We start from the raw sequence: 62,555 nt of genomic DNA, 5'->3' as shown, positions 1-62,555 counted from the left end.
CTAATGTTGAGAAGTAAGGATTGCTGGGATATAAATTGGGAGAGAGGATCGAAGGGAGGGGGAGGAGAGAGAGATGTAGAGATAAGAGAGGGAGGAGAGAGAGAGAGAGAGAGAGAGAGAGAGAGATAACAGCACACTAAAGTTTGTTTAGAATAAACAAATAAAAAAAGAAAACCAAATTTTATGCTATTTATATGTTATGTTTTAAACCGTTTGGTACGGCGGACTGTTATGGACTAGACTAAGTTTTAGGACTGTCTTAGCTTAAGCTGGATTAAGTACTGACCTACGTTTGGTGTTGTGTCGGACTAAGAAGCTGGATTGTAAAAATAATGAAGACCTATGTTTGGTGCTGTCTCGGACTAGAAAATAATTCTTGTAATATTTAAATTTAATTGAGGATTTTGACTTAAAAAATAATTAAATTATGATACTTTTTAAAGGCTAAAATTTTTATAAACAATTTATTTTTTTTTTAAAAAAAGAGAGTATAATTTAATGAATAAAAAATTCAGATTTTTTTTTTAAATCTCCTTTCTTTTTTCTTTTTGTCCGGTTCTTTCTTTCTTCCTCTTTTCTTCTTCCCTTCCTTCCCGATCCCAGGCCCGTTTCTTTCTTCCTCTTCTCTCCTGTCTCTTTTCTTCTTACTTCCCTCTTTTTCACTCTCTTCATGCTGCAGCACCCACTCCTCCTTCCTCCGAACCTCGATTCTCTCTGCAAAATATCCTTATCTCCCCCACCTCTCTCGTTCTCTCTCTATCCAAAACCCATCTCATCTCTCTGCAATTTGATATGTATATTGTTGGGTTTGATAGGCAGATTGGTTGGGTTTGATGGTGGTGGTTCAATTTGGTATGTATATTGTTGATGGTGGCATTTGATTTTCGATTTGGTACAGGTGGTGGAGCTTTGGGTTTGACTGGATGGCGGTGCTCTGTTTGTTGAATCCATTCTCTTAAAATGAAAACATCAAAAAAATGTTTTCAGAATTATAACTAAAAGGTTGAATACAGATTCAACATGGACTCCGACAGCAGCCTCACCTAGCTCGAGCTCGCCGCCCTGCTCCGGTCGCTGGGCTTCAAGCCCACCGGCGACTAGCTCCACGTCCTCGTCGCTAACGGAAATGACACCGTCGAGTTCGAAGAGCTAGTCACTGCCATATTGCCCGACATGAATGAGGAGATACTCATCAACCAACAGTAGCTCGTGGAGGTTGCTGTGTGGGTCGGACTCGCGCTTTCAAAATAGCACACTCGCTATTTTGCGAACTGCATTTCATCCTCACTGAATTGGACGAGCGAGTCCGGTGTTTTTTTGACTTATGTACTATATAATCTCATTAATCTTAGTCCCTCTTTTACTAAACGTGGGTTTTAAAGTGTTATTTAACACTGTCCAGGCTAATCCAGCCTACCAAACATGTCCTTAGATTATTATAATTGTCCAGACAAAGCGAAATGCACATAAATATAAAGACTATAAATGTAGAGGCTCGGAATCCTCTATTTACACCTTAAAAGTGTCTTCGGACACCCAACCCCAATTTTTTGGTCTCGATGCTTCCCATCCAACCCGCTATTATTTAAAAAAATAAAAAACCAACCCCTGCCCCATGCATGCCACCATTGCTAATTACAAATTTATTTAAAAAATAAAAAGTTTACAAAGAAGAATGAGCATTTTTGCTCACCACTTTAACTCAATGTGTAGCCTCACCACTCTCCTAAAAACTTGACACATGTCTATAAGTCTAACTATAATTAACCTTTTGTTTTTTATTTTCTTATGACATTATTACGAGAGAGAAAAACATAACTATGCTTTTAATAAAATTTTAAATAAAACATCATTATTAAAATTAAAATAATAATAAAAACCCAAATAGTCACTAGTACACACCACCACCCACCAAACCAACCTGTTCAGCCACCTCACCCCAACTGGTATCAACCCCCTTTCCTTCTTGCTGCCGGAAACCTCTTCTCCTCTCATTGATGTCATATAAGACCTTCACGATGGTCTCGGCAAAAGGTTGGTCATTGATGACTGCTTCTTGGGATCTTCAAATCCTGGCAGACTCAACGAGCTTCATGGATTCATTGATTTTCTGGGTACTCTTTATAGAATAAATTCGGACTCGGAGTTCACCCAGACCTCAATGGATAGTTGAGGTTGGTAAAGATTGAGAATGGAGACTTGGGCGTGAGATTTGGGGCAAAAGGGTTTTAGGATTTTGGAGATAGAAAATGGAGGTTTTGCAGAGACCCACATGATTGTATTGGACAAAGCCATTGGTTTTTGTTGTGTTTTGCAGAGATTGAGCAAATTCAAATCTCTATAAAATACCTAATTGGTTATTGAGCAAATTCAAATCTCTACAAGATATCTAATTAGTTAGTGGTTGGTTGAACCTTTATTAAAGCATCAAAATTGAAAATTTCTTTTGGTAATTGGGTCTTTGTGAACCCATTCTGTTGGTGGATGTCTGCTCTATAATCATGAGGTAATTTTATTGAGGTTACCTGGAGATAGAGGGTAGAGCTGAGCATAAGTTTTAGATTCACCAGAGTTCACGCAGAGAGAAAATCATTGAATACATATAAAATAAGATGTTTCTCGCGGCGAGGAGAGGGTGTTGTCACTGGTGGAGGGGTGGTTGGGTGTTGTTGGGTTTTTGTTTTTTTTTGTTTTTAAAAATAATTAGTTTTTAAATTTTAAATTTATTAAAAGAACTATTAAGTTTTTCTCTTTCATAATAATGTTATTAAAAAATAAAAAACAAAAGGTTAACTATAGTTAGACTTATAGACATGTGTCAAGTTTTTAAGAGGGTGGTGAGGCTACACCTTTGGTTAAAGTGGTGAGCAAAAATGCTCCCCAAAGAAGATGCGCAACAGATCTTACTACTATACATATCAAAAGTTTTGGCCCAAAAAAAAAAAAAATTATTGTTGAGGCACAAAAAATCCAAAAAAGGGCCCAAATGTATTTCAAGTCCGATGCAATACTTTGTTGTAAAAGAAACTCGAACATTATATGCAAAAATCTGTCACATGGTTACAAAGTGCCTACACGAGCTTTGGTATGCATGCCACTCCAAGCAAATACGTAACCCAGCACGTGGGGAGGTCACAACAAGCTCGTAAAGATGTACCGATTTTGTGAACTCGCTCTCATTATCTCATCAAATATAACTTAGCCCAGCCATAGCCCATTGCAATACAATGAAGCCCAAGCACAAACACACAGATAACGAGTATCGCCATGTAAACACCCCCCCCCCCAAAATTTTGCCTCTACAAGCTTATGTAAAAAACGAGGAAAGAAATGGAGATGAAGCGTTGCCAAGGATGGAAAGTGTTGCAGAGGCTAGCTGCAGGAAGACTTTGGAGCTCCAAAACACTTTGTCCTATTGTGCTTGGATTAAGCAAGTTTTGCTTAAAATGGTTGAATTGGAGAAAGTGAATGGAAAAGGAAGAAAAAGACTTGGCAAATTTGGGGAGAACCAGCTAGGGCTTTCTGGAAATAAGGGGCTTCTAACACCTATAAAAGGAGGCATATGATATCCATCAACTCAACCTAAGCTTCCCCTCCCATATGGTTTTTCTACTTGAAATCCCCATTCCAAACACCACCAATCATTTCTCATTCCCTCTTAAATAGTCCAATTTCTCTCTCTCTCTTGCTAAATTCGTGGAGGCTCAGCTTACACCCCACAAGCTACTCAGACCAAGCCCAAGATTGTGATTCTCCATAGTTATCAAATCCTCTTGGTGAGAGAGACTAAAGCACTCCCTAAGAATCCATAAACTTTCGGAGTGCTTTGGGGTCTGATTCTTGAACTCAGGCAAATGGGTGACACCACCCACTTTCTCTTCACAACAGCCCATGCCCATCTGGAGCTATCGGGACAAAAAAAACCCCTACAAATACATATCAAAAGTAATTTAATTAAAAAAATAATCAAAAAAAATTACTGAACATATACAAGTATTTGAGGAGCAATGTCCTTTTTTGGCCAAAACCTTAGCTACAATATTAGCTTCACGAAACATATGTTGAATAGGAAGTGAAATCGTGTAGAACATTGGCGATTACAATGGTGCAAGGATTAAAGAATGTAGTAGATTAGAAAAATTTGAAAATACTCAAACTTATGTCTTGGGTAAAATTAAAAAAAAATATATTATGCATTTTTTCACCTTTCACAAGAGAGAGAGAGAGAGAGAGAGAGAGAGAGAGAGAGAGAAGAGATGGACATCAAATCCCACACTAACTAAACATTTTAAAGCTTAAATAAGTAATCAAACACATATGATTCATGGTTTGACAATGGATATTATAACCCTTTTTTATTCCTTTATTTCTAAGGAACTTTAGCTTGGGAAAAGGGTGTACCGCCCTGCCCTCTTCTCTTTCTTTTCTCCCCCTCAACATTAAAATTAGCATAAAAAGGTCACATGAAAGCCAGGAACACCCACATTTCAATTACTCTCTCCAACATACACACACATATATATACATATATACATATCTCTCTCTCTCTCTCTTAATCCATTAAATTTGAGATCAAGCTGTCAAATAAACTTGGGAAATTTCTCTTTAGGGTTCCTCTCCTCCTCATACATTTAGGTGCTCCATGCTTCCCCTTCTCCTCTATCTTCTCCTCCTCTTATTCCACCATGGCCTTGAGAATTCCTCATCACCTTCTACTTTTCACCATTCTCTTCCTCTCCCTCCTCTTCTTATTCTTGTTTCATGAATACTACAACTCCACCATCAATCTTCACAAACAAATCATCATCAGCAGCAGCAGCCACACCATAAACTCCTATTCTCATCATCATCATCATCATCATCACCGTCCCTCTAATTTCATCACAAGAAAAGTGTTAGCAAGCAAATTTGACTTCACCCCATTTGTACATCATCGCCAACAACACCAAAGATCAAAATCTTCACGGGGTGATCACCACCACATGCAACCACAATCGAAGCCCTCAGCCGATGGAAACGAGATTGATCCACGTTATGGTGTTGAAAAACGACGTGTCCCCACCGGTCCAAACCCACTGCACCATTGATCATATATATCATCACCGTTAATTTCTCAGGTGAAGTGAAGAAATAGAAGAAAAGAGTGAGAGAGAAGATATTAATGTTAGTGGAGCGTTTATTATGACGTATGATGTTTTATTTTAATTTTAAATTTCCTTCTCCAACTCTTTTATTTTCTTTTCAGAAAACTATAATGTGAGAATATGAGGTTGTACATGTATGAAGGGCTGGTCGACAACACTATAATTGTTTTCATAATGAAAAGGAAGAATTAATTAACACTCCAATTTTTGTTAGGTTTTCCAGTGCATGATTACCATGATATCTGTATAAACGCTTTTACGATTTTGGTGGATTTTTAAAGTGATTGCAAAGGAAGAAACAAGAGTAGCTGTGACGGCACGGCACATTTGAGAGGAGCACAATTTACCTGTATTATGTATAGCTACACCATCCATTACCATAACGATATAGAAATTTATGAATATGAAAATAAAATAAAATTTCTTGTATCGGAAAGGAAGATGTTACCGTAAATTGTCAAATTTCTCGACTAACTTTATGATGAGTGATTACCACTCCATACAAATTTTGGAAACTAGTTTAAAATTCTAAACATGCTCAACCATTTGAATGATTAAAATTGACTCAAAATTGAAAACTCATACCGTAAGCTTGGAAAACTATTATATGCTAGTACTACTTAGATGTTGTTATCTTTTATGAAATAACTTGCCTATGTCTATTTGGTCATTAAATTGTATTTAGTTCAACATAAAATTAGTAATTGTGTGTAACTTGATATTCCAATATATTTTGGAATTCAGAATTTTTCAGAATCCCTAGATACATTCCAATTCTAATTCAATTTTTAACGGAATTTTGATATATCGAAATTGATTTGGACTTGCCAAAATCAAAAATTATCAAAATAAAATTGGTCGGAATCGAATTTTCCAATCCAACTTGTACCCCTACATGGGAGACGCCACTTCATTGTCAATTTCTTTTGTTTGATAAGACACTCAATTGTCACTTGTAAAGGTAGGGCATGGTCACTCTCAAATTAATAGACAAATAAATAAAAAGAATAATGGGTAGGGTTTTACCGTGGTAGCAGAATTTGTCTGGCATCATGTGTTCATACACCAAAATGGCAATTTGAAGGTTTTTCGTAAATATGTTAATTAGTGCACTGAGATGGTGAGACCATATAAGAAGGCTGCAGTGATGAATACTAAAGTCAGCTAGGCAATCAATTATAATCATCACTAATTAAAGAAACCAAATTTTCATCATCAATCTGTTTGAAGGAATCCACTTATGTGTTTTGGGGTAAAAGAATAATTAATCGCATGCCAGGTGATATCAGAAAACCTTCATCGATCTTTCTATTAGCTATTATCATTTTTTGGACAAATTAAGTTTTACACTTTATAGCAATCTTCCATGGGTTTTCTTATAACTCAAAAGGAAAATACTTTCCTCCTTATCAAGTAATAAGTATAGAAGTTTCTACATTCCTGCCAATAGCAGTATGAGATGTGTGCATACATTTTTGTTTTTGTGTTTTTGATGAATTATTTTTGCATATGTGTAATTCGCAGGAAATAGGAATATCTCCTTGGCAAGCAATATCCAACACAAAAATATTATTATTATTTTTCTTTCTTTTGTACATTTAAAATCCAACTTCAAACAATAATTGAAACATACGTGCTTGGATGACATCTTCTACTTGTATGTGTTGCTAGGTTTGCATGATCTGTGGGATCTATAGAAATTATATAAATAATTTTACTTATTTATTTAATTCATTTTATTTTGGTAGGCTAGGTACAATATATCTTGGATCCTCGCACCTGCAACTAAAAATGCGATGTGCCAACTTATGAATGTTTGTCTTCCATCAAACACCATGCATGCACTGTGCACCAAGCCTTCAACTCATCGCCCAACCCACGGTTTGGGCGACAACCAATATATTTCAAAGGGTTTGCCGACTTTCCCTATTTGCTTCACCAATAATGCATTTTCTTTCCTTTATTTATTTATTTTCCACCCATTTTGTCAACTTGATTTTGTCAACTTTGCTCTGATTATATTACAAGACACATTTCAAGAATCTTTCGTGGCCAATAATGCGAACCAAGGTCTTGTCAAAACAATTATATTAATAATGTACATTAAATTCCCTGTAAAAACATGACTGATTAATTAAAAAAAAGAATTCATTTAAATTAATCAATCCCTTCCACCGGCCACAACTAATTCAAACAAAATAATTAAAATCGCTAAACTCCTCCTCCTACATATAAGTATAAAAACCAAGGTGGTTCAGTTTTAATTTCAATCCAAATTAATTGCATGCCATACACTTTACAAAATGGTTCGTCTAATTCCAGAAGTTGCAGCCAATGACCACTTTGGCTCAATGCGGTTAGCAATGGCCTTGTTCATCTCTGTCACAGCCCTTGTGGCCGCTCTATGTGCCAAAGCCAAACATGGACGCCGAGCCCCACAACAAATCAATGAAACCAATTGCAAGGAAATTACTGATGGCTCCAAGAAACTCGTGGCCAGCATCAGCAACAAGGCAATTCCATTTGTGCACAAAAATAAAGGTGGCAGAGAAAATTGCAGCCAAGGGGATGAAGTTGAAGATGGGTTTGGAGAAGGAGGGGTTTGGCAGAGGTCAATTTTGATGGGCGACAAGTGTCAGCCACCTGAATTTTCAGGTGCGATTTATTATGATAGTTCTGGGAATCAGCTTTCTGAGCTGCCTCCAAGGTCACCTAGGGTTGCCAGTCCCTTGGCAATGCCTAGCTTTTTATCTCCCGTCGCTAGAGATGCAAATTAACTAGGCTAATTTAATTTCATATGAAGTTTTTTTTATGACGAGCAAAAGCAATCCATTTACTGTTTCAGATCAATTTTTTCATCTCTTGCTTTACACTTCAACGTCAATTTTAACGTCAATTTCGTTCATTTTTCACTTAAAATAAGATAGTATCATCAAATAAGGTAAGGATGACACTCACCATGCGGACATGCTAGAACCTTCCAATCATATGTGGCCACATGTCCATCTTTAAAAAAAAAAAAAAAAAAAATTTAGGATGGGACTCACCATATGTTTCCGTTTGGTTATTGAGAAAATTGATCTCGTTATCAATTGTAAAAGTGGATGTTCTAGAATGTATCTTTTTTCCTTAATAATGAGTTGGGAGGTGTAATTAGTGGTGGTCTTTGTGTAATATGGTAGTTAATTACCTCACAACTTGCAAGCCACACAAGGCTTAAAAAGACAATTTCTTTTTTTGGCAAAAAAAAAAAGAAGACAATTCCCTTTTCACCAACAAATGCTACAAAAAAGATGGATGCACATTTGATGTGATCTGTAATTCAATTGGTAATTCCCTTTATATGATAATAAAATTGTGTCATCAAAAGAACAGGCAGGGTGGCAGTTGTTTTTCACCCGAAAAAAAAGGTGTGAAAAAGTAGGTAGAATGGGGTAAATAAAAAAGGGTTGATGAACTTTTAACTGAAGGCACGTAAAAGATAAATCTTAGCTTTCCATCCCCTTCAAAGAAAAATAAATAGTAACAAGAATCTCATAAACCCCCAACTGCTTTCACCTACTTCTGAGTTTTGACCCATCCAATGGCTTTGCCTCTCCTTCCAAATACCGTCTCTTTTTCCCTTCTTACAACACCGCCGAAGGTACCCAGAAGTGGAACAAGAACAAGATTTGCAAGACACCGCCGATTTCTGGCCTTGGCGGCTTCTCCGGAGTCAAAGGATGACAAGACTGCTTCTTCTCAGAAATCAACAAAGTTGGTCACTTTTTTGGGGAAAGGTGGCTCCGGCAAGACCACCTCCGCCGTTTTCGCTGCCCAGGTATCTCTGTCTGTCTCTACATTGTATGCTAGCTCAGTCTATATATAATTTACTGTCTACTATGAATGAATTTGGTTTCTAACTTGTGTCTGAGTTAAAACTAAGAAAATAGTAGATACCCAAGTTAGAAAGCTAGTGCCTTTGGTTCAAATTATGGTTGTGGGCAAGTGTTAATTATACTAATATTTCCTTTTTATGATGATTGACGGGGTTTTCTATTTAACATATTATATTCGTTAAGGGATAAGCCTAGAAGAAGAGACTTGGCTCAAGCATTTCATTTTAGCTGATTATATATGCTTGTGGAGATTGTATCTCAGAATTCTGACTTTCAAGTTTAAGCATAGAATTACAACTTCAATTTGCACCTCTTCTTGTACTGTTACTTTTTGTTTAATGTTTTTCTCATGTTGGATTTTCAGCATTTTGCAATGGCAGGGTTTAGCACATGCTTGGTGATACACACCCAAGATCCCACTGCTGAGTTCTTTCTGAACTGCAAAATCGGAAGTTCTCCTACACTATGCAACAGCAACCTTTCGGCTCTTAGATTTGAAACCACCCAAGTGTGTTTTCCAAATTCCCTTTTCTGTTTCCCTTTTTCATTCCATTCCAATAATGAATCTATGTGAAGAAGTTTGCTGCAAGTCACCTTAGACTCAAATTGAACCATTCTTGATCGTCTAGATGCTTCTAGGACCTCTGAAAGAGCTAAAGCAAGCGGATGCTCGTCTTAATACGACACAAGGAGTTCTTGAAGGGGTAGGTACGTAACATCATTTGAGGGGTTTAGTTGCATTTGAATGTTTTATCTGCAGGGGTCTTTTATGATGCGTCTTTCTTTTCAATTGATCAGATAGTGGGAGAAGAGCTTGGGGTGCTTCCTGGGATGGATCCTATTTTTTCTGCGTTAGCACTTGAGAGGCTTGTTGGATTCTTTAGGAATGTGGCCCAAAGAAACCACAACAAAGATAAATTTGATGTAATAGTATATGATGGTCTGAGCTCTGATGAAACGCTACGAATGATTAGTGCAGGCAGTAAAGCAAGGTCCAGGGAGTTTCATCTCTCTCTCTCTCTCTCTCTCAAACATTCTTTCACATTCATATGTTCATATTGATGTATTGACATGGGCCACGTGTCTATGCACCAGGTTATACTTGAAATATCTGCGTAATGCAGCTGAAAAAACTGATATTGGGAGGTTGGCGGGTCCTTCAGTTTTGAGGCTTGTGGATGAAGCCATGAGTATAAGCAGCAGTACACCCCATCACAATGGGAAAATGAGCGCAGAAATATGGGACATTCTGGAACAAATGTTGGAGGTATGAATAATCCATATTTCCTATGACCAGAGTTTTTATGTACATCCATTGACATCCTGCATTGTTTCTGTGGTGCAGAGAGGGTCGTCTGCTTTCTCAGAACCTCAGAAATTTGGCTGCTACCTAGTGATTGACCCAGACAACCCAGCATCTGTTGCTACTGCTTTACGTTATTGGGGTTGCTCAATCCAAGCTGGTGCACAGGTCTCCGGAGCCTTTGCGATTGCATCACGACATGTGAATACAGAATCAGAGGAAAGACTCAAGAAAACCTTTTCACCCTTGCCTTTTGCTTTCATTCCACATCTCCCCTTTGGTTCCCCTCTAGATTGGAATGCGATCATACTGAACACTGTCAATGAAAATGCACGGAATCTTCTTTCTTTGCCAGCAAGTGGCAGCAGTAGTGTAACACCCTCAGTGAAGTTCGATGCAGCCAGAAAATCAGTAACCCTTTTCATGCCAGGTTTTGACAAGTCAGAGGTCAAGCTGTACCAAGTATGCTAAGATATATTTAATTATTTAGTTCTTACCTATCTTTTTCATTTTTTTGTTTGACTTGCCTCTTTCTCTAAGCTTCCTATGGAGTAAATCTACAGTTAATCTTAGATATGTTAGAGATAATTTCTTAACCATATGCACCTGCAGCCAACTAGTTTTATAACCCCGTGAACCTTGATGCATTGAGCATTAAGTAGCTTCAATTTGATAGAGAATACAAGTGTCGATTTGAATATTTTAGCAGTGGATCTGATGACAACTTGCTGATAAAGTTCTCCATTATGCTTTTTTCCTTTTCGTCCTGGTGGCAGATCATATTATTATTGTGATACTTTTCTCTGCCATTTGACGTGCACATTTTTAGTTAGCTTTTAGTGTGTGATGTTGAGCATTTATTTATCTGCAAATGCAGTATAGGGGAGGATCTGAGTTGTTGGTGGAAGCAGGAGATCAAAGACGTGTAATTCAGCTGCCTTCTAAAATTCAAGGGAAAGTTGGAGGTGCCAAGTTCAATATCATAGACAGAAGTCTTTTAATCACAATGCGATAGTGTAATCAAATTCTGATAATTTCATATATTTATAATCAATTGAGATGTATCATGTACCTCTTAGAGAAAAAGAGAGAGGGATTAGGAAAGCCGACATTTGTTTCTCTATAATCTCAATAAAGGTGGTTGGTTCTCACAATCAAGCCGACATTTATTTCACTATAATCTCAATACTATGATTATATTCTGTTGCGAAGCATATAAAATAAAGTTTGCACAACAACTCTTAGAAATTACTCTTCATGTGAATAATCTTTCTAACTTAATTTTCGTTTGGTTTGAATTGGAGTTGTCCTTGTAATAAATGCTCAATACCCATGAAATTTACAACAGAAACAGGAGATTAAAAAGGGAAAAAAATTTCAATTAATTTATGGTTCCTGCTTATTGTCTTCTGTTTGTCCGCTGACGCGGCCCCTTAGCTCTTCGAATGCCTTCATGCTCTCTGCATCAAAGCCTCCAGCAAACTGCAAACAGTTCCAAGTTAGCATTTCATTTTTATATTATTTTTCTTTAAGACTTCAAAATTTTCAAATTTGAAAACTATGTGTAATAAGGGGATTCGATGGCCATCGTTGTCTATCAAAAGTTGTTTATCAAAAGCTTAGAACACAATTTATTGCTGATTATGTTGAGCAATATTGACAACCTTAAGGTCCACAGAATGCAATTTTAATCAGCATTAACATGAGCGAAAATCAGTTATACCTGATGAACACGGAAAGCAAATCGCACTCCTTGTAGTAGTATAAACTCTCGGTTCGGTTCCTTCTCAGGTCCACTTAATGCATCAAGTTCTGAAGCTACACGTTTCATATACTTTCTAGCCAATTGAACAGATGAGAGCTTGATCTACAACGGTAAATATCTTAAATGAGCTTGATCTTGCCAAATGACATGCAACAAAATCATAAAAATTATAAGCAGCAACTAAGCACAATGGGATTTTTCTCAATTTGTGAAGCATACCTTGCCAACAACGCCTGAATCCAATAACCAATCAACCGGAATTCCGAACTCCTTGCACCGTGAAATAGCCATGTCCCTTGTACGCAAGAGAGCATATACACTCTGTTCCACCCTGGAAACAAAATAACAGAACGCTTTAGAACAAAGAACAAAATCAAAGAAGTGTTCTTGCAACCAGCACGTCAATGCATGAAAAGAAAGTTCGTACTTTTCCAGCAATGAGTACATCTTCTTTAATGCAGCTTCGCATGGGAGTTTGGGATCATCAACAAAAGAGGAGACCTGCTTCTCCAATTTCATCAAGTCTTGATATTCAAACGCTGCTTCTCTTAGTGCGTCCACTTTTCCTTCAGGCCAATCAAAGTGCTTGAGGACAGCCCTTTCGTCAACCTACCAAAGGCAGCAAGAGAGATAAATAATTAATGAATATGTCTACAACATGAAGCAGCATGCCAATGCAGATTACCCAGATAGGAGGGCTTGTAAGTATACGTATCGAATCTGGAAGGCACGAACAAGTTCAAGGATATTTTGAATGTTAGAATAATAAGCGGGGAGCCCATATTGGAAACAAGTGTTGTAAGGAGTTCAGAGTTCATAATTTGGCAATAGCAATGTCCTCTAACCATCTGGTGAGTGAAATGTTATCCTTTTTTTTTTGTCTAAATGAAAGGAACCTCTGAAAGCAATATTTTATCCAGTGGAAAAATAATGGCATACCAAGAAGGAGAGCTCTTCATCTAGCCAGTTCACAAAGGCTACCAGATCTTCTATGTTTGTGAAGGAAGCTGCTCGAACTTCAGCTGCCAACGACATGACAAAATCACCTTGAGCTTCTACATCAGCTTTCACCTGTATCCAGCCCATACATTTTTTAGTATTTGAAGCATTGAGTACTAAACACCACAGTTCATGCCTCAGATAAGAAGATAAATGAAATTTTTTTTAAAAACGTTCTACTCACAGCTAATAGGAATGATGATTTGTTCTCAATCTCCCCAATCATGTTGCTCCTCGCATCAGATACATTAGATGATGAAGATATTAAAGATGATGTATCCTTCTTTGCTTCACGTTTCATCAATGACTGATAAAATTCAACCAGCTCAGGAGCACGGTGCACTTTATCAGCACTGCCTGCCCCCCTTGGCAGGATTCCTGGTGGAGGAGGTGGACGAGGTGGTCCACCAGGTGGGGGTGGCGGCGGTGGTGGGCCACCTGGTGGAGGAGGTGGTACTCCACTTGAGGGTTTGGGAGTTGTACCAGCAGGAGCACCTCCAGATGCTTTAGGAGGCGGCCGAGGTACCCTAGGAGGCCTCTTCTCAATTTGGGCAAGTTTCATCTTGGTTATTGCTTGAGAATCAACAGCGTTACCATCGTTAGTTTGGTTGCTTGAATCACCCAAAATGACTGCCTTCTCCTTTATATGGGCAAGTTTTGGTGGTAAAGCTACTGGTCTCTCAGCCTTGGCTCTAGGTTCGTATGTCAAATTTACATTTGATTTGTCACCAAACTTCTCTGCTCTTGCTTGCTGAGCCCTTTCATTAATTTGTTTTTCCCTTTCTAAGGCCAACTTATGCCGGTCTTTGTAAGCAGGATATTTCTCATCCAGAACTCCTTCAACCGACTTCGACATCAACTGGAAAGATGCTGCAACAGAATTAGGTGAGTCGCTAGAAGACATCTGCGTTCTAATGTTCGGAAGACTGGGAGTTTGAGGGGAGTCTGGAAGTTCCTGATCCACCTTCCCAAATGTAGTGATGGCTACACCGTCACCAGCATTCCTTATCATCAAGGATTCCAATGGACCCCTTGGTCGAACGCTCATACTTGCCCTGCTTGGAGAGCCTCCAGAGAGAGATCTACTTGGAGACGAAAGAGCACTAGAATCATCTTTGCTTTTACCCCATCTTTTCAGCTTTTGCATTATACTAGGTTTCTTGCTGAGACTACTATACCGACTTGTGGAACTATCAATAGAAACATTGTCAAAATCCTCACTTCCAGGGGAGGATGGATGAGAAAAGTTGCTTTCAATATCTGTATCCCCTTGCCCACGTTCTGATCCTGCATACTCCAACATCAGTTGTTTGGCCTTCTCCTGCGATTTGGGGCTCAGACTCTTGTTGAGATCACGAGCTGATACCTTTCCTTGAGGTGTCTGATAGTTCCGGAGCTCATACCTCAAGCATGCATTTACCCAACGAAGGTACACTAGCTCTTCAACTTCACTAAACCTGTTCATCTGAAGACCTTCCACTTGCTTTGACAGGTCCTCATTCGCATGCTTTAAATTATTGACCTCCTCTCTTACATTTGCAACCATATCACTCTGAAATAGTGAGGAAAAACACTGTAAGAATAAATTCAGACAAACATGTTTACATGCAGTGATTACAACTTGTTCCATACATAATACTGGTTAAACAGCCTATGAAATTTCTACCAGCTTGCTGAATCAATTTCAATAAACAAATAAATTATTTAATCTTCGCATCTCTAAGTTGTAGTCTCAATTTTCAACTCAGAATAGTCAGGGACCATGTCATAAACCAAAAATAGCCAAAGCTAAAAGAGAAACTACATGTCTGGCCAAAAAAACAATATAGGAAGAAGAAAAAAAGAAGGGGGAAACTTACATGGCAACGTTTTAAATATTCTCCCTTCCTCCCATACACATTAAAAAAAAAAATGACATACACATAGGATGCAGTGCAAGAAAGCACTCAGACTAACCTCCGTCATGTTGGAGAGGGCTGCTACTCTTGCTTCAGCAGCATTCAATTTAATAGTTAGTTCTCTCTTTTCGATTTGAAGTTCTTTGTTCTTTCTCTTAAGCTCCATGACTTCCACCTCTAACTCCTTTACAGCTTTCAGCTTCTTTTCAATTTCAGCATCTTTCTTGACTGCTTCTTCCTCTTTTGCCTGTAAACCAGAAACTTGTTGTTTGAGCAACAGTAGCTGGCCTTTTGTCTGGTTAGCATCAAGCTGAATCTGCCTCTGCAACTCCTTGAGTTTGTACCTTGCCGCCTCTAGCTCCTTCTTGGCTGAAACTCCCTGCGCAATCTCTTCTTGAAGCTTCTTCCTCTCAGTCTGCAGAGAGTTAATAGTAATATTGAGCATGCCAACCTCCACTGTCTTTATCTTGAGCTGCCTTTGTAATTCGGTGACGTCTGATTCCTGTTCCTTCAATCCATAGTACTCAAGTAATTCACCTTCAAGCTTCACTTCTCTTTCCTCCAATTCCTTTACCAGATTACGCAACCGTTCCAGCTCACTTGCATTGTTTGCCATCTCAGTTTCATATACATGTTTCGCTTTTGATTCCATCTTGTTAACAAGTAATGGGATTTCAATCTCCCCAGATAAAAGATCCTTAAATTCAGGTAAAATATCTTCATCTTCAATATCACCAGGTGAAATATCACGAGCACGGTCAAATATACTGCTAATTAATTTAACCTCTTCTTCTTCCTCCTCCTCTTCATCTTTCCCCTGCAGTTAAGTCAAAAAAATATAATCCTTTTTTATGAAAAGAAAAGGTAAAAAATTGCAGAACGTATAGGTAAAAGGAAGGGAACATAAGATTTGCTACCAATATTTTGATGTGGAAAAAGAGAAGAATTTGATAGAATTTTGTTATGTACTTACATCCTTTGCTCTGAGGCTATCATTAGAATATGTAAGTTGCTCTTCGTCTTCCTTCTCACTTTGATGTTTATTGTTTGCTTCACCATTTTCTAAGTTAACAGTATCACCAGAAGAACTATAAGAACTCAGAATGACTCGCAATGAATATAACTCATATCTGGAATAAGATTACTAAATACAGCTCAGTTTCAATAAATCAACTGATATGAAACTGTTTTGGGAAAATAATAAAAGACGTAATAGACATGTAACTCGTTGAGATGAATACCTGAATGCTTGCTTGTTGAGGCTGAGTTTTTGACGTTGTGCTGCCTCGCTGCAAAGGCAGCAATAGAAGCAGCAACCAAGAGGCCTAACCTGACTATCATGAAGGTATTGCAAATAGGCAAAGCTCAAGTCCTCACTCATCTATAAAGATAACCCAATTCCAAAACAACCCACCACCCTCTTCTTCCCCACCCCATAACTGATAATTCAAACCATTAACGCCCTGGAAATGCAGCAAGAGCAACCCAGAATCTGTAATTCCCAAGAGAGCTTAAGAAGACAATCCTTTTCCTAGAACCATATCCAATCGTGCACATCACAGACGAGTTTAAAGAACTTGCATTTATAAGTATAATTAATATCCAAATCTAGCTATGAAGTATAAACATTCCCACACCATCAGCTATCATCTTCTTATCAGGTTTATAGACCTTTCACTCGAGAAGGCTTTGCTCTGTCGGAAGTTCTTGATAAGTAGAATTCCAGCACAGCTCTTAATGCTAAGAGCTACAGCAACCACCAATAACTAGTGGCCAATCTTCTCCAAAAGGTTTTACAATTCACATTTGGGTGGGTCCAAACATGTCACTGAAGATCTTAAGGATCATATATCGCTAAACAAGCCAAAAACCAAAACTGCAAAGTGAAAAGACACAAGTAACTTTAAAGTAAATTTGGACTCTTAGTTATGTTTATCTATGTTCGGCCGTTAAATGGGTGGGCACCTTTGTCTAAACTATGTCACTGGCCTGCCCAAAGAATAAATATTTCTGTTTGGTTTGTGTTCACTTGATTGAATTAAGCTTTTAGATTGATCAGAGCACAAAGACAAAATATGACTAATCATTGCCATCTGATCCATTTGGTAGGCTTGGTACAGTTACTATTGTATGGCAGAGGATCTACAAAAATAAACATTGATAAAAGCAATTTTTGAAGGTGGGTCCAGATTTCCCAAATCAAAGGACTCGTAAGTTAAAGGGATGCTTTGTTTGGCTTATCACAGAATGAAGATGGTAAATTAGAAAGTGGGTTGATGACTGAAGATGGGGCTGGAATTTAATTCTCAGCCGCTGGCTTGATGGACTGGAGCAATGGAAGCCGTGTAGCCAAACACGAAGCAAAATAAGCCAAACTTTTGGGTGATTGACCTCAAACCCACTCGTATGCCTTTTTGGCATTTCGTTAAAGCTTTGTTCTTTTGTGGTTGGTTTTGTGTGTATAAGCAGGTAAACAAGAATACATTATTTTCACTAACAATTCTCTTCAATCTTGTGATACCCAGTTAAAAAAACCAAAGAAAAGTCTACTCTTTTACTCGTCCCAGTGTAGCTTTGTGATACAGAAATTTATCCCGAAGTGTAAATTATGACAGAAATGAAAAAAAAGGCATAAAACAGAAGGTCAGGAATTATAGATAAGATTGAAAATGGAGATGTGGTCGAAGTCTGGCCAGCAAGATGACCCATGACAACATAATCAGAGGCTATGCCTCCCAACTCCATCCATTGAAGAAGAGTTGTTTGGCCGAGGAATTTGTTGTTGTGAACTTGTCAAGAATCAAGAGGATATTATTCAAAGAGAATGCAGATAAGTGTTGAGCAAAGCAGAAAGAGAACAAGAAAATCGTTTTCTGGGTTATGAATTCTGTGGGCTCCACGGCCACAGCAGAAGACAAACTCTATTATCTATAATAAAGTTGGATTTTTGGGGCTCTTGTTGCTCCATATGCCTTGTATTGGTAGGAAGCAAAGAGCTTGCAAGGCCTGAGAAGAGGAAACTACAACATACCACTACGAATCAGAAAATGATGGGTTTTCTTTTCACCAAATGAAACAAACTGGTGTCACTTTCGTGATTTAATTTATCCAATTGAGAGTACCAAACCAGACATAAACATAATAAAATACATGAGATTTGGAGCTGGGTAAAAGTAAAAGCATACCATCTGGGCTTCACTTGAACTGTTAGAGCAAGCAAACGTACAGTTGGGCTTGGTCTTGTTGGTCATGGCCAAAAGCTAGGATTTTCGCCAGAGAGAGTGAGAGACAACAGAGCAAGTCAAACAAGCGAAGGACTTGGGAAGAAAGAAGAACTGAGCGAACGAGCGAGCGGGAATAACTTTTTGACCGCTTTGCGTTCATGCTCTTGTCTACAACATGCGAAATTACCATTTTACCCCATTTGGATGTGATTGTATATTTTCTGGCTACTCCATAATGCCAATATGAAAATTACGTGCTACTGTGGGGATTTCTTGTTCTTTTTCTGCTTCGCATATCAAGTGCCCACAGTTGCTAATTTATTATGACCTTCTGTAGCCACTTCTTGCTCTTGGGGTTGATTGGAAGACAATGAAAAATGAATATCGCATTATTTTCCAGAACTTAATAATTTTTCTTCAATGCTTAGCACTATACTTTATGCACAAATTTATTAAAATTCCTCATCCCAGTCGCATTCCGCCTTCGAAAGTTGTACAAGGAAATCCTGGTAAACAGCAAAAGAATCAGAAATTCCTTGTGTATCCCTCCACTCATGATTTTACATAACTAGTCAATGGGGGCCAAGGATGGTCACGCCTGGCTATCCCATTTCCACCTTCGTCCAACCTCCTCGAGTACCTTGGCACGGGCTTGGCTTTTTCTGGCTTCATCCTCTACCCAAGATCTGCATCATTGCTTAAAATGATTAGAAAAAAAAAATATTCATGCCATTTCACAATATGATTGAAAGTTTTCATGACAAGACATTTTCAAGCATGCTCTCTAGTAAATATATGCCTATGCATTATTATGAATAGTTGCAATCATGGTCGATACCTAAGAATCCGAATAGCTTCTATCTCAGCTTCGAGTATAGATTTCGCATCAAGCATACTTTCCTGCTTGGTCTCCAAATCACTGAGCATATCCTGCAAATCACACTTCTCGGCTACATAAGTAGACCTCTCGGATGCAAGCTTTTCTGATATCTCATTGACCTCTTCCTTGAGACTGAGAAGTAACTGCCTCTGACATTCCATAGCTGCCTTCTCCTTCAAAATCTCGGCAAAATTCTTTTCTTGTAAAATCTTCTCCTGCTCCAAATCACTAAGGGCAGCAAGATAAGCCTTCTCCACCTCAAGACCACGGGTTTTCTCTTCATTCAGTTTATCATTCCAAAACCTCTGTATGTCCTCTCTGTCAAGCAATTCGGACCTGATATCTTCCATCTCTGCCTTCCTTGCAGAATTTTCAGCTTTTATTCTCAACAATTCAGAAGAAATTGCTTCTGTGATCCTGCCACTTGCCAGTGCCACTGCTGCTTGTGCTTTTGTTGAAGGTTTGTTTGGTTGAAACCGCCTGCACTGTCCTGCAAGATAATTATGTCATGGGGTTCTTAGAACAAACCTCATACCATATAATATATAAAAAAAAGTAAACATTTATGACCAGCCTACGCATCTGCTTATTAGTTTTCAACGTGTGTAGCATTAAAGTATTGATCAAGTTTGTAACAAATCTTTATTTTCTTCTACTTTTAAAGGCTAAAAAACCCTTATTTTCCTACATTGTATCTTCAAATGATCTCTGGACATGGTACTGAGTTTGCACCCTGTGAATAGATATCAGTAACGAAAGCTCACCAAAACTTATAAAAAAGCAACTTAAACATATGTATAGATGTGTGTTTCTTTTATATATGTATCTTCGTTTGTAGGTGATGTGTGCATGCTTGAAATTGTTGAATTAATTTATGGAAACAGAAAATTGGGAATACCAAAAACTTTTCTGAGTATGCTATTTTCCTCTGCCAACATGTCAGTATATAGTCCTGCTGGTGCTTCTGAACTGATCTCTTTCACATCCATAAAACCTATTGTTGATGTTGTTGATATCTGGACTGTAAACAAGTCAGATTTTAAAACCTATGATTGAAGAGGCATGATTTATACCAATTGATGACAATGATTGATATCCTCTTTACCTTCTCTATTACTCCTGGCAAAAAGTCATACTCCAAATGGGCTTTCCAGTCAATTAGATCTTGTCGAGAGATAAACCTGCAGCACCATGTATTTTTTGAGTATGGAAGGAAATTCAAGATATTAAACAAAAAGTCAAGCATACACTCCACCTCTCAGGGGAAAAATTGATGTTTCCATGGTCTTTTAGACCATCATAATTGGAGCTCCTCTGTGATAACTTGCTGGGAGTGACACCAGCCTCAGCCAGGGCTTAGGGACAAAAAAAGGAAGCACATATTCAAACTTCAATCTTTGTAAAACAAAGGCCTTTCAAATTGCAGGCAAAGGGATCAATCCTTACCTTGAATGGACCCAAAATCTGGGTCTTCGACACTCACGTCATCAAATGCAGTAATTGCAGACCCAGCAAGAGAAACTGATGGCACAAGCCGGTGCTTTGCATTCCTGTAAGGAAAATTAAAAAAATATCTAAGGAAGACCATCCTTAAGATCTCAAGTTCTCAACAATAACAAACAGAAGATATTTCAAGGTGTGTATGTATTGTATTACAACCTCTCCAATGACGAGTTTATTCGAACTATCCATCTTGCATACTCCCTTCTAGTACACAATTCATCAGCCTTGACATCATCTTCAATGATCTGTATACCTTAATTACGGTTAAGATATTCATGCTTAGAACTGGACCCAAAGCTTCAGGCTAATTAGCACACAATTTCAACAAAATCCAAAGAAGAGAATCTCACAAGTCCAAAATTCAAGAATGTAAGACATGTCATTGATAGTAGAAAATTAAAATTCTACATTAGAAAAAATAGATTGAAAATTCCATGGTGACTCAATTTTTATCTAGCCACTATGGTCCAACAATGTCGCTATTGATGAGCATACAACTCATATCTCAGAACCGCTCAAGTTTTTTTAAGCCTATATTCCTTACATGCAAACTTCAGTTAAGAGAAAGAAACATCAGCATCTCACAAGTCCGACTTCAGAGTAAGGAATTAATAAAGAAGAACAAAGAAGAAAGACGCAGTACAGGCATGACACCGCTCAATAAAGAAGCACACCTTCAATTTCTTCAAGACTTGTAGAGCTTCCTGTTGAGTAGAATCCACAGCAGCTGGGATTATAATGCGTTCAAGCTTCTCCGTAGATGCTGAATTGGACAAAAGACAAACAAGAAAATCTCCAGGGATCAATTAATATAAAGAAAAATTAGACATGGAACGATCTCAAAATGTGTTCAGCAAATGAACAGATGATATAGCTTAACACATGTTCAACTTGATGTACCTGAAGTAGTATTTTGGCTAACAGAAGTAGGTACAGTCTCTGGGCTTGCCTCATAGATCATGGCATCCTCATCCAATGCTCCTTGGTTTGTTGGTTTGGTATCAGCAGGACTCCCATGAAAAGTGTGCAATGGACTCGTTATTTGAAACTTAAAACCTACCAAAATTGAACAATGTGGTATGCCCAACCACCTATTTAGCAAATGCCCAATTATACGAAACTACAAAGGCTATTACCCTTAAAAACCAAGTAACCAAAATAATGCAATTGAACATCCCACTCACAAAAAAAAGGAAAACGTAAAAAGCATAAATCTTTCAATAAAGGTCCAATAGGTGGAAATGCAGACCCTTTCTGGATAGCGTGAAGTAAGCAATTGCAGCGACTATAGCAGCCAGTGAAGCCCCAATACCCCCAATCACAAATGTAGGCAACCCTGCAAAACCACAAAGTACAATTGAATAAAAAGCTCAATTTTTGTTTTTCTGAAAAGATGTATTACATTTATGAAAAATTGAGGAGTTAAAGAACTCAAATTGGGAGAAAACCTGGATTTTTGTGTTGAAGCGGAGACTCTACATGAGCCCAACCGCCATAGTCGTTGCTGGCAGTTTGGTCCGGAGGGAACCATGAAAGTTCGAGGTTTCTCTGGGCGAGTGAAGCAGAGAGGTGCAGTCTAGGCCTTGTGGCTTTGGGCTTCAAGAGAATTGGGGTTGGGGAGAAAGTACGACGTCGCAAAAGGAAGGAAGTGTAAGAGGGAAGGAAGAGAGAGGAATACGGGGGTGCACAAGATGAGCACATGATTACTTCTCAGTTGATACAAGATTTGGGAATTAGGGTTGCAATTTACGGTGGGAAGTGAGAAATGCTGAAGCTCTGTAATTGCAGAGAGAGAGAGAGAGAGAGTTTTAGTAGGGTGAGAGACTGAGAGGTGGCAGTGGCATCTGTTTGATGAAGGAACCAACTTTCCTTCAATTTATTACTAGTTTAACAAAACAAACGAAAAATGAAAATGCTTTCTAACTTAATATATATATATATATATATACATGAATTCTCTCTGTCGACGTCAGGAAGCTATTATCATGTATGTTCTACTACCCTTTTTCATTTTTTTCCTTGTTTACAATGGCTTCCATACCTACGGATGGATGAGATAATAACTTTTATATATAAAGAGAGAGTTGATTTTCCCACTCTTTTTTTGTCTATTTATATTCTCTTTATTAGAAATTGTATATTCCCACTCTTTTCATAAATGAGAAGAGGAAATTCATCACTAGCTAGTTGCTAGAAGAAACCCAACCTAATAATAGTTTCCTGTGTTTTTGTAACGGCTGCTACACAAATTATAATGGTGAGCTTGCCATTTCCATTTTCCTGCTTGAAAAGGTTTTTGTCAACCATGCCAGATTCGTTTTGTCCTCTCTCCCAACCCCAAAAATGTTTTCAGGCTGAACTGTGATTGGTTATTTTTAAGCTCACCTTATATTTAAGGCTGAAAACATAATTAGCATCAGCCAGCCTTGTCTATTTTCTTGTTAATTAAAATAACATCACATTAACCCAGATTGTATTATTACAAAGATCACAAGAACAGTAAAAAAACCAAAACAACAAACAAAATTTATTAGGAAGACGAGCATTTTTTGGTATGTGTTGAGTAAATGGGTTTAGTTTGAAGGGCTTCGTACTTGGGTGAAACTGCAGCCAATATTACAATGCCGCTGACCAATGCCAGCCCCAGACCTAAACTATTTACAACCATGGACTGTGGACTGTGTTTAGACACATTCCTCTGTGTTTGCAAGAATGTCAATTTCTCCAAAAGCCCTGTTTCTGCTGTGGCCACGGCCAAACCATAAGTGTAGAGTCCGAGGAATATGTGCCAAGGCAACAGCCTTAGCCTCACTGTGCGCACTTCCCCTCGATGCCAGAAGCTCAGGAAACCCATCAACCACTGCAATTTAGAAATCTAGTATCAGCTCAGTCACTGTTTCTTCATAAACATCATAAATTATTAGCTTATCTTGCCTCACAACACGAACTTTCCTTTTTCTTTTTCTTTTTGGGTTATTTTATTTATTAATTTGGGTTGGGTGGGGGGAAAAGGAAGGCAAAATTATTAGTACTGGGCCATTTGCCTTCCTTCTGGCCCGTTCGCTGAATTATTTTCTGGACTCATTTGATGAATTATTTTGATTGATACATATTGATGGCCTACTACTTGCTTACTAAGCATCTCTGCTTAATGATAATATTGAAATGACAGACTTTTGTCATTAACTTACTAAAGATAAAGGCACTTGCACCGAACTCCAAAAGTTGAACCTAAACCCAGTAATTAGTTGAACAACAGAAAATATGAGTTAAGTATGAAGAACAGAACCTGAGCTCCAAACAAGAGGATGCAGATCAAACCCATCCAAGAATGCAGACTATAGAAATTAGCCACAATGCCATCTTTCCCTTGAAACCTTGTCCAAATCCCGAAGATCCCAGAAGCCAAGGCCACGCCTTGAAGACACAAATGCACTGATTTCTTCAAACTCCTTGAACCAGGCAACCACCTATGAACCAGAATCGCTGGGGAAAACAAAATAAAGCTAAATAACACTAAAAACCCAAGTAATAAGAATACTTCCTTTTATCAATTAAAGGGTCTGCTTCAATTTTTAACCCCCTGCTAATTCTCACACTACCTTCTCCGCTAATGAGAATAAAGCCAATGACCATGAACAGAGGATGAAGAGCCTGTAAAAGCAAGAACAACCCACCAAGCTTAGCTTCCAGAAATCAGAATCTTTCTGGGGTTTTCATTCAGCGCAGAACAAATTAAGAAATGTGAAGAGAAAGAGCGGATTAGGTTCATACTGCATAGATGAGGCCCTGGTCTTCTTGGGAGGAAGAGTGACGAGGAAGGAAGCTGGACTTGAAGGACAAAGCCCAAAAAAGGACCAACACTGCAACTAGAAGCCCAGAGATCCTGGCAAAGAACAGCAATGGGACTTGTGAAAAAGTGACTGTGGCCATGGGTTTGAGGCATGCAGAACCAAAACACTGATGAGAGCTCAGTGTAAAAAGAAGTGGTACAAGTAGCTGCCTACCGACAGCTGAGCTCTAGATCTACTCTGCTACTAGCCATTTTGAGTAAAGTTCCTTCCTTTATTGAATTCTTTATGTGGAAAAAAAGTTTTTTTTTTTTTTCTTTCCTACAACTGTTTCATGAGAGTTTTTTTGTGGTGGGTACCCCATTAGATTTAGATAAGCTTATTTCTTACGAAATCTTTGTTTAGCTTATAATCTATTTTCAAAATTAAATAGGTGTAATAAATCAAGATGCTTTGTCGAACTATACAAAACTTCATAGAATTGAGCGAGGCACTTAAATTGCTCGTAGTTGTTTGTCTCTGCTCTGTTTTATCGGTCTCGTGCCTCGTGTCTAAGGAAGTCCAATTTTATTAGTGGAATAATGTTACTCTTACTACATATGTATACCACATTCTTATATTATTTTATGTGTCCGATGAGGTGAACGGCCATATCAATTAAAATTATTTAATATTTTCTTTTCTTTTATGATTTATTAATACTTTAAAAAAACTGTTAATTAAACTTTCTTTATTAAAATACACTTTATTGATTTAATTGATGTGGCATGTGGCATGTGATATAGATATGTCATATCATGTGGTACAGAAACATGGGATAAAAATGTGGTAAGTGTAGCATTACTTTTTCATTGGGAAAAAATAAAAAATAAAAAAACTTGTGCAAATGACAAACAATCTAATCTCAAAAGCCAACTTTGTCATTTGGAGGATTTTTTGGTATAAAATCATCAATCTTTGGATGAAAAATCAATGAAAATGAGTTTTGTGAAAATAATTTAAAACCTCAAGTGGTGTTGGTGTAATTTCTAAAACTTCATGGAATTTTATGAAAAAACAGAAAACCTCAGAGGGTGTTAGTGTAAATAACTTTTTCTGAAATATTATTGAGCTTTTGCCACTGCGCACGTGATGCAGAACATTTCAATGGATTTTTATGCACAGGGATTTTGTCGATGTCAATAAAATAAAATTCCCTAATGTGGTCTGTTAATTAATTAATTTATATGTGTTAGCTAGATTGTCTATTATTGATATGCAGAAAATTAAACAATTAGCTAGAATATTGTCTATTGTTGATATCACTATTATGTTATGACACGAGTGATAACACTTTCATGTGGCATAATATTATTGACCGAAATAGCAAAACAATGTTATCCCGTTGCAACTAAGTTTTTCTCTACTTTATGGCCTATAAAATTGCCAAGTGGAGCATAGGCAGGGATGAAATGGCCGGCTTAAGTAGGTCACTTCTGGACAGAGACAGAGAGGCCTTGCAGACCTTTGAAGCTGAAAATAAAGAGAGGATTTGTCAATTTGCTCCTGTATGTTAGCGGGTTTGCTTAGCTCATAACGTTGTGGAAACAAAGCACAAGTATTTAATCACTGCGTATATTTCAAGGCCTTCAACAAAGACAGAGAAGTTTGTTAATTTTTTTCATATGTTGATAAATATGAAATGAACTCATTGTTACACTATGCTAGCTGTTACACAAGAAATATCAAGTAGTCCTTGTGCTTTTATAGGTCATTTTTTTGTTTAACCCTACCTTGCTAAAGAAGCTAGCCCCATTGGACAAGGAAAGCTTGGATTTGTAGTCACATACAAACAAGAACAACTCATTTTGGGTAATTATCTTCCTGTCCTCCTAGGTGCCCCAATTAGTTCTTGTTTGTATCCCATCTACTGTTTTGAGGTAGCTGCCTTAGCATAACGCATTTAAAAAAACAAAAATACAAAAAGTCTTAAAATTGAAGTACCTCCCCAATCATAAACCAATAAATAATAATAATAAAAACTGTCTTATTACAAGCATTCACGCAACAGGACATAGAAAGAATCCAAAAATAGCCGGTGACAATTCCAACTCCATTGCTATATAACAAGTAGCTTGCAAACCACATAAACACAGAGAAGAAAAACAGAGAGAGAGAGAGAGAGAGAGAGAGAGAGAGAGAGAGAGAGAGAAGAACACTTCACGAAGGACTTCAAAGTGGGAAAGTGTGAAGGGCAAAAGGTGGTGGATGGAGAAACCATGCCACTGGTGCTGCAGCCTCCAGAGCCCAACAGCAGCAATGATGTGGAGAGCCTTGTGTTGGCTCTGAAGAAGAACAAGGACTGGTTTGAGCAGATGCTGATCAAGAACAGCGCTGTGCTGCTTAGAGGTTTCAATGTGCAGAATGCAGAGGAGTTTAATGATATCATTGAAACATTCGGGTGGGATGATATTCGATATGTAGGGCCGGCACCAAGAACACATGTGCACAAGCGAGTATGGACTGCCAATGAAGGACCACTTTCGGAATTCATATACTATCACCATGAGATGGTTTTGGTAAGTGCCTCAATAAGCTTCTCAATTTGGTCATGTTTTCTGCACCTTTTTTTAAGCTAGTTTCTTTTATGAGATCACAGTTTGATGCCCACTTCTTACACCAAAATATGTCCGTCTCCATTAGACTTTATTAATTCAATTATAATTCAAAGAGTTAACCCAATATGATATTATTGGCATCTGCTAATACCCTCTTAATTACTTTAACCTTTACTTTTACTAATTAATTAACCTGCAGATCAAGGAATATCCGAAAAAAGTGATCCTATTCTGTGAGACACCACCACCAGAAGGCGGAGAAACACCCTTTGTTCCGAGCTTCCGGGTAACGGAAAGGATGCTGAAGGAGTTCCCAGAAACCGTAGAAGAAATGGACGCAAATGGGTTGAAGTACACTTTCACAGCTCTCAGTAAGAACAGTACAGGTTCCATGAGGGGTAGGGGCTGGGAGGATACTTTTGGTACATCAGACCGTGCAGAAGCTGAGAAAAGGTGATCTTTGCTTACTACTCTATATATCACTTGTCACAACATGATAAATTGGTTTCATAGTTACAAGATCATTTGGTTAAAGACATTATGATTTGGCAGGGCTAATGCTTTAGGCATGGACGTTGAGTGGCTACCAGATGGAGCAATCAAGACAATATTGGGGCCAAGGTCGCTGACGAAGGTGTTTGATGGAAGAAAAGAAAGGAGAATGTGGTTTAACACGGTGGTCGGCATGCATGGGAAGGAGCTCAGCTCTGCCCTCATGGCCGATGGAACCGAGATTCCGGCAAATGTGGTGAATAGATGTGAACAGATTATTGAAGAAGAAAGCATCCAATTTAAGTGGGAGAAGGGTGATGTTCTCTTCTTCGATAACTTGGCTTTGCTCCATGGAAGAAGGCCTTCTCTTCCTCCCAGAAGAGTCTTGGTAGCCACATGCAAGTAGCTTTTTAGCAAAGCAAAGTTTGTACGGCCAGTTATACTGGCTTCGAAGTAACAACGTTTTTTTTTTCAGAGAGAATAAAAACTGTTACAAAAATAAAATAATCAGAATAATGAGAAGCCTCACCGAATAATGAGAAGCCTCGTATTACCGAATAATGGGAAGCTTATTTAGAGGCAAATTGAATGGCTTACCCAACATCATCGTTAAACTTATTGAAAATTATTTCCTTCTTTTCTTTATGTAAGTCCACCATTTTCTTTACAACAGAAACAACGTTATCTTTAAATACATGGTCAGATACATCAAAACTCATCATTCGATTTCCATCTGAAAGGAAGAGGCCTCAAAGAGCTTAGTTAGTGAATAGTTTCTCGTAAGTTGGCAGAGCAACAATAGAACGAACCTAATCGCAGAATCTTAAAATCTCCAAAATTTCAAATCGCAAATCAGCTTGCAATAGGATGCCACATGAAACATGGAATATACATCCATCTGCATCGAGTCTAATATCACTTTACCAGTAGTATCAGCTCGCTCACCCCATTTCTAAAATCAACATTTCCTGATGCATTCATGGCAAGCCAAAAGTCCAACTTCAGTCCAATGCCAACAAGGTGAAGAGTTTGACATCAAAGAACAACAAATTTAATAGGTAAGAGAAAATACTAAACTTGATTAGGTTCTGTCACTAAATTTGATGCTTCTTGATTAGGTCAATGAAAGGAGTCCCAAATCAGGGAAATAGATAAAGACAATTTGATACAGAAACAGCATTAACTTCTATTTATTTTCTGGACAGGCATAAATAAGGAAAACACAACATTAACATAGCCCTAAATCTGTTTGTTGTTCTGATGGGCTGCCGTTCGGGCTTTGGGTTTTACCCATATTAACTCTCAGGAGGCAAAGTGGCAACTATGGAGCACGAGTGGGCATGGCCCGGCCACGGCCCCTTCCAACATAGCCACCGCCATAACCCCCATAACCCCCGTAACCCCTTCCATAGTAACCACCACGACCACGGCCACCACGCCCAGGACCACGGCCACCTCGACCACCCCGATACCTTGAAAAAGTGCCAAAAGTCTGCACCAACAAGCAAACAACCATATCCATGAAAATCTCCAAAACTAAGATGGGCAAAAAAATACAAAATAAATAAAAGGTACACTACCTCAGTATCTATCTTTATTTGCTCAGAGTATCTAGTTCTCCCATTCTGTTCATGATTCATAGCATTGCAAGAGATGGTATCAAAGAAGTCATCCTTATTGTAGACGGGCTGTGGCACAGGAGCACAAAACTTAACAAAATGAGATGACAGAAGTAATAAGAAGATTATTTCTTAATCTAGAACCCATTTAGATTATGAATGAAAAACATGATAGCCAAAGCCACCTTGATCTCAACCTTCGACAACTCCACATCATCTTCATCCTCAATATAATCTTCATCACTGGCGTTTCCATCTCCGTCTTTGTCCTTTGGGTGAGGTTTGTTACTCTTACCCAGATGACCCCAAACCTCATCCTTATTGAACTTCTCATTCATTGCCGTGAAATCAAAATCTTCAGTGAATTTTGTTATTGGACGGGAACTCTGCAACCAAATTGGTAATTGTTTGGCACTGTCAGGTATCCCAAAAGGTATTACAACGACTAATTGGTAAGAGTAAATTAAATTTAATCAGGGGTAATCCTATCTGTAAATAATTTTGGATTTATCACATATATCTTACAATAGATTAAAAGCCATCAGAAGTGCTGAAAAACACTCCCCTGACAAACCATTGCCAATCAAGAAGTTCTCATTTTAACTCAAATTTAAGTTGTCACTCAGATTCAAAAAAGGTAAATAATACATTACCCCAGATCCTCGCCCTCTTTCGCGCCCCCTATAAGTATAACCATGGCGATTTTGGAATTGAGCTCCATTTGGCTGGGAATGCATTTATACATATAGGGAAAAAGATAGGGACAATGTCAGAGACTCGTTGGATCATAGAGTAGATAATAGAATTGAAATACAAAAAACGGAACTGAAGTCCTAAATTGTTATAACTTCATCCTTTTTATTGCACAAGTTTGAGAATAAATTCCTCCCCCTCAGAGAGAGAGAGAGAGAGATACCATCTTTTTTTAATACCCAGAAATCCCCCAAGCCTGCGTTGCAGACTAGGCTTCGAAACTGGGGCCCACACCAAATCCTACAATCTTTGGGAGGCAGGGATAGGTAGCTTGAGATATTAAACCCCAGACCATGTGGGATCAGACCACAGGTCCACTGGCCTGACAACTCAACTAAATCCAGTCGGTGAGAATAAGAGAAACCACGAATTCTAAGATCTAAACAATTCAGTCATTTAAAAACCTGAAACTAGTTCAGAGCTGGCAATTTCACATAAATCTAATTTGCAACCCCAAAGATGTAAATACATGTACAAAAAGAAACTCAAACAAAGAGGCTGGCTGATGAATGAAATTTTCATCGGGTATGGTAGTTAAACCCACCCATCTTACACTGAATGCTAGCAATTCAGTCTAATAAGCCTGTTAAATAACAATCTAATATTCTACTGCACCCACCCACATATAAATAGACATCCAAGAGGAGGGGAAAACAAAGCAAGCAAGTCCAAGAGCATGAATGTATGACAAAACAACACCTTTTGACCAGCCCGTACAGGTGGTGGTAATGGCAATATTGGGGGCTGAGATTCGGCCGAGACTGGCACTGTGGGTTCTGATGAGGTTGACGATGAAACTTGGACCACCTCCACATCCTTGTGAGCGGTTTGCAAAGATTGAGTTGAAGAGACTGCAGCAGATCCAGATTGCAACAGCTGACCTGGGGTTACCAAAGAAGGCAGTAGTGTTTCCGTGCGCAAAGAACTGGATGTCCCGACAACAGAGGAAGCAGCTTGAGATATGTTTTGATAAGGCAAGGTTGGGCCAGAAATTGCATGAGGCTTGTTAGAGATTGGTGGTACAACAGTACTTATATCTGGGCTTGAAGTAGTTAGAGAAGAAATAGGTGGCAAATTTGCACTAAGGGTGGCTACAGAAGGGACAGAACTTGGTGCCTTGTTAGGCATTGAGCTTGGCAAGGTTTCTGAAGCTAGTGTTGTAGAAGGCACTGGAGGCAGAGTTGTTGGCAACGTTGACTGAGATAAAGAAGTAGAACTAATACTAGCAGCTGGAAGCAAAGGCGACGGAACATCAGGCAAGTTTGAAGTTCCAGTAGGTAAGGAGGCATTAAAATTGGGGTACTGCAGTGGCTGCTGCATTGAAGAAGGCATTGATAGCCCAGGTGGTGGTCGAAGCAACGATTGCTGGTGTAAATGAGGAAGCCCATTTGGAGGGCCATAGTATCCTTGCCAGTACATTGGCATTGCAAGCCCACCACCATTTGCACTTGGAGGAGGAGGCGTAGCCCCCCATGACGCTAAATTGCCTCCAGGTTGATATAAAGGCAAACTACCTTGGAAATTTGGACCAGGGAGTCCCAACTGTGCAGTATGAGGATTAATATCCGTCAAAGATCCACTAGCAGGAGCAGGTAAGCTCGATGTTGAAGGAGCAGGGCGGGAGTAGTGAGACTGCAAGAAAGGTGAAAAGAGTTTGAGGGAGAAAGAGATAATTACAAGAGGTTAACTAGATGCATCACAAAAGTGAGATGTCCTTCTCATACTTGAATAATAGCTGGATCATTGTTTATAGGTGGTAGCGTAGGCTGAACAGGTGGAGAAGACTTAACCTGTAAATCCTGTAAACAAAAGCAATAATGAAAGACTTAGGGCTTCGATATTTACATGAAAATATAACCAGATATGAATCCCGGCCTACAAAGTTCCAAAATTTGACATGATGACATTGCAGAGAGTTACATCCCACATCATGGATTATGACATTTGTGTTAATTTTTCTATCTTATATCATTATTATCATATAACTCAAGAGTCACCATATTTACACTCGAGTTTTCACACACCTTAGTAGTCAACAACAATTGCAAGTTTGCAACAGTAAATGCTCTAATTTTAATTTAATTTTAAAATAAAAATAAAAGCAATGGCCTTGCCAAAGATTGAAGAAAAATACCTTTATTGAATAACTTAAAATCATAAAACAAAGGAGATTCAAGGTTTTTTTGGTAAATTATCAATCCTCAATATAGAACGCTCATTGTGAATGTCTTGAAAAACAAAGTTTGGTGACCAGACTCTGGTCCTAGGGTCTTAGGCATCTGTGTAAACCATACCTTGATGTCACTCCCGCGGAATAGTATATACTCATAAACTTTGTCACCCGGAGGGATTTGTGGTCCATCCTTTTTCCTTCCTTCTGTTCCAAAAGATCGTACTGCCATGTAGAAAGTAACAAATTACCACCAGCTCATCTACCCACATCTCAACAAAAGCACTTAACAAATATTATATGCATATTATGATCCATGGCACATAAACTATTCATAAACATTTCATGCTTCAGGTAAAGGTAACGTGACATCAAAACCATACACCAACTAACATATGCAACCTTTATTTCCATACATGATTAATATATGTTAACCATGCTGATACCCTCCACTTCTACCATTTGACAGCATTATGACAATGAACCATAAATTAATGGATGCAATTATACTGTTCAGAGATTAAACCATAAGTAAAAGAACAAATAACCATGCACCACAAGGGGCTGTTATAAATTCCATAACCCTGTGGACACAATGTTTTTGTAATAAAATAAAATTATAAACGATTTTTCATTCTCAAGATATCTTATTGATGCCAGCAGTGGTATCAAGGAAACTGAAATTACTAGGAAGCCAAATATGAATTGTTCAATCAAAACAAAATGAAACAATTTCAACAACAACAAATATAGTCCTTGCCAAAAATCGATAAGATTAACCAGTTACAATCACATATATTGAAGAGACAAACCATTTACAATCAGAGAGTTGGACATTTTCACAGAAATTTACCCACATTAGTTCCTCGCCAAACCATACTTTCATACTCAGTTCAAAGCACACGTTAATGCCTGAATCACATACTTTGCATACACACACGTGACTGATGGCCAGTTTTTAGAAGAAATTTCTAGACGACTGTAACTAGTAAATAAACATTCTTTTCCAACAACAAAAAAGCTAGTAAATGAACAATTTAATCAATTCGATTAAATTAAATTAGGCATAGAAAACAAGAATGAACGAAACGAAATCCTGAGAACAATAAATCAAATAAAGTGAGTAAGCAGTACCGTTTCTGAGCCCGATACTGGACTCTTCGGTGTTGATGTTGTAAAGCACGCCTTCGTATCTGATCTCACTCTTCGAAGTCAAACTTATCAAGCTCCCTATGTACGAATCGGCCGCTGAGCTCGATCTCGTAGCAGTCTCCGTAGCCATAGCCTCTGATTTCAAACCCTAACGCATGCAGATTTACACAGGGAGGAAGAGAGTAGGGTTTTGCTTTTGGGGGTGGCTTTGAGATTATCGGTTCTCTGTTTTGTGGAAAAGAGGGAGATCTGCCCATTTAATATATAATTTTGTTTTTGCGTTTTAGGTAATTTGACGATAATGACGAGCTAACCAATGGTAAACAGACACGTGGATGGGTCTCGGACTTGTTGGTCTTTTTGTTGGAATTCGAGGAGAAGGCGGTCCAAAGTGTAGTGGGTCTAGTAAACGAGGAATGGCAGTGGGTTTGAAAAGGGAGACTTGCTGGGCTGCTGAGAATCGTCCCACTATAAAATGACTTATCTATCCATGCAAGTTTGGCAAAATGAGTTTGAAATCAGTGACAATAACAGGGTAATTTCGTCTATTGGCTAAAATGTTCATAAATCATGGCTTTTGCCTGTGAAGTGCACACATAATCACTGCAAGCACTAATTAGGGATAAAAAAAACCATGTAATAAAATTATAAAACCCATTTAAGAATATATGAGAGAATAAGTAATGGGTATGAATCAACACCTCACCTTTATCAATAGAATTCATGAATTTTTAGGCATTGGATTATGTATTGTAGCATATAACTCATAAACTTTTAATTTCGCATGTGTTAGTAAATATGTGATAAATTGAGAGTAAAATAATTTTAATACTCATATGTTTATTAGAAGTCATGCATCAAAATAATTCTAATAATTAGTTCCATGAAAGTAAACATATCATTATAACTTTTAATTTTTTGGCTATACACACAAAATGCATGTACAAAGAATTCTTTTTCATTGATTTTATTTTTATATTGAGTATTTTATAAAGTAAACTATTCAACTTTTAAAGTTTCTTATTCTAAAGCATCAAAATAGGTATATGTGTGTGCGTTTTTTTTTTTTACAATTGATTTTTTATGTAGATGCAACGTAAAAACTCATCTAAGATTTTGACCCAAAAAAAAAGAAGAAAAAAAACTCAATGTGGAAGATATTATCGTTGGTGATATCCTTCAAGTCAAAAACTCATCCATCAGTAGGGAGTATCATTTGGCCCGTGTCTCGCGTGTTTAAGTGGATAGCTCAAGGTTTGATGGGCCAAAGTTAAACCTTGTCTGATGGTTAGGCCTATTCGTCGAGCCCATTCTAAGTTTTGGTAGAATTTGGGCTTATGATTTGAAACCTCTAACCCGACCCGACTAGGCCCATTCATGGGCCGGCCCGCTCATTTGCCTTATATTGCCTAATTTATTCTAAACATTTAAGTAAATGTATTGTCTTTTACTTTAATTTATTTTTATATTATTTCATTTAAATTTACAATGTAAATAAGGAAGTATCTCTCATTTGAATTTAATTAAAAATACTAGAAAATCAAAGTCAAAAAACAAGACATTTAGAGCATGTTTACGTATCAGTAATGGAGAAAGTAAGGAATTAGAGAATTTAGGAATCGGAGAACTACTAAATCGGTATGAGAAGAATCATTCTTATTAAGCTATTTACTAAACATATGAAATTAGCAAAGGAATGGAGTTGATTCCTATTGTTATTGTTTACTAATTTTCATGAATCAGAATCCAAATTAATTTGATTACTAAAATGCCCTGCACATTTTTACCACAACACATATATAATTCTCAAATTGGCTAAGGAGACCAAACTAATCCTGCAGCAAATCAGTAAGGCGGTGCAAACATGAGGAATCAATATGCTGAACAAGATAAACAGCAAGAGCCCAGTTCAATGATAATGTTAATAACACCTTTGTCCAGAGCCAATTTCAAATGAAAAAATAAACTCTAATAAATATATATCTTTCATCTACTTAACTAGTAAACAATCAAATAATAATAACCTACATAATCTTCATACATTAAATATATGGAACTTCTTGGAAATGAGTTTTTTTATATATATAAAGGGTTTGAGGTGTTTTGGAATTATGGTAAAGTGGTAATGGTATTTTTGAAAGTTAGTAAGAGAAAACAGCAATGGGAATCGTATCGACTACTCCCCCTAGTTGATCTGATACCTTGTTATGAGGGGATGTGATTACTTATTTTGAAGTAGGGCCCACTTATTTTTTCATTCCTGATTGCAAGTAAACGCAGGGGAAGTCAGGAATGGAAATCATTCCCTTTCCTACCATACCCATTACTCATACGTGAACATGCCCTTACTTAAATGTTTGGAATGGAAATAAGACAATGCAATATAATTGGGGGTGGGGGGAGGGGGGGAAGGAAATGGGCGTCCAGTGGGTGACCCAACCCTGCCCAGAAAGCCCACTTAGGCCCAACTCTATAAGTGAGCTTTGGCTTATCCCTTTCAAATTTTGACCTGAGTCGAAAAATTTAAAAATCCGACAACAACCGATCCGAGCCTGGCCCAAACCCAAAAATTTAGAGCCGGACATGACGAACCCTATCCATCAACTAGTCGTACTTCTCTTCCCAATACTAAAAAATATCTCAAGTTGGAAACCCCCAACCTAAACTCATATATGTATAGAAATATGGATTTTTAACTGTAGAGGTCCCTGAACTTTACCTCGAGTTGCAATTAGGTCCCCAAACTTTTTTTTGAGGCAATTAGGTCATCCAACTATCTCATATGTTCCAATTGAGTCATTCTGTCAATTTGACCATTAAGTTGAAGGCTAAAACCGTCCATCTCAATTAAAATATTTTAAATTTTAAAATTTGAAAAAAAATTTGAAAAAAGTGAATAAATAATTAAATAATAAATAAACTTAAAGATAAAAAATCCAAATCCAAATCCCTATCTCTCTCTCTCTCTTTCGCTCTCTCTCTCTCTGTCTCTCCCTCTCTCCCACAACCCATTCCCTCATTCTCCTTATCCCACCCCCTCAAAACGCAGATCCCAACCCAACCTACAACCCACCCCTCATCTCTCAACCCGTAGAACCCAGAACCCACCCGCAACCTCATCCCCCCAAGATGCAAAGTGTTCAAATTTTTGTTTTCTTTTTCAATTTTTGAATTTAGAGAGAGAGAGAGAGAGAGAGAGAGAGAGAGAGAGAGAGAGAGATGGGTCTTAGGGGAGTTTGAGGTGGATCTCGGGTGGGGACAAGGGTGGTTGTATAATGGCGTTGGGCTTGGGGGTTTATGAGTTTTGTGGTTTTGCCTCTGATGGCTTAATGTAACGACCCGAACCTTAATTCATTTTTAATTATTAATTTATTCTGAGAAAAGACTATTTTACCCCTAGAATATTTCATTAGGTCTAAAGTTGACTTTTTGACTAGGAAGGAATTTGGTTATTTCAACTGTACCGTTGTGTAGATCGCATCGAAGTGAGTCCGTAGACATGCAATGGGCTCGAATCGAAGTTATAACGAGAAAAATACGATCAAAATACATTGAGGGGCAAAATTGTAATTTGGTGAAACTGGATTTTTAAAATCCAGATTTTTCCTTCCTCTCATCTCTCTCCGGACCACGCCCTCCCCCTTCGTTTTGCACAACCGCCACCACTAATCACCATAGCTACTTCCACAGCACACGGCTGGCCACGGGACTAGGCCGGATCGCACCGCCACTTCTCCCCCTTCCTTTCCCTACCAGCCCTGCCCCTAGAACCGTCGGATTCCATCGGAAAGAGCTCTGAACCGCACTGGTTTTGACAGAAACTTCACGGCGTCAATCTATCTCCTCCGGCCACCAATTTAGTCGAGTAAGGTATGAATTTTTGACTATTTTCCATGCTCTAGCTAATGGTTGGGTAGGATTTGAGAAATTTCTAGCCTAGGTGAGTTGATTTTAGATTCAAAGTTTGACCTACCCCGAACATCAATTTTCATTTTTAGGATTTGAAAATAAAAACATATTCAGAAAATAAAAATAATGAAAACGTGTCTGGTAATACAAATTGAGAATATTACGTGAGTTATTTTTGAGATTTTCTATTTAAACCCTACACTTCTCTTAGTTCACCCCAATATTTAAATCATTAAGTTGTAAGTTTTATTATTGTGTAAAAAGACAAAAAAGGTCATCCAACTTAATGCTTAACCCTAGTACATCTATACACACACCCCACACACCTCACCACTCTTCAAATTAAGTTTTAGAAAAATGCAAACTCTTCTACATCATATTGCCGGATTACTTTTCTCTTTTAAAGATGTAGAACATTGACGAGCCTACCTCTTTGAAATATACGTGGAAGCTGATGGAAAGACTTGTTGATTGTTTCGCTGTAATGATCTTATTATCTTCCCTTTGTTGATTGCTTTTTTTTTTTTTTTTTGTACTCTTGGTTATTTTGATTTTTCATTTAAAATTTATAGCTGATGTTTTGGAAAAATTGTTCTCTTTCTCTAAAAAGTATTGGGTAGCTTGAATTTTTCTTCATATTATATTAATTGACTTACACGTTCAAAAAGCACGAAACCCAGGAAAGTTCACAGGTGGTCATACTGCAACACTGAGTATGAATGGTACAGTACAAGTGGATCAATCTTTACCCACGTAAAAATACAAAGCACATGCCCCTCCCCCTCTTTTCAAATTTTATCACCATAATACTAATAATATTATTAATATTAATAATAAAAATACTTTTGGTATTGAAAGGTCCAAGAACAAAAGTGGCTCCAATTGATGTTCTGAACCTAGGGTAGGAAGTTGGGCCCTTAATTTTGAGAATTTTCTGGTGATCGTTATCGCTTTGGACACCCACGCTGCCAGCACGTGGGTACTATAGTAGATGGGCATTGTGTCCCAGTGCGATCCCCCAGTTGTCACGAGTGTGTAGGTGTGCTCGGATTTCAATTTGGTGATCGTTAGGGTCTTGAACGGATTTCGCCTATTGTGCGATTTCCGAGTTCGATATGTTCGGACAGTTGGATCGGGTCCAAATTAAGATATGTTGATCTAGGCACTTATAGGATCGTTTAGGATTTTGTGGATTGAAAATCGGAGCCCCGGATGTTTTGATTCAATGACTTAAAGTTTGGCTTTCGCAATAATCGTCCGATTGTGCAATCGTGAGTGATCCGACGGTCCGAGTCGGACCAGACTTGCGGGATGTGTTTTCTAAACCTTGTGGATCCCATAGGAACCTTCGGATAGGAAATCTGAGGTCATAGGCCCCGTGGGCCCGGTTGACCAAGTTTGATTAGGTAGACCACTCGGTCAACCGTGAATCTTCCGAGGTAGTTTTACCTTTCGAGAAGTACTAGAACGACCATGTAAGCGAGTCTTGACCGTTATTGGGGTTGTCCTAATTATGTTGGGATTAGGAATTTGTTTTATAGTGTTTTACAGAAATTCTTGTATTTTGTTTTAAAACGTGCATCATTTTCATAATTGAATGAATATGCATGAAATATAGTTTGAATGAAAATTTAGGAAATTTAAATATATTTGTATTAGTATTATTTAATTGTGAATTTGGTTTAATAAATAATGTTGACTATTTTGGAAATTATGTAGTTACACTTTGTTAAGTACCATCCCCCAGTTACTGGACTTCCCATATGTGCTGTTGGAAATTTTCTGGCGTATGGAAAAAATATATGATTATATGGTCTCACATGTGGCGTTGGTATATTTCGGCGTATGAGACACTTCCCATACGTGGCATTGGAAATTTTCCGGCATATGGAAAGAATATATGATTATCTGGTATCACACGTGGCGTTGGAATATTTCGGCGTATGAGACACTTCCCATACTTGGCATTGGAAATTTTCCGGCATATGGGAAGAATATATGATTATCTGGTCTCACACATGGCGTTGGAATATTCCGGCGTGTGAGACACTTCCCATACGTAGCGTTGAAAATTTTCCAGCGTATAGGAAGAATATGTGATTATCTGGTCTCACATGTGGAGTTGGAATATTTCGGCGTGTGAGACACTTCCCATTCGTGGCGTTGGAAATTTTCCAGCGTATGGGAAGAATATATGATTATCTAGTCTCACACGTGGCGTTGGAATATTCAGGCGTGTGAGACACTTCCCATACGTGACGTTGGAATTTTCTGGCGTATGGGAAGAATATGTGATTATCTGGTCTCACACGTGGCGTTGGAATATTCCGGTGTGTGAGACATTATGATTATGTTATTAGCTCATCACACGTGGCGTTGGATTATCCGGCGTGTGATAGAGGATCTGTATACTTGGGTTACTATTACCTTACTACATGTGGCATTGGACTCTCCGGCATGTGGTAAAGTAACAGGGAGAGAAAAAAAGAGAGATTATGTTACTATATTGGGGAAAGATTAATGTTTAAAAAGGATTATGTTTGGTATTATGTGATTTAAAGAAAATGTAAAGGGGTAAATTCTAGAATTTACTATTTTGTAGTGCTGTAATTGATTGCATGTTATTGGAACCGGGATTTTGGATGGAAGAACTACGTGTGGCTTGATACCTCAAAAAGGATGCGTAGGTAGCTTGGGGTCCCACCCAGGTGCAGCCGCGAATTAAAGATAATTCTGGAACTTTAATTTAGTCGTTTGGACCTAGTCTCACTTCTTTTGCTCTTTGGACGAGTTTGGTTTCAACTTTGTCAATAGTCCTTAAGCTCGTTTGAGAACGAGACTTGATTGATCGATTTTATTTTGGTTTTACCAAGTAGCCGTGGATCAAAGGTGTTTGTGGTCTTGTTGAGTTCAAAACCCGTTGGGATGAGAGTTTGATCCTAGTCTCCGTCTTTAGAATTCCTTTGTTTTTACCCGTACTAGGGTATGATTGTGGGGTCAAAGGCCATCTTTGTAAACTATATGAAATTATCTTGTTCATGCTGCTAGTTGGTGATATTAAATGTGTTTTAACATGTTGAGAAAATTTGGGAAATGTCCATTTTTCAGGGGAGACTCTGTCAAAATATCGGCAAAGTCTCGTGCCCTTTTTTCTTAATTTTGTCAAAAGAAGATATAGTAATAGAAGTGGGCCCGGCATCGGTGTGTGTCGGAATTTCCACAGGATTCGTCCCGAGTTCCGAGGAATTTAGGGCGTTTCATGTCACTTAATCCTTCCTAAAAGTCGAATTGTGGCTACATATCCTTGAGTTTGTTTGTATTATTGGCTTTAATTTCTCCACAATTCATCCCAGGCTTTTCTTGGTCTTTGTCTGTTCGAAGATGATGATGAACTTGAGCTTGAACTTGGTCTTCAGGATTGAAAAACTTGGAGTTCATTAAAGTCATGGCTTGAATGGCTTTTGTATTTGAAAAACTCATTCTCCTAACCAGGTTTGCAATTTTGTGGGCGAAAGATAAGGATATGAAGATGGAGGTGGGGTTGTTGGAGTCGATGATGGATGAAGAACTCAAAAGGAAGCTTTTACCCCTTCATTTTGAGGGACAAATTGATAGAATTGGACGGTAGGACCAGAGGATCTGTTGTCCCAATTTTCCATGTCCCTTCATGTTCCCCCACTAATTTATTGACAAGTGTCTACTTACTTAACTCCAACTTAACATTGTTAAGTTAATAAAATTTAAAAAAATCATAAAAACTAAAAAGTAAAATAGAAATAACAAACAAGCCACCAACAACCACAGCCCACCCACACCTCTCTATCGGCCCCAGAGCCTCTTCACTTCACCACCAGCGAAGCATCCTCTCTTTTTTGTCTCTATCTCTCTCCCCATATTTCTCTCTCTCACTGCCCCTCCCCTGAATTTAGTCCTCTTTTCCTCTTTTTTCTCGTTGTGGGTACTGGGAATAGTGTTTCTTAGAATAAACTAGTCCAAATTCCATTCAATTCTAATTGGGTTAGATCAGATCGGCAACAACGATTACCAGAACAAAAAATATACCAAGAGCAGCCACTTCTCAGTACAATATGGGACCAAATTCAGAGAAGGGGCAGTGAGAGAGAAAGGAAGAGAGAAAGAGACAATGTATTTAAATAGTATATTTTTGAATCATTTTCACTGAAATCAAAAGGTTGATTCGTATGGCTTGTATTGATTACTGTTAAGGCCCAAAAAATCCAGAGTTGAGCCCAAATAAATTCCCAGCCTAGTGTGACACCTTATTAAGAAAAGACCTGGCTCGGAACACGAGAAATTCCTTATGCACGCTTGCACAAGCCACGACCACATGTCATGCCAAATAAATACGTCATCCGGCACACTAAGAATTTAAATGGGCCTATAAAAGGCACCGACTTTACAAGCCCATGCTAGTTACCCCGCCAAGCATCATGTCCAAAGACGATAAAATTAAAGCACGCAAATCGACATGCCATGCCAAGCAAGAAATCATTATTTCACATATAACCAAGCTACAAGCTTAAGTGGGCCCAAGCCACACAAATGCCCTGGGCTTGCTTGAGTGGGTTGTGGTATGGATGGTAACGAGCTTTCATGAGGCCCATTGATGAGCCGAGAAATGGAAGTTTTGGGCTGCTTGGGAGCCCCAAAACTCAAGTCCATTTCTTGAGCTCAAATATGTGGGTAAGCATAAAAGAGAGAAAAAAGCCCAATACTTTAGGAAAAATTAGCCCATCACCATAAATAAAATAGCCCATCATTTAAGCCCATTCCCTTGATAGGCTAACCAATCACTTTAGCAAAAACCCAAGCAACCAATAAAATATTCATAGTCTCCAGCACTTAGCTGGAAACGTGAACCACGATGAAAGCCAAAGTGTTATGTCAGTGAGCTGCTGGAAGGTTCCAGCACATGGACTAAGAACGAACACCAAGGTGGAACAGGCAAAGAACCAGGGGATATTAGCACCATAGGTTGTTAGGAGCCAAGGCACTCTTCAAACCAGTGTAAATACCCATTTCTTTCCCCCCATCAGATCTAGCCATGGAAGAAGGGACAAAAGAAGGAAGAAAGATGACTGAAAATAGGATTCCCTCACTGGAACAGCTGCGGGAAAAGCCTAGAGCTCCCCAAACCTTATTTTTGTGCGACTGGGCAGAGAGAATTTCACCAAATAGGATGAGTCAAAGTAAGAGAAGAGAAATGAGAGGAAAGACTTGGCCAAATTGGATAGAAACCACTAGGGTTTCTTGGGAAGAAGGAGCTTCTAGTGCCTATAAAAAGAGGCATTTCCAACCCATCATCTCAACACACACATCTGGAAAGCAAACTTTATCTCTCACCTCTGAAACCTCTGCAATTTCGAGCCTTATCCTTCCATCTCTCCCTATTTTTCATTTTGGTAAACTATTCCAAAGCTTGACAGAGTTTCGTCAAGCTGCCGGAAACTACTCAACACACCCATCATAACTCCATCTCTCTCCCTCTTCAACAAACCCTCTTAGAATCCATTCCCCATTGTCTTAAAACCCATGTTTCTCATAGGAATTCACAGCCTTCTCTCTGTTTACGCTAAACTCATGATGGTTTTGCTCACATGCCACAAACTTCTCATCCCAAGCTAAGAATCTACCTATAAGCGACTGTTAGTTTTGCTGGTGAAGGTAACCAAGGTGATTCCTAAGGCTCAGCTATCATTTCGAAGCATTCTCGGGGCCTAATTCTTGAACTCAGACCTAGAGGCAATTTTCTCTCATTCGGTTCTTTACGGCAGCCTAGGCCCGCAGTAGCTGCGGGAACGAAAAAGCCCCTACAATTACTATAACAATTAATTTAATCGAGACAGGGATTGATTACTATGCTGGGTTTGATTCCTATGAAATAAAAATGTTGATTCCTATGGTTGGGATTGATTACTATAACAATTAATTTAATTGAGATAAGGATTGATTCCTATGGTTAGGATTGGTTTTCTTCTCTGAAATTTCCTAATAGAGATTAGGAGGGAGGAGAACTGGGTTTTGCAAGCATTTGAGAGTTGATGGTGGAGAAGATGCAGAGATTATGAGGGAGGAGAATGGTATGGCTAGATTTTGCAAGGAAGGAATTGATGCTACAATTGGAGAAAAGGAGAAGACGCTTGTTAGCTCGCTTGGATATTTGTGCAGTTTTAAATGTTTAAAATATTTAAAAAAATTTAAATTGTCAAATAAAAAAGTTAACAAAGTTAACTCCCTATTATGTTAATTGATACATTTCAATAAATTAGAGAGAGGACACGGAGGGGACACCAATTTGAGGACATCGGATCTGCTCCCAAGACCCAATTGAAACTATTTGTTGAGTCAACAAATGTAATTGTCTCAAAGAAAAGTTGGGAGACTCAATTGCAACCCGAGGCAAAGTTCAAGAATGTCTACAGTTAAAAACCATGGAAATAGAAGTTACTAGAAAAAAAGCCCGCACGATGCTGCGGGTTTTGAAATTACGTAGACAAAATAAGATTGTTTATATATACAATGAGATTTAATTTGTAGCATTATACTTAACTAAGGAAGTATAAGTTGCTAAAAAGGAAAGTAATAACATATTTTACAGGCTGCTTGTTATGTTAAAATAGTAGGCATGTTTGTATATACATTGAGATGTTAATAGTGGGAAGCAGTTATCAAAATAGCAAAATTTGGAAAGTTTTGAGTAGCATGCTGTTTAATTGGGCAGGTTTTGTTTTGCAATTTCTTCATGACTTTTCTTTTCTTTGATGGAGATCTTGACCTGTTATAAAAAAAAGTGGGAAAATAGTAAGTGTTAGTGTTGATGAATGGGGAAAATCGAGTTAGGACAATAATCATAAACATCTAATTATGTATAAACATGAATAGTATAATTTAACAATTTAATAAGAAAGTTATAAATGGTTTTTAAATCGAGGAAACACAAAGTAACGAAATTAAGAGAACTAATGAGCAAGTTCTAATGATTTTCCAATTGATGTAACACAAAGTAAACATATTTTAAATTTTGTGTTTATCTAAAGGAAAAGTTGAAGAGAGGTAAAAGAATCATAGTTGGATGTATTGAAGAAAAATTGAATTTTATGAAAAAGGAATAATGCGTAACCACTATTTCTTAATTTGAGCTCCCCTATATACATATATTTCACAAAATTTCAGCAAGAGAAAGTACTGTAAATCTGTTTAAAATTGAGAAGAAGGAAAAAAAAAAAGAAAAGAAACAAATCATCCCTGCATATAAGAATAAGAAAAGAAACAGTGCAATAAAAATATGGCAAAAAGTTTAACCCCATAAGCTCAAACTCAATTAAGTTTACCAGAATAGATGTCTTTTTGAAGAATGGAAGGAAGCACTTGATTCAAAACACTCGTTAAAAAGTTTAAATATGCTACTATGTTATTTACACATCATCGATATATTGGCATAGAAATTATGAATGCCATCATGACATGGATCTTCATAATGATCTTCCATTGCAGAATGAAATTATTCAGTTCAAATTCTGGGAGAAGATTATACATGTTTCAAAAGCTAATGAAGTCACTGCATTTTTTTGGGTCATGCTCGTATGTGCATTGACAATGTATTACTGTCTAATAGTCTAAAGGGAAAAAGAAATTAAAAAGAAACAAAAAATAAACTATGAAAGCAACACATCAAATTTAAACAGAGCTTCTATAGCCTAACCAAGCAAAACAGACGTAATCAATAACATTAAATGACTGTGTGACTCCATGATACCACAAACAAAAATTAGTGCAACCCCAACTCCTCTTACACCTCCAACCTCAGACAAAGAAGCTTTCTGCGTGGTTAAATTTTATCTCCATTGAAATGTGTTTTGTTTTTTGCCAATTTGTTCCAGATAATAGAGGTAGTGTTCAAACTTATAAAGAGAGAAGAATTAAAATTCAGAATTAGAATTCAGATATTGGAGGTAGTGTCCAAACTTTGAACATCTCTAACATGACATCACTAAATCAGTAAATATTACACAAAATTAGTATTAAAAAACATGAACAGAGAAACAAAAAATAAAATAAGAAACCAAATATTAACAACAATAGATACTGAAATTTTTGCCTCAACTCATTGTTCAGACACATTTCACTTGTAGTAAGTTCAGTTGGTTACTAACTTTAATTTGACTCACTTTGGTCTGATTTGGTATCAGAGACACTGAAATTTTTGGTGATATAAAAATAGTTTAGTTTCTTTTTGTTTATCTTAAATTACACTATATGTTTGTTCTTGAAGAAAAACCCTTTTAAACGATCGACTTCTTCACTATAAACCTAAAGAAAATTAAACCCATTTTCATATGGTGCCGTAAGCTAATTTCTAAGCTCTATTAACCGAAAGATCAAATTCATGCGAGCTGAACACTTTGCTAAAGCAAAACAGGAATTAAGAAGCATTAAGAAAAGAAAACAAAAACAAATCCCAACTGACAAAGAGCCAGCCAAAAAAATCTCCCATTCTTATCTCCCAACAATCCCAACTGAATTTAAAATCTGGTTCTGGTTGTATCAACAACTCCAACCAGATAATGAAGGTAGTTTTCAAACTTAGAAAGAGAGAAGAATTAAAATTCGTAAATCAAACACCCAAATTGAGAAACCCTAACAAACAATTTAAACCTTTAAAACTTGGAAGGGCAAAGATTTGAAATAATAACTTGGGAAATAGCTTGAACACTACCCCTTCTTTACGAATTTAAATGTTCTCTCTTTATGAGTTTGACCTAAAGTTCATCACGGGAAGCTTTCGGATACAATTATGCATTCCCAATGACAGACCTCTCAAACTTTGGTCTGCAAAATATCCATTCCAGACCATAATTTTCAAAGATCCTTCTATGTCTCATCCTTTAAATAGATTTATATAAAAAAAGTATTGCTCTCATGAGCTATAATTCCTGCAAGAATTCATGTCTTTGCAGGTACTTTAGCCTTTCAAGTGACAGAAGAGGGACTGAAAAAGGAAAGAAATGGCTCTTCAATGAATCTTCTAACAGAAGACTTTGCACAAAAATAAACCTAAGAACTCAAAATTCCAACTATGCGGTCTATATGAATTCACTTTCTAACATACCATTCACATTTCCACAAAGATCAAAATTCCATACATACAGAACAGTCCTCTACAGAAGCATTTTGACCTAATTTATACCTAATTTATACCTACTTTATACCGTTATGGCCTTCCAGAAAAATGGGTTCAGTGTGAATAACAGGAAGAACACACACTTACACACCAACATCCACCAAAAACTAAGGGAGCTCAATAGAAACTGATATTAAACAAAGGGCTTTATATGAAGAAATCTTATAAGTAATTGAAAGAAAAAAACTCTATTCAGATACTATTTTCCTCTGTTTTTCTCTCTCCATCAGTCTCAAAACACTCAAAACATTCAACAACATGCTCAGATGTTTCAATCCATTGCTGTACCCTAAAATTAACCTCAACAAAACACCCAATAGATTCAACAACATACTCAGATATTAGAGGGTTTAGGGTTAGAAAGCTCATTTTTATTATTATCAATAGATGGTTTACTTGCAGCTTTACCATTTGACACACCCTAAGAGAAATATATCACACCAAAATAAATACCAAATGAAATGGAACCTAAGAAACTGTGAAGCAAAAAAAGATCCATTGGAACATGTAGCTGGCGAGGTATCAAAGTTACTGCAGGAGTTTTTGGCAACTTAAATGAAACTACAACTCAAAGGAGAGGAGGTCCTTGGAGTGGTTTCAAAGATACTTAACCTCAGTAGATTGCAAGTCCCCTGCTCTGCAGATTATCTTCTCAGATAGTTTTCTGGGTGCAGCTGAAATTCAAGCAAAATATACAAACATAAGGTTAGCAATGTAAAATGACCCCAACCCAAATGACCCAACAGAGGACAAAAGCATTAAAACAATAACATGCGGGGGAATGCCCTCAAGTGCAAGCAATCTATGAGAAAAGTTAAGCCCAAAAAGAATACACCCAATTTCTATTTTGTCGAAACATGATTAATCTTCACTTCTTTTTTCCTTGTGTTTTATCATTAATTTTTTTTCTCCATATTTAGGATACAGCAACCAAAAGCAGATAAAAAAAGGAATTTTTTTTTTTTCTTCAAGCACCATTGGTCTTTGCTTTCCACTGTTTTATCGGCAACCAAAACAGAAATTGGGAATGATTTACATTTCTAAGATTTCTCCAAGAGAGCAAAGTCATTGAATCAACAATTGATTAAAAAAATTAATAATAAGAACAATGGAAATACCTGAGCTAATCTGTGAGATTCAATCCCCTTCCTGATAGAACCCAAGTGAGTCGGAAAGTGAGCACCTTGGAAGATAAGAGGAAGATCATAGCGATGAAAAAGACGAAGGCAAGGAAGTCGGTAAACAATGAAAACACAAACTGATGGAAGAAATACCTCATTTCAAAATCTGTAGCTTCCAATCAAATCAATCATTAGTATTATTATCTTAAAAAAGTCACAGAAACTTAGCAATGGGTACTCATAAAATACCTGTTGGCAATAGAGGCGAGCTAACAATTGTACTTGAAGCAGTCAACATTGGCATCTTAATGATAAAACCACCTGAAAACACGACCCTTTGCACATTAAAACACACAGATATATACCTAAATACAAACACATGCTTATTAATTAAGATTCAATTAAACATTTTACACTTGTTGCTGTTCTTCAACGTTCTTTTTGTCATTGTTTGATTTAGAAATCCATTACATCTCCTGTAATTATGGCTGTGAATCAGTAAAATTTAGCATTAAGGCAATACAGCCACAGTGATTCGTCCAATCGCAACGATAACTTACTCCTTCACCTCAAGTCCTATCTTGTTAACATGTAGTATGCTTAATCCAGTAAAGGATCTGACCTGAATGAATATGATGATGATATTAATGTGTACCTGGAACAATATAGACCTGCTTTTCTTACTTCACGAAAGCAATGGGAAGCACTTACAATAATCACTGCTAGAGAAAATTAGAGAAAGATTTGAGCTGCTAGATGCAACAGATGGAGGGCGGAACATACTGCAGACTTTTACTTATATACATATATACACATCTATTTTCTGTACTTTGAAAAATCACTACGATTAGATTTGAAAGAGGGAGATATTGGTTTTAAGGGGCCTTATCACATCAGCAAAACTCAATAACTAAAAGGATGTTATTGAATCTTCTAAACTTATAACTAAAAGGATGTTATTAAAAGGAGGTTATTGGTTTTAAGGGGCCTTATCACATCCAAACTCATCTAAACTTATCACGAGGGGAGAGAAAAAAGAGAGGCAAACAACCTGAAGTGATAAATAACCGAAACCGAATCCGAGCTCTAGCTCTCAGGCCTCTCAGAGGCCACGCATGACGACGCTGTTTAGGGACGCAAGTCCCAGCCTTTCGTTCCGGGGCTCCTACCACCGTCGAGCCCAATCGAAGTCCAATTTCGGATCCCCGACGACCTGGATCTGCTCCAGGACCCGTTCGACGGCCCATTCGGCAGCTTCGAGGAGCTGGGCGGCTCCGAGGACGACCTCTTCTGCACCTACATGGACATCGAGAAGCTCGGATCCAAGCTCGACGATGGACCCTCCGACCCAAAACTCGAGAATCCCGGAGGCTACGCAGAGACAGGTGTAGAGCTTGGTGGAGAGGTGAGTGCGAGGCCGAGGCACCGGCATAGCAACTCGGTTGACGCATCTTTGGACAGCATAGAGGCCAAGAAGGCCATGGCTCCTGATAAGCTCACCGAGCTCTCCCAACAGCTCTCCCATTTTACCCCTGAAGCTCTCCAACCAGCTAGTTGAAATCCAACCAGATGCCTCTCAACCTTGAACAGTCGCTAGTTACATCCCAAGGAAAGAGAGGGCAAAACGGGAAAAACACAAAACAATCAGCCAAGGGCAAAATCGAAATTTTACTGTTTAAAGGGAGAGAAAAAGCTGGCTGAACAGTTTAAAATAAAGGCATTTTCGTAAATTTACTGTGCTTAGCTACAGTGATTAGTTGTATTGGGCTTTAGTATATATAGAATTTTCCATATAGCGATAAGATTAATTTCAAATTAAAATCTTAATGACAGAAATACCCTTAAAATTTAAAACGGAGCGTCATCAGTTTTAGATCCAGACCGTTCATACAGGATCTGAAGACGCATAAAAATAACGTCGTGTTTTCTTCCCGTTATCTCTCAAACACGCCTCTTTTCTTTCCTCTTCGTCTTCAAGAAAGGGTTCTAACCAAATCCACAATTTTCAGTCTGCAATATTTTATCCTTTTATGAACTCAATTCTGCGAGTATTTTGGGAACAGAATTAGGGTTTTGTCGTGACAATAATGATGTTCACGCCCCAGAGGAAGGCGTTAAATGCCCAATCACTGACGCCGAGGAGCGGCGCCGTCGTTTCGAACCCTAGGACCGCTGGGAAGGGTAAAGCGGTGGCGTTTGTGGACGGTCCGCCGCCGCCATTGGGTTCGCTGAGCGAAAGTGGACCCAAAACGACTCCGGATTTTGACACGGGCGATATGGACGATTGGAGGAGGTTTAAGGAGGTTGGATTGCTAAACGAGGCGGCTATGGAGCGCAAGGACCGCCAAGCGCTCGCCGACAAGGTCTCTAAGCTGCAAAAAGAGGTTAGCCACAAGCTTTTGTTTGGTTAATTCGGTTATACTCACTGGGTTATTTTGATAATGTGTTTTTTAAAATCCTTTGCAAGATTGTGGGCAGTAGGCGTGCCTTTTTGATTACCAGTACAAAACAAGTCTCGCACTAAATTTATATATTTTAGCAAATTTTTTAGCTTTCTAATATCTCACGAAGTATTTGTTGTTGGGCAGCTTTATGATTACCAGTATAACATGGGGCTTCTCCTGATTGAGAAGAAAGAGTGGGCTTTAAAGCATGAAGAATTGGGGGAAGCTTTGGCTGAAACTCAGGAGATTCTTAAAAGAGAACAGTCTGCACACTTAATTTCAATATCTGAAGTTGAGAAGCGGGAAGAGAATCTGAGGAAAGTATTGGTTGCTGAGAAGCAGTGTGTAGCCGAGGTATGTCAAGATGCACTTATACAATTTTATATGTTCAATTTACCGGACTTTTACGGTACTTGTGTGTCAAGATGCACTTTCTTGCCACTTTTTGTTAGTCAATTTGTATGCAATTTTTTGTTTGGGTTAGAATTATTGATATGGATGTGTTCATTCACTGCAGCTGGAGAAAGCTTTGCGTGAAATGCATGAGGAGCACGCCCAAATAAAGCTCAAGTCTGAGGCAAAGTTGGCTGATGCAAATTCATTAGTTGTCGGAATTGAAGAAAAATCTTTGGAGACAGATGCAAAGTTTCTTGCTGCTGAAGCCAACATTGCTGAGGTCAACAGAAAGAGTACAGAGTTGGAGATGAGATTGCAAGAGGTGGAGGCACGTGAAAGTGTGCTTCGAAGGGAGCACCTTTCCTTAAGTGCAGAGTATGCATTATGCCCATGATACTTGCATTTTGGATATGAACGTTCCTAACATATATAGCTGTGCTTTATGCCCACGATTCTAGCATTTAGGATATGACGTTCCTAACATACATAGTTGCTCTGCCCTTTTGTTGAATGTGAGACATCTTGTCACTTATGAGTTGGTCAGTTTACACTGTCTCAATTAAATTTATTTCAGGCACTCATTCCACATATGTTAATACAGAGTGTGCACTATGCTTGCAATCATTATGGTCTATGTTTTTATTTTTTATTTTTGTATTTTTGAGAATCATTGTGTTACCAATCATACTATTTAATTTCTTTTGGAGCTTTTGACTTTTAAAATTAAACCTGACTTGTTCTTTATCAGGAGAGAGGCACATAAGAAAACTTTTTACAAACAAAGGGAAGACTTGCAAGAATGGGAGAGGAAGCTACAAGAAGGGGAAGAGAGGCTATGCAAGCTTCGGAGAATTCTGAATGAGAAAGAGGAAAAAGCAAATGAAAATGATTTAATAATGAAGCAAAAGGAGAAAGAGCTTGATGAGGTGCAAAAGAAAATTGAACTTTCAAACACTATACTGAAAGAAAAGAAAGCTGATGTGAATAAACGGCTAGCTGACTTAGTATCAAACGAAAAGGTGCGTCTTTTGTCTAGATGAGTTTCTTCTTTTTCTCAACAAGTACAATTGCAGCTTTGTTCATTACTTTCCTGTTATGTTTATCTGGTTGCAGGAAGCTGATTCTGTGGGAAAGATCTGGGAGTTGAAGGAGAAGGAATTACATGAATTGGAGGAAAAACTAAGTTCACGAGAAAATGTGATTCCCAACTCCTTTGCTTTTAAGTCTCAAAGGAAATGAACAGAAAAAGAAATTGGAGTGCAAAAATTGATGTGGTGCAATTTTGTGGTTTAGAAGGGCTTGAGTGTTTATTTTTATAGAATTTGTCTAGAAGTCTGACACCTTGTATATCTATGGTTTGTTACAGGCGGAGATTGAACGCGTGCTTGACAAGCAAAGGGCCCTTTGCAATACGAAAATGCAGGAGTTCGAGTTGGAAATGGAAGAAAGGAGGAAATCTCTTGACAAGGAACTGAGTGGCAAGGTAGAAGTGGTGGAACAGAAGGAATTGAAAATCAACCACAGGGAAGAAAAGTTGTTAAAGCAAGAGCAAGCATTGCATGAGAAATCAGAGAGGCTGAAGGAGAAAAATAAGGAACTTGAAACAAAGTCAAAAAATTTGAAGGAGAACGAGAAAACCATCAAAGTTAATGAGGAAATGTTAGAGGTGGAAAGGCAACAAGTACTTGCTGATTTAGAGAGTTTTCAGAATCTTAAAGATGAAATTCAGAAGATAAAGGATGAAAATGTTCAACTGGAGCTGCAAATTCGTGAAGAGAGAGAGAAGCTGGTAATTACTCAGGAAGAGAGGTCAGAACACCTCCGTTTGCAGTCAGAACTGCAGCAGGAAATAAAGACATATAGACTTCAGAATGAGTTACTTTCGAAGGAAGCTGAAGATTTGAAGCAGCAGAGGGAAAAGTTTGAGGAAGAGTGGGAAAATTTGGATGAGAGAAAAGCTGAAATTAGCAGAGAGCTAGAGAAAATTGTTGAAGAGAAAGAAAAATTGGAAAAATTACAAGGCACAGAAGAAGAAAGGTTGAAAGAAGAGAAACATGCAATGCAAGATTACATAAAGAGGGAGCTAGACAATCTCAATCTAGAGAAAGAATCATTTGCGGCTAAGATGAGGAATGAGCAGTTTGCCATAGCTGAAAAGGCCCAATTTCAGCATAGTCAAATGGTGCAAGATTTTGAGTCTCGAAAAAGCGATCTTGAGGTTGATATGCAGAATAGGCAGCAGGAAATGGAGAAACACCTGCAGGAAATGGAGAGAGCATTTGAGGAGGAGAAGGATAGAGAATATACTAATATCAATTACTTGAAGGAAGTTGCTGAAAAGAAAAGCGAAGAATTAAGATCTGAAAAGTATAGAATGGAAAAGGAAAGGGAAGAGCTTGCACTGAACAAGAAACAGGTGGAAGTAAACCAACTTGAAATGCGCAAAGACATTGATCAGCTTGCTATGCTTAGCAAGAAGATCAAGCACCAGAGGGAACAGCTTATTGAGGAAAGAGGTCGCTTCCTTGCTTTTGTTGAGAAGATTAAAAGTTGCAAGGACTGTGGAGAAATGACAAGGGAGTTTGTACTTTCTGATCTCCAAGTACCCGGAATGTACCACCATGTTGAGGCTGTTTCTCTGCCGAGGCTCAGTGACGAATTTTTAAAGAACTCTCAGGCTGATTTATCTGCTCCTGATTTGGAATACCCAGAATCAGGATGGGGAACATCTTTGCTCCGCAAATGCAAGTCAATGGTTTCTAAAGTTTCTCCAATTAAAAAATTGGAGCATATTACTGATGCAGTGTCTACGGAATTGCCACCACTATCAACTATGAAGGTTAATCGAGCAAGAGGGCATATCGGTCATGAAGATGAGCCTGAGCCATCTTTTAGGATGCCTAATGACGCAATTTCTCAACCGCTACCATCTGATAACACTAATAAAGAAGTGGATGATGGGTATGCTCCATCAATTGATGATCATAGCTTCATTGACAGTAAGGTGAAAGATGTTCCAGATGATTCTGAGCAATCAGAGCTAAAGAGTTATCAGCGTAAACCAGGTCGGGGACGCAAGTCCAGACTGTCAAGAACACGCACAGTGAAGGCAACGGTTGAAGAGGCGAAGATTTTTCTACGAGATACTCTGGAAGAACCATCAAATGCAAGTATGCTGCCGAATGATAGTAGTAACATTCATGAGGAAAGTCGGGGTGATTCCAGTTTTGTTGAGAAAGCAAATAGTAGCATTGGAAGGAAACGAAGGCGTGCTCAGAGCTCTAGGATTACAGAAAGTGAGCAGGATGATTGTGATAGCGAAGGACGTTCTGGTAGTGTCACAACAGCTGGTGGGCGCAGGAAGAGGCGACAATCTATTGCTTCCTCTGTGCAAGCACCTGGAGAGCAGCGATATAATCTCAGACATCGCAAGACGTAAGTTCCTTAATGTCTGTATGAAAGTGGCAGCTAATCTGGAAGTAAATTACAAAATACTGTTAGCAGTTTCTGTGGCATGATCATAATATTTGGACCAACTTGGGTTGAGGATGTGGTATCTCTACTGTGTATAATATACACTATATCTATATAGACACATTCCGGATTGGTTTATGTGGTCTGGTTGAACTCTTGGTATATCCTTTTGCTTTCAGTATTATGTTTATATAAATGGTTGAACCCTTCTTTCTAATCGATTTTTAAGTTTTTGGATTATTGGTTTTACACCAAGTCCTGATTTGACGTGTCGAATTTGTGCTTAGTCCTATCATGGTAATCCGTTTGTTTCTTTTTTCTTTTAGGGTTTACGAATATCTATTTTTTGACCCGTATAAGGGGGCCCCTTTTTGTTATGGATTACCAACCACTTTATTTGTCTAGGTCTTCTTAGCTAATATATAAATAAATGTTCGTTAGATCCCAGAATAACTAATTGTACCGGCTATACACCATGTTGTCCAGGCCAAATTACATCTTGACCATATTCAGTTGGTCCTGGAATGACATGTTACTAACCGTCATTCTGAAATTATTGGTACTGGAGCTAAAAAAAAATCACTAGGTTTATTGTTAATAAATAAGTTTGTTTCTAAATTGTTAATGGTGTGGAAAATAAATTTGGTTTTTTCTGATAATTGGGGTCTTTTCGATCATAATTTGAGAAGATTTAAACATAGAAAGAATTAAATGAAGATGAAATGTTAAACATGGATAAAACTTTGATTGTCATTTATTAACTACTGAAATATCTTTGTGGAAGACATGATTTGTACAGTTTTACATGTGACCTGGTATGGCATAAACAGTCCAAACTAAGTAAAATTTGATCTTGCGTGATGTGTTGACATTTTATTTATATGCTGTAATATGCCATATGAGATAATGTTTGATTATTCTAAAGTTTTCTATGAACATTGATCAGTGCAGGCTCAGTCACAGCAGCACCGGCTGCGGCTGACCTGAAAAAGAGAAGGAAGGAAGAAGCTGGAGGTGGTGGTGCAGAACCAAATCCGGAATCTGTTTCATCATTGGGGATGGCTGGTGAGACTGGGCAGACTGCACAGTTGATGCAGGTCACAACTTCAAAAAGTGTGGAATTCTCACAGGAGCGAGTAGTGAGGGTAAGGCCCTCCTTACCTTTATGGTTTTTTCTTATTTGTAACGGTTTTATCAGAAATCATCTGAAGAAGGGCTTGTAACTTATGTTTGTTGTGCTACAGTTTAGCACACCAGAAGACATTGTTGATGGCAATGCTGCTGATGCAGCAAAAACAGTTGAAAATACTGAGTTGAGTGGGGGGGATAATGGAACACCAGAGTCAGGTAGTGGCAACAACACAGTTGGTGAGAGCGACGATGATTACGATGACGAGGAACGTCCTGGGGAGGCGTCAATAAGAAAGAAGATTTGGAATTTCCTTACAACATGATGAGTAAAAATACTCTTTCAACGTCATTTTAATAACTCTGTAATGACTAGCTTCAGTTGGCAGGATTTCCTAGCATTTTTTGTTGTCACCTTATTTGCCTTGTAGTTCCGTGAAAATATGGCGATTCTTTTTCTTTTCTTTTTTCTCGGTTGTGGGACAGAAGATGTTTATGTCCAGGACATGGCTGAAGATACCAGCTGTTGTACGTGCTAATTTGTATTATGTGGAAGTATAATTGATGGTGCGATTTTGATACAGTTTTCAATCTATTGCCCGTTTGTATCCTCTTTTATGTCCGTCCCACTTTAAGCCCGTTCAGTGCATGAAACTGGATAAGATTCGAATCAAGGACTTGCAAAGTGATTTTTTTGTTTACGTTAAGAGGAAAGAAACCTCATTGGGGTTCGATCCTGGGTGCCATAGAGGGGAGGGGGAATCTACCACCACTGTGGTGGGAACCCATTGGCGAGCACTTATAAAGTTACCATGTTAGAACTTAGATTGGTGTCCAATTTGATAAAGATTTAGTGATAACGATTATAAATTCACCACAGAGCAATTCAATTGAAATAATTATGCTGGATTATAGTTATGCTAGACTGGTGATTTATAAGTTTACCGAATGACCACTCAAGTTAAATAGCCGAGTCACTAAATAGGTGTATTAATGATAAATTAACATCAAATGAGACGCAAGTATGTGTTAGATAAGTTAGTCAGGATAGTGAGTTTTCCCCCTTGCATAAGTTGGAATTCCTCTTCCCATATATTTACATTAATCTATCACTTATATATTTAAAAAATAAATAAAACACGCAAACTATCTTTCTACTGTTCTACAGTTTTTCTCTCTCAAACACACATACAATAACGTAACGGGGACCTCTATAGAAAGAAAAGCTTGTGAAGAAAATGACTTATCAGGCTATACTAGGTCTGCCAACAAGCCAAACAATTAAGTAGAGGGTGGGCTATGCCTTCTTAGCCTTCCATCTATCCCCTGCCCACTACTGAGACACTGTGGTCCTTCCATCAAAAGCTCCAAAGTACCTGCAACCCAGAAGTAAATAAAAAAAAGTGAAAAAAGCTCCAAAGTACCATCATTTATGTATTCACAGCTGCTTATTGACCTCTTTTTTCTTTTTTCTCATCCAGTGGGTATAAGATATAGAGAAGCAGAGGATTTTGCACTGGATTATTACTGTTGTCCAAATTCTGTTGATATGTGAGTTGACTTTCCAAGCAGGGTTATAATTTTAGTGTCTACAAATATACACTAGAAAAGGAAGGATTTTGTTTTCTTTCTTTTGGTCATTAGGAAAGGAAAATAGGTGGAACAATTGGTAAAACTACGGTTCCAATCCAAGATATGCCATAACAGCACAGTATATAACTTGAAGCCTGTTCCTAAAAGCCCATTTGGAGCCATACAGTTTGCCCCATCCTTTTTAGAGATTCAATGCTGTTTTGTCTCTTTCCTCCATGTTTCAGAAGACATTCATTAACCCAAAAGCCAGAAACCTCAGCCCTAGAGAACAACCAAGCAGAGAGTGATAAAAACCCAACTTTTTGTCTTGCATGTATTTACATGCACCTCCTTTGTTTTGCATGAGCAAATGGTCCCCTATTCCCCTATCACAATCCCCACTGCAAACCCTAATAAAACCCTTATCCCCTTTTACCATAACTAATCTCACAATCTTAACAACCCCCCTTCCAACTAGCACACTCTTAACTGTCTATAAAGTAAACATCTTTAATGAGCATAATGATGATAAAAGGAAATATCATTGAATTAAAAGTTGTTAATTAATGATTGACAAGACTATCACGGGATTGAAAGCAGAGCCTAATAAAACGTAATATCCAACCTTTCGCTTTCACTTTCAAGTTCCTACTTACTTCTCTTCTGGTCTTAATTATTGTTCGCTGCTATTATTACTTTGGCACTCTTCGAGAACTGCGCTTTAGATCCTCTGTCCTTGCTCTCTCTCTCTCTCTCTCTCTCTCTGCCCTTGTATATACTTTCTTAGCTTTTCCATAAACACAAGGGGTAGAGAGAGCTTAGCCTTCTTGCTTCTGCTTCTGCAATTTCCCTTCTCCCTTTTTCCTTCAAGTAGCTTTGGATCTTTCTTACATTCTGCTTGGGTCCCAAACACTTCTGATTTTCTATATATGTAAAGGGACCCATGTTGCCATTTCTCATGAATATCATATCACATCGATGATTGTCTAATTCATTCTCTTTTGGGTCGGTTCCTCTTGCTGCATTTTTTTCCCCTAAACTACATGGTTCAAACAAAAGAAAGAGAGTCTTCTGCTTTGTTTCATTTCATAGATAGAATGCATGGGATATAGTGACCGGAGTTTTTCCTTGAATTCAACTCAAGCTAGCTTTCTGACTTTGGTTTCTTCTTCTCTTCTGTCAAATTTCCTATTTTTCTTGACTTTTAATTAGCATCCATGAAGGGTTACACAGCCATCAGTCTTGTCATTTTGGTTAGCTGTATGTTCTTTTGGGCTGGTTCGTGCTCTGAAGAAGAAGATGATGATTTGGCTCCAATGGAGGAAACAGAGCAAGAAGCTCTGTACTCTGCTATACAAGGCTTTGTGGGCAAACAGTGGAATGGCTCAGACCTCTATCCTGATCCTTGTGGGTGGACTCCTATGCAGGTACACCTTTTTACCCTCACCACTCTGTACTGTCTGGTTTATCACCAAATGACAAAGTAACAAGCTTTATGTTCCTTTTTGGTTTTTACTCCTTGTACTTGACATAGGGTTAAAACAAGCCCCAGTTTTTCTGTCATGATTGAAGGTTTATTAAGAATTCCTTACTAAAATTATCTGGAATTTTGCTACGGAAACATATATTTATAGTACTTCAAAAGACTAGAAATTAAGAAATTCAAAGACAAACTTCAATAATTTGTATATGGTACATTTATTTTGCAAAACTTTACATGTATTCTTTACTGTTTCATGCATTGGTTATTGCACGTTAGTGCTATAGTTCATACATAGCCACCAGTAAATATCAAATGAGCATAAGTATGTTAGTTGAAGTTTTGGGCTTCCTGAGTTTGACATGATTTTTCATTTTCTTCTGCAGGGGGTGTCTTGTGATCTCTTTGATGGTCTTTGGTATGTGACCTCCTTAAATATTGGACCCATTCATGACAACTCGCTTAATTGTTCCACAAGTGCAAAATTTAGGCCACAACTGTTTGATTTGAAGCACCTAAAATCTTTGTCCCTTTTCAATTGCTTCCTCTTACTCCACAAACATCCAGTTCCAATCCCCGCAGACAACTGGTGGAAACTTGCTAGTAGCTTAGAATCACTAGAGTTCCGATCGAACCCTGGTCTCATTGGACAAATTCCTAGTAGCTTTGGCAGCCTCAGAAAGCTCAAATCATTAGTACTAGTGGAGAACGGATTAGCAGGTGAATTACCAACAAATATTGGTGACTTAATCCAATTGAAGCGGCTAGTTCTTGCTGGAAACTGGTTTACAGGTCCAATTCCTAATGGTTTTGGTGAATTGAATCGGCTGTTGATCCTTGATTTAAGTCGGAACTCATTCTCTGGGCCTTTGCCAATGACTCTGGGAAATTTGACTTCGCTCTTAAAGCTTGACTTGAGCAACAACCAATTGGAAGGGAAGCTGCCAGGAGAGCTTGCTAATCTAAAGCAACTGACCCTTTTGGACTTTAGGAACAACAATTTTTCAGGTGGGTTGAGCAAATCACTTCAAGAAATGCATTCCTTGGAAGAGATAGCCTTGTCCAACAACCCTATAGGTGGAGAGCTCAACAGCCTAGAGTGGCAAAACATACGGAACTTGGTCATTTTGGAGCTCTCTGGCACAGGCTTAACTGGTGAGATTCCAGAGTCAATATCAAAGTTAAAGAGATTGAGATTCTTGGGTCTAAGTGACAACAAGCTCACAGGCAACCTCTTACCAAAGCTTGCAACGTTGCCGTGTCTTAGTGCACTCTACCTACATGGCAACAATCTGACAGGGGTGATGAAATTTTCTGAGCGGTTTTATCATAAAATGGGGAGCCGTTTTGGTGCTTGGAACAACCCAAATCTCTGCTTTATGAGTGCATTGGTGCCAGCAGGCCATGTACCATTTGGGGTAAAGCCATGCCAGCAAGACCAAGAGGTCACATTGCTTGAACCCAATTCAAAAACAAAGTTGGTGAATGGTAGTTTAAATCAGAATTCCCATTTCACCACTTCGTTGGGATTCTCGAGCAATGGCATTGATGGGATTTGGTGGCTTAGTGGGCTTCTCCAGTTAATGATAGTTGTATTATTGACTTGTTTCCTATAGGTCCTTTTACTACTCTAGAATATAACCCCTCTCGAAGCACTTGTAACTTGATTTTTATTGCTTGTTTGTAACTCTTGCTTTTGTCTCTTAACATGAACTCAATATATAGCTTCACTTCTGGTCTCACAGACAGCCTAGTTTATATATTTCTGTTTCATCAGAAATTGCTGATATGTTTTAACTCTGGTTTGTGGAACTATTGTCAAATTTTTTGGGCCATAGCTCTGACGTACATGTGACTTCGATAACAATTATACCATATCAAACAAGAAGATATGATTGGCCCAGTTGCTAACCAATACACAGCTAGCAGAATTCATTTTGGTTTCTTGCTAAACAGAGCAACCTAACCAAACTTTAAATGCTGGGAATTTTTGCCAGCAGTGGGAAAAGACTTGAATGGAATATGGGTAAGTGTGATCCTTTCATTGTTCTTTTTTGTTTTTTAAAGGAGGCGAAGATGCCAATAATGTTATGACTTTAATACATTGAAAGTGAACTACACAAATATTTAGAGTTGTAGCCTCCTGCAGGGCCTGTACTTTGGTGGCATGGCAGGGCTAGACTTTGTAGCCTGTGCTGCGCAGTTGTGCTTTTGTTTTGCAGACCTTGTGCTTTCAGAAGATGATTAAGTTGGTTCCATAAATACAACAGACAATTAAATGTTAACCCTCAGCCCACCAATATGGAGGATCTCTTTGTTCTAGTTCTAGAACCTTAGGATCTTACATAATATCAAGTTTCAACATGTTCAAGATGTGACTGGAAAGTTCAAGTGAAATCTTCCAGTCTTGTCGGTGCATATATATATGTGAGGGAAAAGGAAATGTTAAGACTTTTTGTTATAAAAAAAATTTGTTATTAGGTTTCTTAAAGCCAATTTCGATGTACATTTGATCCCTTATTATTATCTTAGAAATCTCAAAATAAGACAGATTTCCATATTAGAAAAGATATTATTTACCTTCTTATCGATAAAGAGATATTCATATTTCTTACGAATCACAGTTTGACACATATGCAAAAATAATTCGTCAAAAACATAAAAAGAAAAACTTCTGCACATAATTCCAGGTATATATCGTCAATTTATCGATATTTTCATCGATATTTCGGGGAAGATATTTTCGATTCGCAGCTTTAAATGGTCATAATATCGCGACTTGAACTTTCAAAAATTAAACAACTTAAACTCAACGCACACTGGGATTCGAACCCCTCTCAACTTTGAATTTTTGCAGCCACTTAACCACCACGCTGCTGATGACTTCGTGATCATAAATTATGGAATCTAGTATATATAATACTTGCAAGACTTTCAAAAATCCTGAACTTTCAAAAATTAAACAACTTAAACTTAGAGCACGCACACTGGGGTTGGAACCCCCCTCAAGTCTGAATTTTTGTAGCCACTTAACCACCATGTGGTTGATGACTTTGTGATCATAAATTATGGGGTCTAGTATATATAATACTTGCGAGACTTTCAAAAATTAAACAATTTAAACTCACTCACGCTCTCGCACACAATGGGGTTCGAAACCCTATCCACTCTGAAATTTGCAGCCACTTCACCACCACGCTGCTCATAACTTTGTGATTATAAACTATGGAATCTAGTATATATAATACTTGCGAGCTGCTTTTCAAGTTTCAACTTTTCATAGAAACTCCATGTGGTACTAAGTCAATTATATATCTTACCATGCAATGTATAAAATGTAAAATATTGTAGTAAATCATTATATACAAATGATTGTGGTGTGTTTAATCTTTTTTCATTAATTACTACATATTTTCAACACTCACGGTGTTTGTCAGCTCGCTATATAATCAACTTAAATTAGTTAAATCCATCATGCAATGCATTTCCTTCCAATTTTTTGTGATAAACTAATAGATAATTGACTAAATAAGCATCCTCCAAAGTTTCAATAAAAATTTCCAAGTTTTTCTTACAATTTCGGTGATTTTTATTCAATTTTTATCGATATCGATAATATCCTGATATTTCCATAGAAATTTCTGTGTTTTTGGACTACTGATATTTCTGATATCACCGATATTTTAGACCTTGCCTGACATAAATGGAGTGACTAATTGCTTGAGTTTGTACAAATTTTTTATTATTATTAATTTTTTTTTTGGGGGGTAACTTGAGTTGTTTGGTGTAGTATCAAGTATGACTCTGGATTGTCATTGTCATCATAATACTGGCTTATATTTGGGGAAGGCAAACAGATTCCCGTGGTTTGGCGTCTGTTTGCCAACCGAAAAAAAATTCCCATGGTTTATTTGTAATGGTCTTCGGCTGGGGCTGTTGTGGTTTGCCAATGAACCCAACTTTGACAATGGCTTTGCTTGGCTGGGGCTTGTTGTGGTTTGCCAATAAAGCCAACTTTAATAATGGGCTTTTCTTGGATGGGGCTTGTTGTGGTTTGCCAATAAAGCCAACTTTAATAATGGGCTTTTCTTGGATGGTTTGCCAATGAGCCCAACTTTGCTAATGGGTTTTTCTTGGCTTGGTTTTTGCCAAAGTTCCAGTCCAAGTTCGTGGCTGATGGGAATTTATTCAGCAAAAACTCAGCGTTTGAGGCTGTGTCACACTCTAAACAACAATGCAAACCCAATATCTCCACCATAAGCCATTTGGTTAGACCAGTAAAATACCAGAAACTCAGTGAAGTTTAAAACTTTACTGAGATAGGAAATGGTTAAAACTTCCCAAGGTTACCAAATCACATTCTATTTTGAGCTGGGAATTGCAAATGGATTATGAGAAAATGCTCTTTTTTCTCTTTTTGGTGCAGCTTACATGCTGTTTATACTGAAGTTTTATTGAATGAACATCACATTCATCAAAATCCCAATGTCCATTTCAAAGGGAAAAGAGGAAAAGAAAGAAATGAAAGCCAAAGTCTCTTCACAAACTCATCACGGCCATCACCACTGGTGGTGTTGCTCTCAGTTACCAAAATTTTGAAAACATGCGGATTTGAGGTCTGTAGCCATAATTGACTAGCAACGTTAATACCATAAATGAAT

The 62,555-nt window shown here is 38.0% G+C and overlaps 9 protein-coding genes and 1 long non-coding RNA gene across 14 annotated transcripts; 5 read left to right on the top strand and 5 right to left on the bottom strand.

The window, feature by feature from the left end:
• The first annotated feature begins 7,447 nt into the window (after positions 1-7,447).
• LOC117617398 lies at positions 7,448-7,921 on the top strand. Its single transcript, XM_034346754.1, has one exon. The coding sequence runs from the start codon at positions 7,448-7,450 to the stop codon at positions 7,919-7,921; it is 474 nt and encodes a 157-aa protein (XP_034202645.1).
• Positions 7,922-8,676: 755 nt separating this feature from the next.
• Positions 8,677-11,499, top strand: LOC117616629 (uncharacterized protein At1g26090, chloroplastic). Its single transcript, XM_034346007.1, has 7 exons — positions 8,677-8,964; positions 9,387-9,530; positions 9,652-9,726; positions 9,821-10,014; positions 10,118-10,289; positions 10,368-10,787; positions 11,203-11,499. The coding sequence occupies exons 1-7, from the start codon at positions 8,728-8,730 to the stop codon at positions 11,338-11,340; spliced, it is 1,380 nt and encodes a 459-aa protein (XP_034201898.1). The 5' UTR covers positions 8,677-8,727; the 3' UTR covers positions 11,341-11,499.
• A 42-nt stretch (positions 11,500-11,541) lies between these two features.
• Positions 11,542-18,286, bottom strand: LOC117616626 (protein CHUP1, chloroplastic). Of its 2 annotated transcripts, none has more exons than XM_034346003.1 (10): positions 18,173-18,286; positions 16,229-16,479; positions 15,961-16,049; positions 15,046-15,804; positions 13,274-14,641; positions 13,030-13,161; positions 12,518-12,699; positions 12,310-12,421; positions 12,049-12,192; positions 11,542-11,807 (listed from the first exon to the last, which is right to left on the bottom strand). In XM_034346003.1, the coding sequence occupies exons 2-10, from the start codon at positions 16,326-16,328 to the stop codon at positions 11,712-11,714; spliced, it is 2,982 nt and encodes a 993-aa protein (XP_034201894.1). In that variant the 5' UTR covers positions 16,329-16,479; positions 18,173-18,286; the 3' UTR covers positions 11,542-11,711. The 2 variants fall into 2 exon arrangements, with proteins under 2 accessions (XP_034201894.1, XP_034201893.1); XM_034346002.1 differs by having other exon boundaries at positions 16,229-16,518; positions 18,173-18,280.
• Positions 18,059-22,451, bottom strand: LOC117616627. 2 transcript variants are annotated; one of them, XM_034346005.1, is made up of 11 exons: positions 22,043-22,451; positions 21,779-21,930; positions 21,495-21,650; positions 21,269-21,357; positions 20,751-20,839; positions 20,538-20,641; positions 20,347-20,446; positions 20,197-20,272; positions 19,990-20,107; positions 19,050-19,581; positions 18,059-18,897 (listed from the first exon to the last, which is right to left on the bottom strand). In XM_034346005.1, the coding sequence occupies exons 1-11, from the start codon at positions 22,123-22,125 to the stop codon at positions 18,804-18,806; spliced, it is 1,593 nt and encodes a 530-aa protein (XP_034201896.1). In that variant the 5' UTR covers positions 22,126-22,451; the 3' UTR covers positions 18,059-18,803. The 2 variants fall into 2 exon arrangements, with proteins under 2 accessions (XP_034201896.1, XP_034201895.1); XM_034346004.1 differs by having other exon boundaries at positions 21,844-21,930.
• Positions 22,452-23,050: 599 nt separating this feature from the next.
• Positions 23,051-24,743, bottom strand: LOC117614817 (probable transmembrane ascorbate ferrireductase 4). The gene is made up of 4 exons (XM_034343728.1): positions 24,369-24,743; positions 24,197-24,248; positions 23,884-24,080; positions 23,051-23,454 (listed from the first exon to the last, which is right to left on the bottom strand). The coding sequence occupies exons 1-4, from the start codon at positions 24,525-24,527 to the stop codon at positions 23,125-23,127; spliced, it is 738 nt and encodes a 245-aa protein (XP_034199619.1). The 5' UTR covers positions 24,528-24,743; the 3' UTR covers positions 23,051-23,124.
• Positions 24,744-26,580: 1,837 nt separating this feature from the next.
• On the top strand, positions 26,581-27,880 carry LOC117617391 (clavaminate synthase-like protein At3g21360; the record flags this gene model as incomplete). Its single annotated transcript, XM_034346747.1, has 3 exons — positions 26,581-26,943; positions 27,182-27,435; positions 27,535-27,880. Coding segments are annotated over 3 exons (963 nt in total), but the record flags the coding sequence as incomplete, so codon positions are not given.
• A 594-nt stretch (positions 27,881-28,474) lies between these two features.
• Positions 28,475-33,418, bottom strand: LOC117633765 (protein decapping 5). Of its 2 annotated transcripts, none has more exons than XM_034367528.1 (8): positions 33,151-33,418; positions 32,141-32,241; positions 31,571-31,645; positions 30,546-31,478; positions 29,747-29,818; positions 29,279-29,479; positions 29,055-29,162; positions 28,475-28,966 (listed from the first exon to the last, which is right to left on the bottom strand). In XM_034367528.1, exons 1-8 carry the CDS (start codon positions 33,296-33,298, stop codon positions 28,796-28,798), a joined length of 1,809 nt encoding a protein of 602 aa, XP_034223419.1. In that variant the 5' UTR covers positions 33,299-33,418; the 3' UTR covers positions 28,475-28,795. The 2 variants fall into 2 exon arrangements, with proteins under 2 accessions (XP_034223419.1, XP_034223426.1); XM_034367535.1 differs by having other exon boundaries at positions 29,291-29,479.
• An 11,779-nt stretch (positions 33,419-45,197) lies between these two features.
• Positions 45,198-47,761, bottom strand: LOC117616799. Its single transcript, XR_004584178.1, has 3 exons — positions 47,650-47,761; positions 47,398-47,462; positions 45,198-46,953 (listed from the first exon to the last, which is right to left on the bottom strand). It is a non-coding gene; the product is annotated as an uncharacterized LOC117616799 (long non-coding RNA).
• A 1,576-nt stretch (positions 47,762-49,337) lies between these two features.
• LOC117633114 (protein CROWDED NUCLEI 2) lies at positions 49,338-55,433 on the top strand. Of its 2 annotated transcripts, XM_034366804.1 has the most exons (8): positions 49,340-49,784; positions 49,989-50,198; positions 50,362-50,615; positions 50,989-51,259; positions 51,354-51,437; positions 51,607-53,675; positions 54,661-54,859; positions 54,959-55,433. In XM_034366804.1, exons 1-8 carry the CDS (start codon positions 49,488-49,490, stop codon positions 55,166-55,168), a joined length of 3,594 nt encoding a protein of 1,197 aa, XP_034222695.1. In that variant the 5' UTR covers positions 49,340-49,487; the 3' UTR covers positions 55,169-55,433. The 2 variants fall into 2 exon arrangements, with proteins under 2 accessions (XP_034222703.1, XP_034222695.1); XM_034366812.1 differs by lacking the exon at positions 54,959-55,433 and having other exon boundaries at positions 49,338-49,784; positions 54,666-54,812.
• Positions 55,434-57,161: 1,728 nt separating this feature from the next.
• LOC117615080 (piriformospora indica-insensitive protein 2-like) lies at positions 57,162-59,609 on the top strand. The gene is made up of 2 exons (XM_034344074.1): positions 57,162-57,841; positions 58,281-59,609. The coding sequence occupies exons 1-2, from the start codon at positions 57,632-57,634 to the stop codon at positions 59,508-59,510; spliced, it is 1,440 nt and encodes a 479-aa protein (XP_034199965.1). The 5' UTR covers positions 57,162-57,631; the 3' UTR covers positions 59,511-59,609.
• The last annotated feature ends 2,946 nt before the right edge of the window (positions 59,610-62,555 follow it).

Source organism: Prunus dulcis, chromosome 1 (genome assembly GCF_902201215.1).
Source record: "Prunus dulcis chromosome 1, ALMONDv2, whole genome shotgun sequence".
NCBI lineage: Eukaryota > Viridiplantae > Streptophyta > Magnoliopsida > Rosales > Rosaceae > Prunus > Prunus dulcis.
Note: the sequence above shows the minus strand (reverse complement) of the source record. Positions and strands in the feature narration are given on the sequence as shown.

What these genes read in the sequence shown, in the direction of transcription:
- LOC117617398 (XM_034346754.1), top strand. Translation starts at nt 7,448, where the DNA reads ATGGTTCGTCTAATTCCAGAAGTTGCAGCCAATGACCACTTTGGCTCA.
- LOC117616629 (XM_034346007.1), top strand. Translation starts at nt 8,728, where the DNA reads ATGGCTTTGCCTCTCCTTCCAAATACCGTCTCTTTTTCCCTTCTTACA. An exon ending in TTAGATTTGAAACCACCCAA is followed by an intron (nt 9,531 to 9,651) that starts GTGTGTTTTCCA and finishes TTGATCGTCTAG; the next exon opens with ATGCTTCTAGGACCTCTGAA. An exon ending in CACAAGGAGTTCTTGAAGGG is followed by an intron (nt 9,727 to 9,820) that starts GTAGGTACGTAA and finishes TCAATTGATCAG; the next exon opens with ATAGTGGGAGAAGAGCTTGG.
- LOC117616626 (XM_034346003.1), bottom strand. Translation starts at nt 16,328, where the DNA reads ATGATAGTCAGGTTAGGCCTCTTGGTTGCTGCTTCTATTGCTGCCTTT. An exon ending in AATCATCATTCCTATTAGCT is followed by an intron (nt 13,162 to 13,273) that starts GTGAGTAGAACG and finishes GGCTGGATACAG; the next exon opens with GTGAAAGCTGATGTAGAAGC. An exon ending in ATGAAGAGCTCTCCTTCTTG is followed by an intron (nt 12,700 to 13,029) that starts GTATGCCATTAT and finishes TGCCTTTGGTAG; the next exon opens with GTTGACGAAAGGGCTGTCCT.
- LOC117616627 (XM_034346004.1), bottom strand. Translation starts at nt 22,295, where the DNA reads ATGTGCTCATCTTGTGCACCCCCGTATTCCTCTCTCTTCCTTCCCTCT. An exon ending in CTTCACGCTATCCAGAAAGG is followed by an intron (nt 21,651 to 21,843) that starts GTCTGCATTTCC and finishes CAATTTTGGTAG; the next exon opens with GTTTTAAGTTTCAAATAACG. An exon ending in ATAAACTCGTCATTGGAGAG is followed by an intron (nt 20,642 to 20,750) that starts GTTGTAATACAA and finishes TTTTCCTTACAG; the next exon opens with GAATGCAAAGCACCGGCTTG.
- LOC117614817 (XM_034343728.1), bottom strand. Translation starts at nt 24,527, where the DNA reads ATGGCCACAGTCACTTTTTCACAAGTCCCATTGCTGTTCTTTGCCAGG. An exon ending in ACCAGGGCCTCATCTATGCA is followed by an intron (nt 24,249 to 24,368) that starts GTATGAACCTAA and finishes TTGCTTTTACAG; the next exon opens with GCTCTTCATCCTCTGTTCAT. An exon ending in TCCTCTTGTTTGGAGCTCAG is followed by an intron (nt 23,455 to 23,883) that starts GTTCTGTTCTTC and finishes TCTAAATTGCAG; the next exon opens with TGGTTGATGGGTTTCCTGAG.
- LOC117633765 (XM_034367528.1), bottom strand. Translation starts at nt 33,298, where the DNA reads ATGGCTACGGAGACTGCTACGAGATCGAGCTCAGCGGCCGATTCGTAC. An exon ending in TCCGCGGGAGTGACATCAAG is followed by an intron (nt 31,646 to 32,140) that starts GTATGGTTTACA and finishes TTTTGTTTACAG; the next exon opens with GATTTACAGGTTAAGTCTTC. An exon ending in ATGATCCAGCTATTATTCAA is followed by an intron (nt 31,479 to 31,570) that starts GTATGAGAAGGA and finishes CCTTTCTTGCAG; the next exon opens with TCTCACTACTCCCGCCCTGC.
- LOC117633114 (XM_034366804.1), top strand. Translation starts at nt 49,488, where the DNA reads ATGATGTTCACGCCCCAGAGGAAGGCGTTAAATGCCCAATCACTGACG. An exon ending in AACTAAGTTCACGAGAAAAT is followed by an intron (nt 51,438 to 51,606) that starts GTGATTCCCAAC and finishes GGTTTGTTACAG; the next exon opens with GCGGAGATTGAACGCGTGCT. An exon ending in CACAGGAGCGAGTAGTGAGG is followed by an intron (nt 54,860 to 54,958) that starts GTAAGGCCCTCC and finishes GTTGTGCTACAG; the next exon opens with TTTAGCACACCAGAAGACAT.
- LOC117615080 (XM_034344074.1), top strand. Translation starts at nt 57,632, where the DNA reads ATGAAGGGTTACACAGCCATCAGTCTTGTCATTTTGGTTAGCTGTATG. An exon ending in GTGGGTGGACTCCTATGCAG is followed by an intron (nt 57,842 to 58,280) that starts GTACACCTTTTT and finishes TTTCTTCTGCAG; the next exon opens with GGGGTGTCTTGTGATCTCTT.